The sequence below is a fragment of the Zonotrichia leucophrys genome, chromosome 2 (genome assembly GCF_028769735.1).
Source record: "Zonotrichia leucophrys gambelii isolate GWCS_2022_RI chromosome 2, RI_Zleu_2.0, whole genome shotgun sequence".
NCBI lineage: Eukaryota > Metazoa > Chordata > Aves > Passeriformes > Passerellidae > Zonotrichia > Zonotrichia leucophrys.
This window is the reverse complement of record NC_088171.1, coordinates 15,830,402-15,900,008: the sequence shown is the minus strand read 5'-3', so window position 1 is coordinate 15,900,008 and position 69,607 is coordinate 15,830,402. Positions and strand designations below refer to the sequence as shown.

General features: G+C 39.8%; 1 protein-coding gene and 1 long non-coding RNA gene across 11 annotated transcripts; both read right to left on the bottom strand.

The window, feature by feature from the left end:
- Positions 1-3,331: 3,331 nt before the first annotated feature.
- LOC135443031 (uncharacterized) lies at positions 3,332-4,967 on the bottom strand. Its single transcript, XR_010438772.1, has 3 exons — positions 4,913-4,967; positions 4,662-4,795; positions 3,332-4,126 (listed from the first exon to the last, which is right to left on the bottom strand). It is a non-coding gene; the product is annotated as an uncharacterized LOC135443031 (long non-coding RNA).
- Positions 4,968-16,259: 11,292 nt separating this feature from the next.
- Positions 16,260-69,166, bottom strand: ZNF438 (zinc finger protein 438). 10 transcript variants are annotated; one of them, XM_064704012.1, is made up of 7 exons: positions 69,120-69,166; positions 67,001-67,082; positions 66,479-66,532; positions 37,468-37,524; positions 27,491-27,595; positions 21,130-22,945; positions 16,260-19,582 (listed from the first exon to the last, which is right to left on the bottom strand). In XM_064704012.1, the coding sequence occupies exons 4-7, from the start codon at positions 37,493-37,495 to the stop codon at positions 18,970-18,972; spliced, it is 2,562 nt and encodes an 853-aa protein (XP_064560082.1). In that variant the 5' UTR covers positions 37,496-37,524; positions 66,479-66,532; positions 67,001-67,082; positions 69,120-69,166; the 3' UTR covers positions 16,260-18,969. The 10 variants fall into 10 exon arrangements, with proteins under 10 accessions (XP_064560082.1, XP_064560086.1, XP_064560083.1 ...); XM_064704016.1 differs by having other exon boundaries at positions 69,124-69,141; XM_064704013.1 differs by lacking the exon at positions 69,120-69,166 and adding an exon at positions 68,939-69,079.
- Between the last annotated feature and the right edge of the window lie 441 nt (positions 69,167-69,607).

The following is a 69,607-nucleotide window of genomic DNA, read 5'->3' as shown; positions in this document are numbered from 1 at the left end:
AAAATCACAGAATAAGCTAAGTTGGAAGAGACCCAGATGGATCATCAAAGTCCAACTCCTGGCCTGGCACAGAACAGCCCCAAAAATGACACCCTGTGCCTGACAGCATTGTCCAAGAGTTTCTTGAGAGCTTCCTGAGCTCTCACAGGCTCGGTGCTATGATAACTTCCCTGGGGAGCTTTCCAATGCCCAATCGTCATCTGGGTAAAGGACTTTTTTATAATGTCCAGCCTAAACCTCCTCTGAAAACTTCAGGCCGTTCCCTTGGATCCTGTCACTGGTCATCAGAGAGGAGAGAAGAAAACAGTGTCTGTTCCTCCTCTTCCGCTCACAAGGAAGTTTAAGTGCAGTGAGATCTCCCCTCAGTGTCCTCTCCCCCATGCTGAACAGACCAAGTGCTCTCAGCTGCTCCTCACACGGCTTCCCCTCAAGGCCCTGCTCCATCTTTGTGGCTCTCCTTTTTATGCTTTCTGACAGTTTTGTATCCTTCTTACACTGTGGCACCCAGACCGGCCCCCAGCACTCAAGGTGAGGCAGTTCCAGAGCAGAGCAGAGCAGGACAATCCCTCCCTTGCCCTGCTGGCTATGCTGTGCCTGATGTCCCCCAGGACAGGGTTGGCCCTCCTGGCCCCAGGGCACTGCTGGCTCAGGCTCAACTTTCTGTCCACCAGGTGCTTGCTAAGGAGCTGCTCTCCATCCTCTCCTTGACCAGTCTCTACATCCAGGGTTGCCCCATCCCAGGAACAGAATCCAGCACTTTGCCTTGTTGAGGTTCATGTGTTGTGTGAGTGCCCAAACCTCTAATCTGTGCAGCTCTCTCTGCAGGGCCTCCCTGCCTTAAAGGGAGTCAACAGCTCCTCACAATTTTGTGTAAACTGCAAACTCCCAGTCCCGTGTCCAAGTCATTTATGAAGATGTTGAAGAGCATAACAAGGATGGAGCCCTGTGGAACCCCACTAGTGACAGATCACTGGTCTGGTGTCACCTCATTCACTGAAATCCCTTGTACCCAACCCATGGGCCCGCTGCTCACCCACTGCATGATGTGGGGAGCACAAGGACATGGGGATCACTTACAAGCAAGAGAGGACTGCCACAGTGAGGGAGGGCAGAGTCTGTGGCTGTACTGTACAAAACTCAGGAGTGAGGCTGGGAGCTACAGAGGTGCATCCACAGGAAGGTGCATGACAAAGTCAGACTAGAGGAAAATTATTTCAGTGAGACCAGTTTCAGTAAGAGGATTGGCAGACTCAAGGTGAGGTAGAGAAGAAAGAAGATGGAGAAACAGGTTGGATCATGAGGTAACATTCTACAAGAAATTATTCTGCTTGTGCATTTCTTTATGTCTCCTTTATAATTCCATGCCAGCGTATCATACAGGTAAATCTTATTTTCCCAATTATTCCTGCTGGTTCTGCATCACTATAATTGAAGGGTTCTGCTCTTCTCTCAGCATGAGCTCACTGAGAACAAATTGCTCTTACAGAGGAGCTGATGTGTGAGCACATGCTGGGAGGACCTGACAGTGCGGGGGCAGCTCAGCCCCTGGCACAGGACCAGCTCTCGGGGAGCAGGGAGCAGGCATGCCACTTCTAATTACATGACTTCTTAATGTCCACATCTCTGGGGGAAAAAAGTGCCTTTAACGGGACATTTGTTCCCCTGGTCTCAAAATGCTCTTCAGAGGTGGTGGCATCTAGTCACAGTTTGAACTGGACACAGAAATTCAGCCATGTCTTTCCATTCAGATCTGAATCACTGCAATATTTTCAGGAATGTTAGATGGGAAGAGGAGGGAATGAAAAGACTGTTGCCCATAGCATCTGCCAACAAACCTGCTTCTTTTTTTTACCATCTCACATTTGGAAAACACATAAACACCTCACAATATCTCGTGGAAAGCATTTCTAAGACTCGATTTCATTATTCTGATTCATATCACTACTGCAATCATGCTGGTCAATGAGTTCTTTGATTCTGATGCTAACTGCCAGTGTCCCACTAATTGACTCAATAGAGAGAATTACAGTTACTGGTCAGTGTAGTGGAACATTGAATAGTCACAACAGTTTCAACCTTAAAAAAAAAAGGCCTCAAGGATCAGAGATAAAGCACAGGATTAACAGGAACAGGCTAATAAAATCATTACAGACAGGATCTGCATTTTAATTCTGACCAGCACTTTGCAGTCAAACACAACACCTTGTGCATGGTATATGCCAACATTTAATTTTAAAGAAAAGTTCCACTGGGCAGGTAAACACTACATTGAATTAAAAGGTGCCTCTCATTTCCTATAAGATTTAAAATTATTAGCCTAGGGAAAATAATTGCCTGACTGCAGAGAAATGATACATAAAGCAAAGTCATAAAGACATTATATACTCTGTGTGTATATTTAAATGTTCCCTCGTTACCCCTGATTACAGCTTGCCACATCAACAAAACACCTGGTCTGGTATTTTTCTTACATTGAAACCTCTTGGCCAGTTGGAATTTTTATCTGAAAAGCAGCTGAAACCTTTGTTTACCATCTCACAGGACATGTTGTTGCAGTCTCGTGCTGAAGATCTTTTTTAATGACATGCTTGACGGGACTGAACGGTGCATGTTCACCAGCTTTCACCTTCACTATTAATAACAGCACAGTTCCTACCTGAAATGTCTTCTATAATTGTGTAATTACACAGCTCATTTATCCAATTGTTAAGCCAGGAGTCTGATTAAATATTAACAACAGCTTGGTTCTCCTAGTGTCATTAGCTGGAAAGCAACCCTGTAATCTCAGGTAACCCATGATGGTAATTATCCTTCACAGCTCCCCTCAGCTGAAAATCCAGCACAACCAGAGCAGATGAGGTTGCTGGGCAAAAAACACATCACCCCTCTGTTCCTCCTCACCTCAACACTACCTGAGCCCTGTCCTGTGTTTGTGGAATTCCCATGACTGAAAAACAGGTACAGAGCACTGCAGAGGGTGGCACTGGCTCGATTTGCTTCTTTAATCCCATGCTGCATGTTGAGAAATTGCAGCCTGGCTTCTAAAGTAATTTGTTACTTTAAATCAAAGCAGGCGAAGTTTGGTTTGGCCCAAACATTCCTTCCCATGGAAAACAAGGGGAAAAGCAGAACATCCCAGTTTGTGACGAGCTGTGAGTGATGCTCTCATTTGTGGTCTTGCATCAGAGGGGCACATGCCCAGGGAAGATCCCAAATTATAGGTGACCAAAGATGAAATGCATAAACCAGGAGCAAGCTGCACTTCCAATGCACTCTGCATGGGAGCATCACAAGGCCCTTTAAAATAAAATGTTGCAGAAGAGAGCATCAAAACGCTATAAACAACCCAAAGCAATGGCAAACAGATGTTCAGCTGAGCCCCCTCAGGAGGAGCCCTGTTGCTGCTGCCCCCAGCCCTCAGCAAACACCTGGGGACCCACCTGAGCTGGGTGGGGGCACACAAGCAGGCACCCTGTGCCTCTGGGATGGGGACCACATCGTGGGGATATTTGAATGAGCAATGGGCATGGGGGATGCACAGGTGTGGCCATTGCTGAAACCGATCCAGATGATCCAATTTTCCCAGCTGCCGCAGCAGCATTAACAGACCACTGCCTGGAGCAGCAGGGCTTTCCCCCCATTAACATCCTATTAGGATGAAAGGAGCAGTTTATACCTCCCGGAGTTACTGCTTCCAGCCTGTCTGCAGGCTCAGGTGAGGCCGTGCATCTGGTTCAGGTTTTCAGCCTTTCCGCTGCGGTGGGCAGGCCGGGACCGTCCTGTGTGTGTGAGGAGAGCAGGGCTGGAGGTGGCTGGGACAGCGATGGGGTGGGCTGCCCCCTAGCAGGCTGGGACAGGGATGGGGGCTGCCTCTGTCACGCTGGGCCACCAGCACGGCTCTGCCATGGCCGTGCCACCAGCACAGCGCTGCCGTGGCCGTGCCAGCCCCTCGGGCTCAGCACGGCCGTGCCCGCGGGGCAGGAGGAGCAGGGCCGGGCTTGCCCTCGGGATGCTCCGGGACCTCTCCCAGCTTTGGGCAGCGGGAGCAGCAGCAGCCCCGGGAACCCCCTGATCCAGAACTGCTGCTCCACTCAGGCTCCTAGCACAGCTCTGCCAGGCGATGGATCTGAAATAGGATTTGCAGGATCAGATTCAGAAATCAATAAACTCCATCAGCTAGGATCTAGCAGCTGTCTGAAACAACAGGTTACAGCAGCTGATAAATACTTTACGGTGGAGGAAATGAATTAAAAATAAGACCAAAATATGATCATAAATCATGCTCTCCAGCTGCTAACACTATATGGGGAACAAAACCCAGGAAATAAGCACATTCAGGTATATCCCTTAAAACACAGGTAGCACAACCTCTCCAAGGATGGATACCTTTATAGGGAGGGCAGGTTATACCACAAGTGACCAAATAGCTCCTTATTTAAGTTTTAGCTGCCAGATTCTTGTGGTTCAGAAAGCTGAATTATCAATTCTTATATTCTTTCTGAAATCCACTTCAGAAAATCCTCATCCATCCCTCTGCAGTAATCTTTCTCTTCTACTTGCACCAACTGTGTAAATAAATGATTCAGTGAAATATTATAGATCCTCGTGACTCTCAGCCTCAGCAGAGATTTTTTGGAAGCAGAGAGAATGTTTGGGCTTACCTCACCAGCAGGCATCTTGCAGGTGGGACATGCATCAGGAGATGCTCTTGTCTGAGAAGCATTGGGGAACCCTCTGTGGCCTGTAGAATATCACCTGAAGCTTCCCTCTCCTTCATTTTCCTTTGCAACCAAAGCTATTAAAAATGGGTTTTAAGCTAGGACATATTAAATATAAACAAGAAAGACAGAAGACCAAAGTGCATGAGAGGCAGGGGTGGCCAATGAGACAAGCCTGGAGATATCAGGGCTACCTCCATCCTCCAGGGCCAGGGTGGGAATTTCCCAACTTCTGCAGGGGAATAGAACACAGAATACAATCTTACCCCCCCAAAGAGTTACAGCTGAGCTAATTATTAAGGATTAGGAGCAGGCCTGATGTTAACAGGCCATACCTGTTGCCAATAAGAAGAGTGTTATAAAAGAGTGGATTGGTTGCATGAGGAGAACTGGAGTCAGTTGGCTGCTGTGAGGATAAAGAAGAAGCAGTGCCTAGAAGAGCTGCCTACAAGAAACAGGTATGAAGAAGGTATGAAACTCTTGCAATATGGAACTTTTGCAGTGTACTGACAATAGAACTCTTGCAGCTATAATAACAACATTCTCCAGCCTGGGCAGGGACACAGCACTGGGATCTAGTAGGCTGGGGAGATGCCAGGAGTTTCCTTCTCCCTGGAATTGTTGCCTCTAATCCTGCAAGGGGGAGACACAGCAGTCTGTGAGAACAGACTTGTCATTAATTTATTAATTTGATACAGCAGCCAGGTGCCTGTGTGGCTGTGTTTTCCTCTGTGTGGCACAGGTCACACACAGGGACTGACTCTGCAGTCACCTGTGGGCAGCAAATGTGGAGCTGCAGGCTCATGTGCTGCTTTCCCACTGGAATCACAGGGGCAGTTGTAGCCTTTGTGGGCAGTGGATGAAAAGCACACAAAGTATTGGCAAGGACACTTGTTTGCAGCTGTGCTTGAGCAAGCTCCTAAGGACTGCAAGGCTCATCTCAGGAAAGGAGGATCTGACATGGCCACCATTCCTGCAGATGTTTCTGACTCACTAAAATCTTTGTGCTTTATGCTAAATAAACCACTTAAAATTATGTTGTTGGTATTTAAACACTTGTAACAACTGATAATCAGAAAACATCCAGTAGGCCTTTGATGAAGAATCAGAGATCACACATGAAACCTGACTTTTGCAGCACATCACTCACTGCCTTCTGCACTGCTGCAAGTAGCTCTACTGAAAAATAAAACCACCTGGAGGAATAAATTTGTTCAGTTGAGGCTGAGCAGAATAAAAGGGTATTTTTTTCCTTCTGGCCCTGCACAGACATTTCACAAACAGTTGTTTTCCACAACAGTGTATTGATCTTCAGCCATACTGATGCTGTGTGCCAGGGGCCTGCCTGTGCTCTGGTGGTGCAGGGCATCACAGAATGTGGCTGCTGCCCTGCAGCAGAATTGCCCAATTCCCCAGAAAGATGAGAGCTGCCATTCAGAGACCCAACACAGCACCTGCTCCAGCAGCACGTTAGTTCCAGCCAGCAGAGCTGTGTGATCTTGGGGAGCCACCTGCAAAAGCCCACACAAAAATGCTCCCCAGAAACCTCCCAGCCTCATAAACCTCTCACAGGCCCCCAAAGGCCATAAATCCTGCAGGGTCTCTCACAACTGTTTCAAAACATCTAATGTTTTCCTTCTGCTCTGTGGTTTCACTGCCCACAGTGGGATCTCTGCACCCACCTGATATTGAGCCTGGAAGAGTTTTGCTCCATATGCCAAAAACTGCTGTGGAATGGAGCTAAATTGTCTTAGCTGATGCCTGTCCAGATAAGATATCAAACCCACTTCCTTATAATATGATTTATTTTAAATTACACAGGGAAAAAAAGCAATTGGGGTAAGTATTTGAATCAGATTTTCAGTTTCTAATGCTAGGCTTTAAGATACTGGTGGAACAGTTTAATGGCATCAGCTCTGAACTAAAGAACTTGAGTGTGAGATAAGTATGATATTTCTCTTCATAAACATAAAAATGCTGTTTAAAAACCAGCACTCCAAACAAGGAGAAGTAACTTGTAAAGAAAATGCCTGATCCTGTCACCTCAGCAGGAGTGAACACTGGATGAGTTACTGAAAACAAAACTGATAGAAAATGCAAAGTTCACTGGTACAGGAAAGAAAGTGTAGGAATGTGAACAAACCCAGCTGGACCATGGAAAGAAAACTGAGAAATGGGAATGGCAATGCAAAACTGGAAGTGCCTGAAGAACCACCTGAAAAAGATTTTGTTGTACAGTAACTGGGAATGACCCCCTTGTTTCTGCTGCCAAACATCTATCAAACAAAGAACATTGGTGTGTGAGACAGAACTGCATCACACAGAGGGAAACCCAAGCTATAATCTCCATGATTACAGCTGGTTTGGTCCATTCTCAATGTTGAACTGTGATTTGGAAGCATTTATGAAAAAACAGAGAAGAAAAAAAAAGAAAAAGAAAGACATGAAGGTTGGTTGTCAACCCTCAAGCTCATCTCCCACCATTCCTCAGCGAGATGAGTGATCTTCTGTGAGTGGGGTGCACTGGGTGAAACATCCTGCACGTCATGAGGAGGTGCCACACAGGAATGGGGCACTGAGCCAGGCACTTCTGTCGTGGGCAGGGACAGGCCCAGAGGAAAACAACCTTGGGCTGTGCTGAAAGAGGAGCCACCAGGAAAGACAAGGTACCACCATTTCTGAAGGATCAGCATTTCAAGTTATTTTATTTAATACCTTTTATTAATGAGGTAGGAGAATCCTAATGAAATCTGTGGATCTGACAGAAGTTAATTGGTTTAATAAGGGAGATTGGAATACCATGCATGAGACCTAGATGACTTTGTGGGTTTGAATATTAGAAACAGATTAAACTTGACTGCACCAACTGTTCATCACACACCTGGAAACTCCTAAGTGGAACTGTAGCTTTCACATGGGCACTTACTTGGTTTGTCATCAAAAGGGGAGAGCTTTAGCTCACAAGAGGATTATGAGCTACCAGCACAGTGAGGCAGTATGAAAGGAGATCAGACTCTAGGACCTGAGAAATTTATTCCTATTACTCTGAGCTTCGTGCACAGCCACTCGTGCTTTCTTCTGCAAGGGGCTGGAAAAGCCTCATAGTTCCCTGCTGCCTGCAGCTCCTGTGGGAGCTGCCACAGCCCTCCTAGCATGGCAGAGCTCCCAGGGATGTTTGCAGGGATAGCCACTCTCTCCTTGAGTGCCAGCTCAGGGCACTCACACTTAATGTGGCGAATGAGAGACAGAGAAATTAAATAATGTGAACCCTTGTACTGTCTCCAAAACTTGGCCAAGCCTGTAAGCCATCCTTGCAGCTTGCAGTGAAAGAGACGCTCTGCTCTTCCTAGCTTGCCACCAGCTGCAGAATCCTTCTCCCCCTGCTGCACTGGCCCAGGGCTCAGTGGAGAAGGAGAGGTCTGTGTGCTCCTTGCTCCTGCTCCTCAACCCCAGTGCTGGAGGGCTGAAGTATCCTAATGCACCAAGCTGAGCTTCACATTGATTATTTTAACATGAAGCCTCTACCAGATTTCACTGGCAAAGCATTTCATGTGAGACAAAAATATTCTGTTTCCAGCAGTGAGCCATGTTTTTCTTATTTGGGCACTGATGGAGCCTGTGATGAAAGAGCAAGAGACTCCGTGTGCTTGCAGCACTTCCCTTCCCTGGACACATATCTGCCCAAAGAAAGAGGGATTCCACTCTATGTGCTTGGGGCACTTCACTCAACAGTGATGCTCACCAATTGGTAAAAAAATATACAGGTTTTTGTTAATTTCTAATACCTTTTGAAAGTTTCTTATACAATGAATGACTAAAAAGGGATTTTGCTGGAAAGAACTTTTATATGCAGAGAAGAGGAGGGTACAGATAGAAGGACAACAAAAAACTGCTTACCATAGCACACCTGAGAGTACCAAACTGCTGTTACATTCTCATGGCTATTTCTGAAAGTACATTACAATCTTATTCAATTTGAAATCCCTGAAAACACCTCCAGACCTGCTTGTCTTCATTAGTTTTCTTACACTGTCTATAAAGCATCAATCAATAACCAGTGCTACAGATGAGAAACTCTGTGTGAGGGAGGAAAACCTAAAGCAAACCATGTGGTCTTTGAGTTTCAAAGCAAGAAATCACTGTGGCCACCTGTGGCTAGTCAGTTTTCACTTATTAATTTCTATTTGGCATTAGATGCTGCTGTTCTTTGCAGAGACTGAGATTTTTTACACAAATGACAATGAGGAAATTTTTCGGCTTTCTGCCTGAGCAGCCAACCCCCACTGCAGTCAACAGGAGCCCAGGGAGAACAGTGAACCTGCACTTGGTGAGGTCTTGGTGAGGGATGGTGCCATGTCTGAAAGAGAACACAGGAGGGTGGAAAAGCTTCTCACTGACTTTACCCTGAAATGGGGTTAAAGTCATTTTAAATACACTTTCCTTTTAATTTCCTTCTAAAATACTCTTTTCTTTTTAGTCCCTTGCAGTGATTTTAAAAATACATTTTAAAATTGTATGTAAAATACCTTTTTAGTTATCTTGCCTTCACTCTTAATATCTATCTGTAGAAATATTTTAAAATTTCTGCAGGTCCTCTCATGCTTTTATTGCCCTGGTTTGGTACCTTCTGCAAAATGCAATTTGGTGGGTGAGTTCAGACCAGTCTATTCCAGCTTATATTGTAATTGTATACAGCAATTAACATCTTTCTCCATAACTAAGTAAATAAAAATATTCCTTGGATTTCCTCATTTTAGCCTTCCTGTCAGACTCACTTTTCGTCCCATAATTACTTAAAACCTACCAGTAAGGACATTCACTGAAATCCAAGTAAGGTTCTTGTACTGATACTTGTCTTTTGTTTTGATTGCTGTAATCAGCACGAGGAACAGGACTTTTATTGGTTCACGCTCAATTTTTTCACAAATTAATTAAAAGATATAATATACATTGCTCCATAATTCACTTAATTCTCCCTTCTCACCATATCCTCCCAGAACCTGGCCCAGTGCTGTGGCTGTTGGTCAGCAGGGGCTGGTTGTCACATGTCACATCATGAGTGTCTGTCCTGCAGAGGCTTGCAGATAGAATACTATTGGCTAATACAGAAATTCCCAAAATATCTAATTTTTAGTGTTTGCAGGATCTGCTGCCTCCTTTGCAGGACCTGCTGCCTAAGTGTGCTGCTTTAGTGTTTGCAGCCCCCGCTGCAGGGCTCCCCTCCGCAGGCAGCCCTGGCTGGGGCAGCAGCAGCCCCTGCCCAGGCTGTGCCAGCACGGAGAGCCCAGCCCTGGGCAGCCACAAACCCCCTGCAAACACCAAAAACCTGCCTGGACCAGCACAGGGAGGCACAGGATGGGCTGTGCCTGGCTCACCTGGAGCTGCCAAACCCAGGGGTGACCTCAGCCCCTCCTGAGTGAATCCTGCTCTGGAGACACATCTGCCTCTGAGCTGCTGGAATATTAATAAAATAAATTGGAAGCATTTTCACAGCCTGAGTTGTGGAGCAGCTCAAAGTTCTCCCACCCAATTACAGCCCTGGCCATTAATGCAGCAGGTTATTAAAGCCAAGCTGAAGAAGGAAGGGGCTGGATTTGTCACACTGCTTTATTTCTCAGAAGCTTGGTATTTAGAAATAAACTAATCACTTCCACTTGACAGCAAACAATGCACTATCTGCTCCGTTGTCTAAGTCTTCAGCAGCACTTGGATACATTTAGAGGTTTATTAGAATAGGGTTTGCCTGTTCAGAGCAGGATGCTGGGTAGCTGTGCTGAGCTGATCATACATATGAGTGATATAACAGGCAGAAAACTTGAAAGGTGAAAAGGTGAATGATGAGAGACTTGGAGCTTCATTATAATGCCTTTTCTTTTACTGAAGATTCCTGTTGCCGAACACTGAAGGTTCAATCAATTTTCAGATTTAGCAGTGATTAAATTCTATCATCTATTCTCCATGGAAAAGTACTGCTATGACATTATGGCAAAGAAAGGATGTTGCAATCAGATGCTGCACAGAGAACTGAACAGTGATTCCAAGTTAACTTTGTACCTGCAGCTCTCCCTTGCCTCAGGGAGAACTTCTCCGTTCCCCTTAACACAAAAAGATCTGATGTTTTCTTTTAGTTTAAAAATTGTTCTCAATTATATTGCAATTTCTTGAGAGTAGCTGAACAGCCAGACCACTCTGCTATGAATTTTATCCAAAAGTAGTTACTTGCACTCAGAGATCCTGTGTGCATTGGGGATTTTTGTTGAGTTTTTCTCTAAGCTTTGTTTCTCTCTGCTTACAGTTTACTTTTTCCTGTCTTAATTTTTCCAGACTGGTGTTTTTCAAAACCACTGCCATATTTCAGGGACTCTGAAAAGATACTGAGTAACAAACCCCTAAATTTTCTTTTGAGTGAGAATGAATCCTAAAAAACTTCACGAGCTGGAAAGCTTTAAAACAGAAAATGCTTCCCTATGGCCCATGTCAACCATATCTCCTAGAACAAAACCTTATTCAGTGCTGAGTAAACAATAATGTACTTCCCCTCTTAAATCTAACCTGTTGATTTATCATCTTACTTTCCTTGGACACAACTGCAAAAGCAGAATTATTTTTCACAGCTGACAGTGGGAATGCAGAGCCAGGAGTCAGAGAGCCCCAGAGACCTGACAGTCTTCTTGAACTGGCTGAAAAATGCCTGAAAAATGCAATTCATCTGAACAATGCAGAGAGAAGGCAGAAAAAAAGGATGAGCCTAATTGGTTCTGACTATTAAAGTCAGATCTCAAGTTTTCTCCAGAGATGTGTACTAGAGCAACCACTATTAGTGTACCCAGATCCCTTTTAAAAGGGCTAATTTGATCAAATGTTACAATAATTTAAGAATATGACACTGTTAGGAGATCTGCATATGATACTTGACAGTAAAAACCATCAGATGTTTGTCATTGACAGCAAATGAATAATTTGGAGGATGGTACCAGCAGGAGCCAAAGGGAGCAGCCTGGCATACAATGAGGCTTCAGAATAGAGACTTTGCTGAGCACTAACTCAAACCCAGATCCTGTTTATTATGCACAAAATGAACACAGGACAAAAGCCCAAAAGATGAAGAGTTCCTACCATGAAGGTGTGGGAACAGTTTATTACCAAGTGATGGATGAGACGAGGTTGGTGTCAGCAAACCCTCTCGTGCTGCACACGATGCTCAGTGTTTCCAAAGCCAAACCCTTGGCTGCAAGGAGGAGCTTTGGTTGGGCAGCATTTCCAGACTGGCCAAGCCTCCCCCAGGGCTCCCATCACATAGGGGGCAGCAGGAACTGCAGCACTTTCCCTGTGCCCTCTGCCTGCATGTGGAGCTTTCAGATGGATCCTCCAAGGCCTGCAGCTTTCTCATTTTTTTTCAATCTCTCACCTTACATAAGCACTTCATTTATCAGAAAGAAAGGAGGAAAAATCCATTCCGTGTTGAAATTGACTGCCACCTGCATTGCTTCCTAATGTAAGCAAATCCCAGTGGAAAGGTTTAGCACCAGACTTTTCTGCTGGACCAGTAAATCACTCTCAGAAATATCATTTCAAACTTACAAGTGGTGTTAACCAGCAGGAGTGCACAGTTTTTAAAAAGAAATTCCAACAATTCAACAATTAATCCAATTTCCTGGAAGAACTCGTGTGACCTCTGTGTATTTCAGGTTTCAGATCAGCATACATATATATTAGCAATGCAATAATAACACTGTTACTGCATTTTAATAAAAATAATTAGAATGTACTGTCCAGTGTGACATTAACATACAAGTTAGAAGTGTTCCAGAGACTAAATCCTTTTATAATCTTGTGTGTGTTTGTGTGTGCATGCCTGTATAGACACTGGAAACGCTGCTTTTGAAAGAATGAGACTATTAACCTATGCAGACATTGCAGTTGTCTCCTGTAGTGCTGGTATCCCATCCATTTATCAGCCCAGCTGTCTCACAAGGTAAAAATAAAATGGTGCTTTCAGTTTAACAGGCTGCAATCAACTTAAGGAGCAGGGCTGGCCTCTGCTGTCCTGGGCTTGGGAGTCTAAAAAGTGGATTAGGAGAGTAGCATGTAAAACAGCATAAACCTCCTAAATCCTACCCTAGAAAACTTTGTCCCCAAATATTCATAAAAGAGATTAAAAATAAGTGGGCTTTCAAAGAGTCTGTACCAATTCTCTATTTTATAGTTCACTGCAATTTCTTTTAATTACCTTGAAATTTAAATTGGTTGAATCCTAGAGCCAGTTCCCCTTAAAAAAAAAGTCTTCTTTCAAACTTTGATTAGCTCCAGAGAAAAGAGAGCAGATGACTTTAAATGGCACAGAGGTGGATTTATTGGCAAGTGTGTCGGGTTTGCACTTAGCAAGGAATTGGCAGATAGCAGAATATGGCTGGACAGGATTCAAACTCCAAGGACTTGGAGCTGAAAAAGGATTTATTTGAATAGCAAAGTATAGGAGTGTATTTGCTGCAGTTAAAATTATTAGAAGCTTTTAACTAAAAACATGAAGAAATTAAACTTCCCCTGAAAGGCAAGCAACTGCATTCCTTCAAAGGTATTGTCACAGGGACATTTATTTCTTTCCTCCCTCACTGTGTCACTTACTGCTCCTAGCAATAGGAAAGTTTATGATCTCCTTGATCAGGTGTATGTTCAAAAGCCAGATTAAATCTGAAGCTGCACAAAATTACTGAGCATTCAGGAAATAAAATGCTTTATTTTTACCTTAAATTAACTGTAGGGGAAAAAAAAAAAAGTAGTCTATTCACTGCATGTGAAAAGTAGGGAGCCTGCAGTCCCAGAAAAAGCAGAGTCAAAGGAGCGTGAGCTGTTTCACATGGACAGACAAGAGGCTTGGCCATGGCCTGAAGCAGCAAAGCCAGGGGGTGTGCTGAGAGAAGCTCACACTTACTGAAGGACTGCCAGCTGAAACTAGGACTTTATCTGGGGTTGTGGGGATGTTTTTGTCTCAAATATCATGTTTTCTTCAAAAAAGGTAAAAAAATTGCCTGTGACAGTGCTTGAAGTGTCAGCTCACACACTGGAGCCTTGTTTACACTCACGACCCTCACACTGGCAATGGACCAGTGGGAACTGCAACAGAAGTGGCTTCCAAAAAGCAAAAACCTCTGCTCTGCTCCTGGGCTGCTGCTAAGCCTGCTTTGGGCAGGAGGCTGGCCCAGCATCCCCTGTAACCTGTTTTCCTGACACATTCTGCAAAGGAGTGGTCAGAGCTACCCAGTCCCAGGCTTTGGGTGATGAAAAAGAGGGGCAGGGTGAGATCTCAGTCCCAGTGTCTCTGAACTGCTGCTTTATGCCATTGTATCTGTGTGAGACACTTTTATGGAACTTCTGTGATTCTGTTCTTCAATTCTAACCAGGTGACAGGACATTCTAGTCTTTTACAATGGCACATAAATACCCCAAATCACATTCAGCAGCTGCTTTTTCTTATAGCAACACTTCACTTATTACCCTACTACTTACCAGTGTTGCATCTGCAATGAACCATTTTCCTGCTTTTTTAAGCACAGATGCAGCTTTTGATTTCATTTTTAGGGACTAAAGCTAAGAGATGTTTTCCTCAGAAAGCTGAACAACCACACTGCACATCTGGCAGCTGGTCTCAGCAGCCAGCACGTGGCTTACCCAACTACCAGCATGTAACTGAGACACCAAAAGGAGAGGACATTGGCAAAGGAATCTGTGCCATTTGGAAAAGCTCATCCCTAAGGAAGCTGAGGGAGCTCCAGACTGAGGTACCTCACATGGAAGCAGAGTCTGGAAGGATGGAACAAAGGGGTGGAATAGAATAGTTTAAGGCTCCAGGACAGTTCCACCACAGGCCAGTCATACAGAAGCTTGAACTTACATTAAAAACACTGTGCCAACCTCCATCATCACTCCTTCCCTCACACATTTCCTTCCCTTTCCTCCACTGAAATCTGCTCTAAGGCCCCTAGAAAGTGCTTGAGTATCTTCATGGCTTGGACCACAATCTGGATTGGCACAACAGCAGAACTATTAGCAGAAAAATTCAAGTAAAAGAGAAGGCATGGACATTTTTTAATTCTTATTTCCCTGGGCCAAGCTAAGTAACTCTGGGTAAGAACAAACTGTTTGTACCATCAGTAGAAGACCTGTCCTCTCTAAACATCACCCACAGCAGTGTAAGTGTGCAGAGCAAGCCTCATATGGAACACTTTGCTCACCCACCTCTTTCCTATAGAATTTGCTTTTTCTGGTTTCATCTGTTATTCTACATGAAAATGGGAGGTTTCTGCAAAGTAACTTCAGAATTATGTTTCTGGGTTTGTCAGCGGCAAAAATCATAATTCATCCCATCATTTCTAATGCTTACACAGAAAAGTCAATAAAATTTAAAAAAAAATGGAAGGGAGAAAGCTTCCTTTGTACTCGACAGCATCAGCAGTATCACATTTTTCACCACCTCTGGTACCACCACGTCCAAAAAACTGCCTAACAAAGCACAAATAGAGAAGTATGTTATTGCCATTTTTCAGGATTTCTTGAAGGTTTGTCAATAAGGTATTAGAAATTCACCCAAGTCTGAAAACTGAGTTATTTTTGCCCTGAAATTTCTAGTTTCTGAGAACTTGAAAACTGCAGAATGCTCAGCCTCATGGAGTCATACACTGAACCACAAACCTTGCATGTTTCCCCACATTGTGCATATATATGTGTGTATGTATGTATGCATGTATGTATGTAATCCCACCAAGACTTTTGAGTCCATGGAACATGTCTGCTTGTTTAGAAAAAGAAGACACATTTTTCTCTGAAACTTGCTTGCAGACTCAGGTCTTCAGTACTCCTCACCAAGAAAAATCACGGCAATTCCATAACAAGTGGAGAAAATCCTGCAATGTGACAGATCAGCTATAAAAGTGCATGCTGAAATGAGGACAACCTTTAAGCCACGAGACTTTTCTTCATGAGACCAGATTTTTTTTGTGTCATACTCAGCACACGGAGATTTTCATTTTTCAGAGCTACAGGAATTTGACAAGTAAACCTACTAGAGTTAATAGCATTTTAATCTTTATGCATAACAATCCCAAACCTGCATTGCACAGGTTGGATAATAGTAACTGACAGCTGAATCTGAAGTATACATTTCGTTCCAAAATAGATGCACGTGTAGGTGGATGTGTTGTAAAAATACAATGTACTACAGGGCTGAGCCTAGATAAGCTGGTGATCCTCAAACATCTGCATCATCTGCATGAAATGGGCAGAAATCTGCTCCTTTAAATACCTGTTCATCCTTCTTATGACACTTTCTTCAAAGAGCTCAGTGAATAGTAGATAAAATAAGTATCTAATGAGGTATGACAGAAACTCTGACTGAGCTAAGAAGCAGCAAGCTGAATTCTAATAAATAAATGAAGCAAAACATTTACTGCCAGCAACTATGTCAAGTTAGGCATAGGAAACTGTAGCTCTGCAGCTGGAGAAGGGCAATACTCTGCAAGCCAGAAAAGTGATGGAACTCCTCCAGCTTTGGTTATTTATGGTGTGATGATGAAGGAACAACTTTCCATGTGAGGAACGGCTTTAAAGTTGAACAGTGGAGCTGAAACTTAATGAAAAATCAGAGGGGAACAAAACTACAGCTACAAAAACAATGACATTCGGTTTAACAATTTAAAAACATAATTTGTGTGCAAAACCAGATGTTAACTTGTCCAGCTTCAAGACAAACAGCAAACTGTATTTATAACGACCCTTCTGCTGGACAGCAAACACACACCACTAAATGTTGCAGTACATAAGGCTCACTTTGGGCCTCCAAATCTTATCAAAATGAACACAAATGCCAAACAAACATTTTAAACAAAGGACACATCTGTATTTAATGCAAAGCTATTTTCAAAAAACCCCAACCTTTCATAATCTACCATAATTGCAATAGTCTGAAACATAAGAATGCTTTCAGGCTCATAAAAAAAGGCTTCTAATTTTAAACATTTATGAGGACACTGAGAAGTGGCTTAGAAGCATGCTTTAAAACATGTTTTCAGGTTTTAAACTGCTGAAAGCTGAGACCCCTTTACCCATTTGGCCTGGAGAGAAGTACAAAAATATGAAGAGAAGACTGCACATGAAATTTTCTACTAAAGAAAATGCAGCTGACTCCCTCACTCCAGCCCCTTCCTCCCATCATCCCTGCACCTCCCCCTGCAGGGCAAGTGCATTTCTGCCTGATGACCACCCCCAGGCAAATCACCTACATCACTGCCTCTGATGCACCACTGTTTTTAACAAATACCTTTGAAAATAATTTTAAAGGGCCACTCTGCCATGGCTGCTGCTGTTCCTGAGCAGAAGGGACTCTGTCTCAGTACTGAATTTATGTCAGCTCATTTTAAACTATACCTTGGGATGGGTGATTTAATGTTCATTCTAAAAAAATACCATGATCAAAACTTTTAAATGATTTTTCCCAACTCATAAAATGCATGCTTTATGCTGAGAATGAACTTCCCTTTGACACAGTGCAACTATGGGAGGGAGGGATTGTTCTCACATTTCTGTTTCATGGAAAACACCCTGCTGTTTGATTTTTAAAGTTAAAGGATTAAGTTACAGGGGCAAAAAATGCTGCTAAATGCAACACACTTTACCAAGTTAAATACAGCCTCAGTCTGATATGAACCACTGACTTTAAAAATAGCTGTTCTTGTCCAAATACACCAGTGAAAATAAATATGAATATATTGTAACATTATAAATAATGTATAATATATATTGTAACATTAAAAAATGAATGTGTCAAGAATAAGAACAATTACTACTTTTAAGGTAATTCAGCATTAAAAACCCAATATATGAAGGCAAAGAAACAGCTACAAATCTGAATTTACAGCAACAGATAGTAGGACGAAAGTTTTGAAAATACATGGGAAAATACAGTTCCGTGGGCATTTTCTTTTTGTCTTTTGTTATTCTTGATTCCTACTTTACAGTTCAACTCCAGGGCAAAGCACCACACAACGAGAAATCACATTCAAAACTATTAGGTAATCAAAACTGCCTTTACTGTTTAAAAACAAAACACATACACAAAATATTGCAGCAGCTTGTGGAATTTCACTCAGAAATCTCAACACTTTTAGACCTCTTCTCATGTTTTCATCACCATAATTTTTGCAAAACAGTGAGAGGCAAGCCAGGCCATTTTAGGCATGGCTCTTTTATCACTGCAAACCCTCCATTACAGCTGACCACAAGAAGGAATAAATAGAGTGGTACTGTAGGGACACTACTGCTGTATTTTTCAGCCTGCCCTCCCCTGACATGCTCTGAATTCTGCTGGAGAATGATGTGGTGATTTCTTAGACTTGCCTCCATTGTTGCTCCCAAAATAATTTAGAGGAACATAAGGCTTTAAGCAGTTTAAACATCAATTTCAAATTGGATTCAGTGGTTTCAAGGACCTTTTAATCAAAACCAAGCTCCAGAACTCCACCCTCTCACAGCCTGACAGGCCCAGCCCCCTTGGAGATGTCTGGGCTCCATCTCAGTGGGTGGCAACTCAACTTCAACCCAAAAAGCTGCAGGCATATAAATACATGTGAAGCTTTTACTTCTAAAATACAAATACCTTTGCTGTTACCAGGACAGAACTGAACACCAAAAACACCTGCTAGCAATGAACATGTTTGAAGACACTGAAATCATGAAATCAAAAATCAGAAGTTCTTAAATTATAGACTACAATGCTCCTGAGGGCTGCATGTATGCACATTTAAGTGATTGTGAGAGCTGCATGGAAATATGCATTTACCACAAAATCTGGGAGCACTGTCGGGACCTGAATTCCAGTCAAGTTTTTAATTTCATTTAAGACTGAGATTACTTCATATAAATTGATTTATTTCTGAGTGTACAGTATAGTTTAACTCGCAAATATATTTCATTGAGGTTAATAATTAGTATTGAGTATTTGCTGTTATAAAGTTCCTTAAGCATGAATTTTAAGTACAAGGATTCATAATCAGCTTCCATGTACCCATCTGGAATGATACAGAATAAACACATTTTCTAGTCACCAAAATAAAGGTTAATATGGCTTTTTAAAAAATCCCCTACAAACCCAACTAAAAAACCTTTTAAGTGATACATCTGTTGAGTTAGTTTAGCAAGACAGTGAAAGAACAATTTGGTAAGGTAGTTAAGGTTTTTCATAGCATAGCAGAGTTGAGCTTCAATAATCACCATTATCAGAAAGTTCAATAATTCCTTGTTTTGATACCAAAGTAAAAATTGTCCATAAAGTGGAAGGGTCTTCACAATTATGATGACTCTGCCAATGATTACAAAGATCCTCTTTTCTTCCAAATAACCGTTTGCATAAGATGCAGTTATAGCCTGCTTTAGACCAAAATTCTATTTTTTTCCTTTGTGTGCCAAACCCCACATTTTGCATCTCCTCAGAAGCTTCACTACTTCCTGACTGGGTTGGTTCAATTTTAGGTATAATATTGACATGATTTTGATGGTGGAAGAACAGCTGTCTCTTTGGTTTTGGAACATTATACAGCTCCTCCTGACGGGCACTGCACTGTGCTAAATGTCTTCTCTCATTGTGCTGTTTCCACACGTGGCTTGTATGTTTGACCAGTTTCCCTTCTGCTCCTCTGCTTTCTTGCAAAACCTCTTCTTTCACTCTTCCCTGAATCTCTTCCCCATGGCAGCACAATAAGTGAAACTTCATTTCACCAAAAGATTCTGCAATAAATTGGCATCGACCACATTTGACCTGTAATTTCACTCCTCCTGGGTCATGGAACAGGTCCTCAAAATTGCACTTATCTCCCCTGTTAAAGAAAGGAAATACAAACTATTTAAGTATTAGCCAGGCAGAGAAGAGCAATGGCAACTTCTGTCCTTACAAGTTCCAAGAAAAGATACAATCATGAAACAACTTTTAATTTAAAAAGGGCATTGTTTCTACAGTATTTAATTCATTTGGAAGAGGAAAAAAAGAGAAGCTAAATAAATACTAGTAAGGCTGATTAGGGAAAAAATTGAAACCAAATGATGACACTTCTGAGTTTAAGAATTGCCTCCAAAATTAGTTTAGGTAGAAATAACCTTTTAACACCACCAGCCTTTAATAAAAGGTTGATAACTTTTGTTAAAGTTCTGTTTCAGGGAGGTTAATCCAAATACTTCTAGTGCTGCGCTAGAAAAGTGAAAATTACTATTACCTGCAATGTACAAGTAAGAGAAATCTATTTGTTTACAGTGAGTGATCTAGGTCAATTTGAGGCAAAACCACCTCCCTTTCCAAGAAGGAAACTATGAAATTTCAAAGTTTCTTGCCTTTTTTTTCTACAAGTTGGTAACATGGTTTAGAAAAGCTTAAATACCTAACTGGCAATTGGACAGCCCCTCCACTGATTTAGGAGAGCTCTGTAATATAAAGGATACACAGGCAGTCCCTGGTTAACACAATCAAAACAAGATCTCCTCACTCATCCTCTCATAACATCTACAAGAAGGACCTCATAATGCTGTGTATTTGTACATATTAGACAGATTACCCAACAAAACAGATAAACTGAATGATTCACTGTGTGACACCTACTAAGACTGACAGGAGAGGACTGGTATTTCTTAGTCTCAAACCATAAAAGTTTCTGACTGCTGCTCCAGAGAGTGGAGCTCTGAAAAGTAAAATGAGCAGAATAGAACTGCAGTGTTGCAGTGAGCAGTTACATTGAAGCCCTGAGTGCTCTTCAGTGAAAATAAATGCACTGGAACAAACAAAAAAGGCAACATTTATACTTTATCAAAAGATTTCACCTCAAAATCATAATACAGAGGTAAAAGTATGTTCTTTCCATCTTAATACAGCACATGTTAAATTTTCTACTTGGCTGAGTGACTGCAAAAGCAGCATTAAACTCAGGTCAGATTAGCTCACAGCACTCCCTAAAAGGAAGTGGAATAATGATATTTAACAGAGAAAGCAAACTACAGGCTAATACTGAAATATGAATTGGTTTTTGCTTATTGCAATTGGTTCCTTTATCTTCTAGGGAAAACCCCTAGGATAGAAGACAAAGCACTAGCTACAAGAAACCAACTGACCCAAATGTGGCAGCATATCGGGTGTTACTAGATTATATGCAAATTTATTTTGGATATTCAAGTGTCAATAATGATTTATAGTCAGTAAATCAGCTAAAATACACTGGTTGGTCTAATGGATTGACTAGATTCAAATGGAATATTTAAACTACTGGCAATCTCACTTGGTGGGAAAAAGCAACCATTTTCATAGTGGTGGGGTTTATTAATTTCCACTGACAACTTGAAATCCAGTTTTCATTAGCATTTAATCAGTGAAAACTCTCACCTCTCTGCAGCTTCTTCTGCCTCTTTTATATTCCTGTCTCTCTTCTTTGAAGTGTCTTGCACCTGCTGCTCACTACTGTAGGGCTCTGTGCTGATAACAACCCTGTGGACTTCTCTGAGGTGCCCGAAGTACACTTTGGCATGGCCAAACACTTTAGCACAGAATTCACAGCACACCAGCTTTTTGGATTTGCCTTCGCTGTGATGAAGCTTCATATGGGTGCTCAGGCTCCCAGAGTGCATATATGCCTTCCTGCAGATCCTGCAGCTGTAGGGCCTCCTCCTCGTGTGCGTGTTCATGTGGTCCTTGAGGTGGTGCTTTAAGCGGAACCCGTGGTTACAAACATGGCACCTGTGCACCACCCTAAGGACAGCTGAACGTGCATTTCTGCTTAGATCACTTGATTTGGCTGATGCAGCATCACTGTGCTTGGAACTCACACATTTATTGGTGAGTGACCCATTGAAAAAGGAGTCCTGCCCACGAGACGGCGTCGCCACGATGGCTGCGGGAGTCAGAGGCGCGAGCGCCTGCACAAGCACCACGGGCTTCGGTCTGATGCTGCGGTACCGTGTCACTGCTCCTGCTCTGTTGTCTTCAGGTGCCTCAGTATCAACCTTGGCCCTCTCTCTTCCTTCTCTAAACTTATTAATGACGCATTTCCTTCGCTTGGCCTGAAAAGCCAATAAATCTTCCGGGGCTCTTTTTTTCCTGCCTCTTCTTTTAGAGGTTGCACTGCTCAAGTTTTTAAGAGTGTCGACATCATCCTCTTTGCTGGAGGGAGAGAAAGTGTTTTCTCCAATGGATTGTTTGGAGATTATTTGCTTATCAAAGGCTTTGGTTTTCATCAAAAATGGAATCTTTTCACATTCAGATTTTAGAGAATGATCAGGTATGTCCATAACATTAATATTCTGCTTAGATTTACAGAACACTGAATTTTTCATTCTGGAGTAAGGCAAAATAGGAAGTTTTCCTTTTGGTGCTGATGGAGTCATCTGAATTGTACTGCCAAAAACTGTCGGTGACAAGACAGCAACAGGACTTGCAGAATTTGTGGGTTTTTCCTTTAGTTTCTCAGATGTCAGGAATGACTCTCTTGTGGTTTCCAATGCTGTCTTCACAGAATGTAGACTCAGTTTCATGGGATTAGTTGTACTTGCTGGCTTGGATGGAGAGTCTTCAACTACAGATGATCCAGAAATATTATTGCTAGCTTTGTTCATTAAAAGAGATCTAGATTCCACACAATTGCTTTTATTCATTAATGTGGCAACTCCAATTTCAGCTGAGTCACAGTCTGCTACCATCCCTTGCTCAGCTGAATCTGAACTACAATGAGCTTCAGGACAGTCTTCATGTAGAGCAGGCATGGGGGAAGTCTGTGATGAGGTCAGTGCTTTGGTAAGAATCTTGTTACGTGCACTCAAACCAGAGATTTGTGTCAGTTTTTTGTCACTCAGCAATTTATTTCTTACAGATTGGTACCTGGGGATGGGCAGCTTTAGGTTTTCAGAGGGGGCCACAGCTGACTGCTGAACTTGCTGAGTTAGGGCAGGTGCAACACAGGGCACAGCCAGCAGGGAAAAGGTGCCCTTGTGAGCAGCCACCTGCATGACAGCATAGTTCTGAGCTGGCACCACCAGGGGCTTAGAGCCTGAGGCTGAAATTGGTGTCATTGGCTCAGGCAAAGATGACTGAAGGCAAGAAACCACTCCAGATGTTAAAAATTTTGGTACCATTTTTGGAGCAATGGTCCTAAACTGACTTTTCTTCTGAAAACTTTGTATTATATCCGAAGGGCATTTCTGTTTATCTGTAAGGATAACATAAAACAGATGTAAAATTACACACAGTATTTTTTAAAAATTACTCTGTCAAAAATAAAACTGCTTATGAAGGACACTATTCCACATAAGCTTATTAAAAATAAGCTTGACCACCATATGACCACCAAATTAAATCTAGAATTGCTAGTTTCATAGACAAAAGTACTGTCTGAAGCAACATGCTTGAACAAAAAAAACTCCTCTTAATCCAGTCTTCATTGGATGTCTCATTCTAGGTTAGAAACTACATGACATTTCAGAACAAATACACCCAATAAGCCTCTTCAGCCCTGGAAAAGCTGTGAGAGCATGCTGGCAATATTCTGCTGGAAAAGCAGGGACAGGATTTAAGCTCCATGACACAGAACCTCTCTCAGCACCAGCTCTGATCATGTATCTCAAACAGAATCATGCCATCTTTCAGACATTCTCTACTATTTAGAATTTGTGGGTTTTATCAGATACAGATCAAAGTTTGCCTGATGAAGTCTTAGAAAAATTCCTCCTACAAAACATGCAAACAATGTATAATAAAATCAAAGAGGACTTGAAAAAATATGTGAATATTAACTACAGTTTAATACCCAATCACAAAAATTACTCAGGTGACACTAATGCACAACAGAACTACTGCAGTTAATGATTTAAACACTTCCTTGAAAGATGCAATTTATCAAGGTTATATAACAATTTCTTCCTGTTTCTACTTGTGCTCATAAAAGTCACAAATGTTTTTAGTAAAAAATGTGAGGATAATGAAAACAAACAAAAGGAAAACGATAAAATTCATATGCTATAATACGCGCTAGGTAGCAAAGACACCTGCTGACCTTTCAGACTCCACAGAAAAGGAGTTGATACATAGTTAACTGTATCACTACCATTTCACCTATCAGTCTCATTACCCACTCTCAAATTCAATTATTGATGCTTCCAGTTCTCCAAACCTGCAATAGGTTTCCTGAAAAAATGGAAATTGCAACCACTGAAAATTCAGCTACAAAGATTCCAGGCAGAAAGGCAATTTGGACATAAGCAAAAATCATTTGAGAGAGGAATCACATTTGAATTGAATATGTGAAACTAAATGCTGCAACCTTGAAATACTGTAGTACGATAATTCCACAGGAAAGTTTTCATTCCTTGCCATTTTAAAGACTTGTATTACAAATGCATTTATAGGTGATTCTGGACTTTAAAAAAGTAACTGTGAATTAGTATCAACACAGGAAACTCCAGTAAATTTATCTTAATCCTGGATGTTCTTCTCAGACGTCACTCACTTTGCAACAAGCACTGATATCTACAGACCTATCATGTTTCATGACCAGAACTCCTGGACACACACATATACATATTCATGGTGTGCACATGTGCAGTAAAGCCACTGCCTTCAGGACATGCTGGATTCCCTGAGCAATCACGTATAAACTGAACTGTTCATATTTGGTAGACCTGATGCTTTTCAAAACTCTTTGATCAGCAGATTCATAGAGCAATAACTATGCAGGGCATAAGCCTTTGATCCTTTTATTGCCTTCTGTTGCATCAAACCCCAAGTCCATTATGCACTTTTTTTATACTCCAGTTAAGTGAAACTACTGGGCACCACCATAACTTTCTCTCTGCTCAATGGCTGTAGAGACCTTCTGAATTTCTAGACATTCTGTGCAGACTGGGTTACTGTACACCTGCAAGTCCTACATAAACAGAGATCCCTGCACACAGGGCTAAATCCAGGTTTGTGCAACCTGATAAAAGGAGAAACATGGTATGTTTAGAATTGTTTCCCTACAGTGTTTTTAGTCTCAATTTTTAATTTTTTTTTAATCTAGTCACTAAATATATAGAAATTTTTACATTTTCAGCTACTAAGATTTCTGCTAGTCAGATGATGATTTGTTTCCTACAAGGTATCTTCCTGCTGCTTTTGAGTAAACAATTTAAGTACTTGTGAGAAGAAAAATAAAATTATGTGAAGTATTGTAATCACTAACCAAACTAGCCCTGAACTTTAATGATAGCTACAGGTCAAATCATACAGCTTAAATAAAGCAGACAACAGAATAAGTGTACTTTCCTTTTAGGGGACAGAATCAGTTCTTATTTATCCAGATTATGCTTGTCATACACTGACAATAAAGACTTTCTCCAAGTCCGCAGCTATTCAGCTTGCCATAATATTCAACATGAAGCTGTTTCCATTCTCTCTCATTTCTCTTTTTCCTCTCCTTTTTTATTTCAAAATTTCATTTATTGTTTTGCATAAAACTTTTAGGAATGTTGGAATTTCAGCAGATTACTACCCCTGCTACTCTGAGTTACAAGGCACCCACTCTTCAAGCAATGATAACAGGAAAAGGTGGAAGGTTTGCTGTGGACATGTCATCTCTACAAATGGCAGCCATAAAAGCAAGGTTAATTTGAAGTTAGAAGGAAATATTTGTAGAAATAATGTATGGCATTAACTTTAAAAAGAACCATATGTTTCTCAAATGCATTGACTTGCCTAATGCAGAATTAGGCAGTAAAATCACTTTTCTATAAGGAAAGTATCTCCACATATTTTCTCCACAGCATTCCACAGGAGAGTGTTGCTCTAAAAGCCAAGACCTTCACCAATATCAAACACAAGATTCTCTTTGAAACAAGGTCTGTTTAGATCAATACCCTTCTTACACAGGTAACACAATACTAAGAATGGATCAAACTGCTTGAGAAGGGATTTTTATGCAGACACTTTTTCCAACTAGTGTAATTTTATCATAAGTTTGCCAGGCAAGCTGTGCTTGGTACCAACCTTCAGTACAATTTTTTTTTTTTTCTCCTCCTTTTTCACAAGTTTACATTAGATATTTTAGTGCACAAATATTCATTGCAGTGCTTCTGGTAAGCAAAGGAATACTCAACTCTGCATTTCCCTGCCCTCCAACACAGCTACTGTAGTTAAGCTGCTTAGCCAGTGCCTAAATATAGAGCAGGGCTAGATGCAGACCAGCTGCCTGATGATGCTCCAGGCTCTGATAACATTTTGCCTGCAGACTGGGAAAGCTAATTGGAAGAACTGGTGCAAGACTACTTAGCATCTTGGACCAGGAGAAAGCAGCCAGTCAATTCAGACTGGAGGTTCTGCTGACCCCACCCAGAGCATTCAAGTATCATGAGTGACCAAAATTCTGTTTTCCATTTATAGCTGGTGAAGTTTCCACAACTCCCTTTGCACACAGCAAGAGCTATAGTAATTCATGTCTTCACCACACTGAAGAACTTGAATATGCTCTGGCTGGCTTGTGCAAAAGCAGCTTGGAAACCTCAAATGTATCTCTCAGGGGCATTCCATTTCTTCCAAATTATTTCTGTCTCTGATTCAAAGGACTCATTTTGACTTGTGTCATCTGTGACCTGAGGAAAAGCCTTTGTGCCATGAAGTCTTTCACCCAAGAAGGGGAAGTTTCAGTTAAGGGAGGCTCTGCAATGGCATTTATGAGGATGGTCCTTCGTTTTAGACAACATTCTTTCTGCAAGTAAATCTGCAAATCCTTCACTGGAAGGCAACAATTTTTATACTTTCTTTAAAATTTTCATTAATAACAAAGGAAATAAATGAAAGCATTAGATTTAATATCTGAAGGATGTGAAGCTCATTTTTAACTGCTGTGTCCTCAGTCTTTCAGATGAGTGTGGAGCTGGGGCAACAGGTAGACACTTTTAAATAATCACACACAAGGCTAAAGCAAATGCAGTTCAACCTATTTACTTTAAAAGTGTTTGTTAAAAGATTAATGGTTCCCATGCTAGGATCTGCAAGTATCAAATCCCTCAGATACTTGTAGGATATCATAAGCTTTCATCCCTTCTAAATAACCTTAAAATTGTGTAGAAGTGGACAGTGACACACCAACACAAAAATCAATGATGCACTAAATTCTCTGATAGATCCATGCTGGGAAGAGTCCTCTGGAGGAAATGGAGTTTCCATGGGTTGCTGCTTCTTCATGGTTCCCCTGCAAGTCATCCAAGTCTGGTCTACCTCAGCCTTGTCTGCCTTATTTTATGAGCTTCCTTTAGTCTGGTTCCCTATGTAAAGCACACAACATTGCTGAACTCAGATGCCATAGAATGTATCAGAAGAAATTTAATTTTCAGTACTATCTGGTCAATTTTGAAAATAACCACCAAACAGCCACCACAGAAACCACTGAGTAATAGTGTTCATTTTTAAAATAATCCTTGTAGGTCCACCTCAGTTGTGCACATATGTATTTCATTTGTGTATGAATTGACATATAAGAGAAAATAACGCAAAAAAAAAAGAATAATTTGTTTTGAAGGACAAGGCAGAATACAGATGAAGATTAATGACTATTCAATAAATATTAATACTGCTGAGTCTTTTGCTGACTTTGAAAGGAAGAGTATCTTTTCTGTGGGAAAGAAAAAAATGCACAACTGTCTAACACACAACATCAGATCTTTTTCTGCCAATGACAGTTTATCATTCATTTTGCCAAATCTCCATACACACTAAATACCTGTGGATACTGTCTTTCCAGCACAAGTTTCTTGCTTTTGCTGACCCAGCATACTTTGTTGGACACAATGTTTCTCTGCAGGATTAGCATGCAAAAAAACACCACCTGCAAAAGTGCTTCAGTTATAAATAGATACCAGGACAAAAAACTCCAAAACAACCAAACCCCCAAAACCAACAAAACCCAGAAAAAGACAATATAAAATGTTAATAAAACATTAACTTACAGTTAATGCATTAAGAAAACTATGGATTTTTGCTCTTTGCCATTTTTCTCTCCTCAAAATACACTTTAAAATTGAGTATGTTACATGCCAAATGCAAGGTGATAGCTTAATAACTGAGCAAAGCTGGTTAATGTGGCAAACAGATGGGATGGTTTAGCTTCTGTGTCACAGCAGACAGTCAACAGCAGCAAAACAAAATGCTTCAAAAACTGAAGATTCAGTAGCTTTATTGAGTAGTTTTAACACAGGGGCTAAATTCTGTGCTCATTTATACTTTCCATGATTCCATACAAATAAACTGCAGATATTATCGAAAACAGAATTTGGACTTCTTTATTCAAAAGCAGTTTTGCCAAACACCTGTGCAAAGTGAGATCAGTAATAAAGCCTACAAACCATGAGTTTCCAGCTCTATACACTATAGCAATTAATCTACAGTTGTTTTTACCTTTGCTAATAATAACTACCTGGTTGGAATGTTCTGGGTATTTGATTCAGAAAATTTTCTAAAATTAATTTCAACAGAAAATACCAGCCATTCTCAGTATGGCTGCTTTAAAAAATTGTAAAGGAAAGAAAAAAAAATCTAGTGACACATCTGTGCATCAGGTGAAGACCTTCATATGTGACACAGCAATGTCTCTTTGATCTGTGAAAACTACCCAAATTAGGCAAAGCTCTGGACTCTGGGCATGTGTTCAGTAGATACTTCAAGCAGCTAACTCTTCCAATGATTACATCCTATTGAATGTGCTCCTGCTCAGGCTGGGCTGGATTTTCCCTGAACTATGGCTTTAGGCCCAAGCACCCAAGCTGGGAAAAGGAAATGGCCTCTCCTTATCTCTGAACTGCAGAGCTGACAGTGTGGAAGAGAAACAGGAGAATATACAGGGCAAGCAGAAAAAGGACAAGGCTAGAAATGAGACTTGAAAAGTGTCCAGGCCAAAGAGTCACAGTGGGATATGGGAATTAAATGCAGACTTAAGACTGGTAACCAACATTACACATGAGGTGGAAAGGAGAAGCGTTTAGGCCAAAAGAGGAATCTCACATTTCTTACCTTTTTAGTACTTGATTTTTTAAAGAGTAATATAATTATGTTTACCTAAGAATGTTTTTGTGCAATTTAAACTGGCATAGAAAAATAAACTATACAACAAAGTATTTTAATGCAAGATTAGAAAAGCTCTGTAGATCATTCACATAAACAATAAGGTACAGAACGTGCAAATACACTTACAAAACTTATTCTGGTGTTCCAAAGGAGGAATAAAATAATTTGTTAAAATTCTAGGAGCTTCAAGCTGTATCTTTAAAGCTATATATAATTAAATCTGTCTTAAGCATAAATATGATTTGCTAGTTGTGCAATAAGTATTTTATAATTTAGGAAAGTCCTCTTTACAGACTGTGCAAATTTATTATTTTAAGGGATTAGGATTATAGGGCATTTCAAGAAATTCTGTGAGCAGTGGGATGCTTTCTGGATTCCTTAAATGGTCTCCAAAAGACTCTTAGCAGAAGAGCACATTGAAATAACAAAGGTTCACTTTTTTTTACATTAATTGGACTCCATTAAAGAGGATGTTCAACATTAAAATTTCTAGTGGCGTTTTTCAGCATGGGAATAAGCTACAACTATTTTTAGTATAAACTGTCACCTTGCAGAGGTAAGTCATACAGTAATCCAAGATCATGGGTATATAGTTTGCATTTAAGAAGTTCTCCAGTTTTCTCTCTAATTGAGTTTCTTGTTGTTGCCTGAAATGTCCTTTCTGCACTATTAACCATATATCGATATATGCCAAAGTTTATCCAGATCTAACATAACTTAAGAAAAAAAATGAGATTACACTACTTTCTCAGCTTCCAGAATTGCCTTCCTCTGTTGTTTGAAAGTGTACAGAGGAGAGGCCTTTCACACAGTCCTTTTCTCTATATTGGAGAGGTACAGACTCTATTGACAGATGGACTATTGGATGGATAAGGAATTGGCTGATGCTCATGGAGAACAGCCCAATGCCCACATGGAGATGGGTGACACGTGGTGTCCCTTGGGTCCATACAGACAATGGCATTCAGTGCACCCTCAGCAAGTCTGCAGGCAAAACCAAGCTGAGAGGTGCAGCTGGCACACCTGGAGGATGGGATGCCTGAGGCACCTGCACAAGATCAAGAAGTGGCCCCATGGGAAGCTCATGAGTTCCTGCACGTGGCTCAGGACAGTCCTTGGTATCAATACAGGCAGGGCCAAAGTGATTCAGAGCAGCTCTGCCAAGAACTTGGGGGTACTGGTGGATGAAAAGCTGACTGCGAGCTGCAGACGTGCACTCACAGCCCAGAAACCAAAGAGTGTCCTGGGCTGCACCCAGAGCACCGTGGGCAGCAGGGGAGGGAGGGGATTCTGCCCCTCTGCTCTGACCTGCTGAGACCCACCTGCAGCACTGCATCAGCCCTGTGGCCCTCAGCACAGGAAAGACACGGACCTGCTGGAGCAAGTCCAGAGAAGGGCAACAAAAACGATGAGAAGGATGGAACATCTCTTGTATGAGGAAAGGCTGAGAGAGTGATGGGGTTATTTAGTCTGGGGAAGGCCCCAAGAAGACCTAATTGGGGCCTTACAATACCTGAAAGGGGCTGAATGAGAGACAGAGACACTTTTTTACAGTGCTTGCAGAAACAGGACAAGGCAAAATGGTTTTAAACTGAAACAAAGCAGATTCAGACTAGATACAAGGAAAAAACTTTTTACCTGCCCATCACTCTCACCAGCATCTTGGCTTCAGTATCTCTGTCCCCAGAGAAAAGTATAACATAAAAAATACCCATACTAAAGCAAACTCGTTAAACACAAGTTAACACATGGTGAGAAATTTAGTCACTATATTAGCAGCATTAGCAACAGGAACAATTAAGATATAATTTTTGATTTCTCATAGATTTAGATTTCATGGATCTCTGTATCGTCCCACCACAAATAACTTTTAAAATATGTATGAAATACTATTTCTGTAGGGAACCATGAGTGACCAACAGCTTTGAGGCAACCTTTTGAGTTGAGACCTGAAATGTATTAGCCACACTATTCAAAAATCACTATAGGTAAATCACTATAGGTAATCACTATTCAAAAGCAGCTTCCTATATATAATGTGAGCAATGCATGGCTTAACACAACCTCCTATTATAAAAAGCCTTTTTTGTGCTACTGTATAAAGGAAGAAAGTCTTCAAAGTCTTTCCTAAGAGTCAGAATACATATACATAAGAGAGTTTTAGACACTTTTGCAGTGAATTTAAAATACATTTACTAGCACATCTAAATGCTTTTTTAGCACCTCTCATGCAGTGTTTGTGAACTTTAAAAGCTTTTCATTTTTTGAAGGCACAGCCTTTCAAGTTATAAGCTACTCATTTCATACTAAGGTCAACAAAATTAATAGGTCTTAAGCAGATCAAAATATTTTCATATCAAGAAATAAAAACGGGCATAAAGAAAGCTAGACATAAAGCATCTGTAATTACTAATAACCTTTTCCACCTTTACAGCTGAAGAAACTACAGAGACTTTTCTCACTATGGCAGTATAAGAACTAAGGGCTCAAAATGGTGCCTGGCCTCTGCAACCACACAAATAAATGATTGAATTTAATTCCTATTTGAGCGCAGAACTTCTTTTGGAGAGCCACTGTTAGATACATCATCAAAGACTGTATTTCAGCTTCTTTATGCCTCTGCTAGTTTCAGCAACCAATCATGTCAGCCTCAAAGTGGGCATCATCTTGGTGATCTGACAGGATGCAAGTGAGTAGAATGGAAATTATTTTGATATAACCACTGCAAGTCCAGTGGTTATCTTTGTTGGTTTTGCTCAGTCATTCTGTTCCAAAGAGGACACCATCCCTGAAGATTTGCAAAGCAAGGCTGCAGTGATGCAGCCACTTGGGGGAACTAATTGTTCAGAAAATAATTGAAAGAGGTGATGGAAGCATTGGTCATAAACCAGTAATTCATAACCCCCAAACAGCATTGCAAATATAAATCAGGTACTTTAGAAAGTGGAGATAAACACCTGAAATTGGATTTTTCAAAATTCCTCAGAGAATTTTCAGGGGAAATTTCTTTTAGTGAGCTTCAGGAAAGATATGGACCTAAACAGTAATTCATCCACTGTAAATTTATCAATGTAAAGTTTATTATCAATGTGAAGTTATTTTTAAAGGGTCCATCAAGATCAAATCAGCACAAACAAAATTTCAATATGCCTCATGTAAGTAGTAATTAATGGACTTATTTTCTATTAAGTACAGGAAACAGTAACTACCAAGACTGCTAAAAAAAATGAAAGCAAAACTCTTCAAAAACTATGCAGTGTGAAAAGGTCAAGTAGAAGCATTTAATGAATAAAATCATAAAATAATTTCTGATTAGATTTTTGCTCTTCTTTCAAAAAAAGAGAACATACCTACATCTTACTGAGAGTTCAACCCTCTTTGGGACAGAAAACATGTATGTCTCACTTCAGTAAGGAAATTAGGCTCTTACTACTCCCAAAATTTAATATTTTTCAATACTGACATGCAAACAAAAGAGAACACAACAAAAAAGCAAAAGTTTTATTCCTGTTAAAGAGTACCTTTTTTTTTGTGAGAATCAGTGCACTTTTTTCTAAAGAAAGACCGTATGCAAGAGATAACAATTAATTTGCCGCTTTGCCTCGATACAGCAACCATATTTTACTTGAGGCATTAAAAACATCTGCATGGTGACTTCTGTAGTACAAACCTCAAAAATTTTCCCTCATGAACAGAGGATCAAAAGACTGTCAGTCTTGGCTTGGATGATTTTGAGTCCTCTGTTATAAATTATACACAAATTTATCACTCTCCAAGGAAAGGAAAAATTGTTAAACACTAAGGATAGCTGGAGAGTATCTTCTCGGGGATTTTTTAAATTGATAATTTCACTGAAAATTACCTAAGTGGTCTAAGTTTTGAATGGGAAATCCTATGTAAGGTTTTTGTTTGCTCTAATTGTGCCCCCGTTTCTTTCTTCAGGAGCCAGATTTCTTCAGAAAAACTCTCCAGCTCTGGCTGAGATACACATAACATTGCTACCTGTAGTTAATTCTGCTAAAGATTAAAACTAAAATAAAGATTTAAGGATCTCCACAGTGTTTTAAATAGGTATGTATATTTTTTCAAAGACAGACATGACTCTGCATAGCATAAGAAAACTAAAAAATCTTCTGAAATACTATTCCTAGCTAGGCAAACATTAGTTTTCCTAATATAAAAAATTATCACTTGCTGCTGAACTTGAACACAGCTAGACCTTACTGGCAGTAGGATGCAGCAGAAAACAATTTAAATTACAGTATCTGACTGGTTTTCCTCCCCCAGTGCATAATTACAATTATTTGCAATGCTTATTGACATCGCTAGCTCGCTCATGCCAGCCACCATGCTGTTTAAAGGCAGAGCTGGCTCTCAAGAGAAGGGGCTGGATGTGCTGCAAAGGAACAGTGGAATACACACACTGCTGACAGGTGATAATGGATCAGAAGGCCTGGCAGTGAGAGGATGGGAAGGAGAGGACGGTGCCCTTGGCCGGCCGTGTGCCCCAGCCCGGCGCTGCCGTGTCCCGTGCGGGCGCACAGCGAGCCCGGAGCGGAGCCAGCAGAGGGAGTCGGTGCCCGTCCGGCTCACACCGCGGCTCGCAGTGGGCACTGCCCCACTGGCAGTTCTGAACAACAAACAGGCCTAATCATTTGCCTAATATTTTGTAATGTTAAATACAGCTTGTCCTGAAAAATCCCCCGAGGCACAGAATCAGGTACAGAACCGCATCCAACCTCTGAACAACTTTGTGATGAGTTAGCTTGGTTTTCCAAAACATTCTACCTCCGCAAACTCTTCAGTCAATTCACTGTTTTGTATAACTTGAGAGCAGCCTAAAGCTAAGCAGTTGAGTCTTCCCGTTTGAAAGTAATTACTTCTATTAACATCTTCTAAACAGGCAATTATTGTGCCTGAGATTAAAAAACAAAAAAATCCTTTACTGACCTTGTGTTAATCTGGTCAATGCCTGAAATGGCACGTCCATGTTACTAGAACCACCACTATTTACACTAGATGTTCTTCTTTCATTACACATATGAAAACACAGCACTGTTACCAACAGATTTTCCCATCCCAAGGAATACCCTGAAATCTTTGTCAAACTTTCTCGCTTTCATCATTGCTCAGCTCATCACACAAACCATCTGCATAAATAAAGATGCAAGCATCTGCTGTATGGCAAATGGTCTCAGGGGCAGATGTTTTTATCCTTGTGTTCATGTCACTGGCTTGGATACATTATTTGAACAGATGTACACAATCTGAAAGTGTCGTGTCCCACAGTGAAACGTCTCCAACTGCTTTCTATCAAAGTACATAAATGCTATTTGCACCTGCATTTATGTTAATGATATAAAGGCAGCAGGGGTTCCAGCAAAGTGAGAGCTGATGCTAAGAAACACATTTACAAGGCTAATGGAAGTTTGAGATCTCCCAGCACCAAACACCATACTAACATGGATACAAAATGTGCAGAACCACACTTGACCTATGATTCTAAAAAGCCTAAATTAAACATACTTGAAGGACAAAACTATTACTTTAGTGTGTGATACTATTTTCCAATGGATATTTTAAAAAGACAAAACATATTAGATTAACAAACCAGGACAGCTTTATATTTTGCAAAATATTTGTCTAAGACACACAGTTCTTTCATGTTAGAGTCATTTAACAAAAATATTTTCTAAAATCTGACAATGTCAACGATATTTCAGTTCTCTAAGGCACAGTGGTATTGTATGCCATGATGGAGCATGATAAAAAATATCAACACTTGCTCAATGGCAAATATTTAACATGTGTGTGAATAGTCAAATATAATGCTTCAGTGATTGTTGTCATGTCATATGTTGTCATATGAATGAAATGATAATTTCATAATCCTGAGGAAGAAATAGAATTTGACAAGTTCAATACTTATTGTTCAGAAAAGTGCATCTAATTGAACACGGTGTTACAATTGCTTGCTACTTAAAAGATAGTCACGCTTCTTAAAAAATATTTTAAAACTGAGAAAAATACAGATGTCTTGAAGGAGCACGGATTAAATTACAGAACACCTGCTATTATATGACAAATGGCAGCAGTGAAGTGTTTAGCTGTCACTCAAAGAACTTGCACTAATCATTACTTCCATACTTAACTGAAAAATAACAAGCACACTCAAAGTACAGAAACACTGACAAATATGCCACATGGAATGCAACTGATGGATAGGTTCTATTTCCAATCTAATCTATTTCTGAAAGTTTTATTTGTAAGAAATGTACCAACATTGGAGCTGTACATAAATCATCACAAATTACTAATACCCTGCATGTTTTCAAAGTGCTACATTTAAGAAACAAGTGGTACTTGATATAAGGACAGAAAAGTATCATAGTAAAAAAATATAAGGAGACTAATGTGTTTGTAGAGTATCATCATTTCACACGGATATCACTCCTGCTCATGATCTAGGGAGGCCCTGCAGAGAGACCTGGAAAATTAGAGGACTGGGTAACCACCAGCCACATGAAAGTCAAAAGGCAAAGTGCTGAATTCTGTTCCTGGGATGGGGCAACCCTGGATGCAGAGACTGGGCAATGAGAGGCTGGAGAGCTGAGCCACTGAAAGAGACCTGGGGTCCTGGTCCATGGCAAGCTGAACCTGAGCCAGCAGTGCCCTGGCGGCCAGGAGGGCCAACCCTGTCCTGGGGGGCATCAGGCACAGCATGGCCAGCAGGGCAAGGGAGGGATTGTCCTGCTCTGCTCTGCACTGGAGCAGCCTCACCTTGAGTGCTGGGGGCAGGTCTGGGTGCCACAATATAAGAAAGACACAAAACTGTCAGAAAGCATAAAAAGGAGAGCCACAAAGATGGAGCAGGGCCTTGAGGGGAAGCCGTGTGAGGAGCAGCTGAGAGCACTTGGTCTGTTCCCCCTGGGTGAGAGGACACTGAGGGGAGACCTCATTGCAGTCTGGTGAGGGGCAGAGGAGAGACAGGCACTGATCTCTGCTCTGGTGACCAGTGACAGGACATGAGGGAATGGCCTGAGCTTGTGTCAGGGGAAGTTTAGGTTGGATATCCAGAAAAGGTCCTTCACTCAAGGGTGGTTAGTCCCTGGGATAGGCTCCCCAGGGCAGTGGTCACAGCACCAAGCCCAGTGGAATTCAAGAAGTGTTTGTACAATGCTCTCAGGCACAGGGTGTGACTCTTGGGGGTGGTGCTGTGCAGGGCCAGGAGTTGGACTCTGTGATCCTTGTGGGTCCCTTCCAACTCAGCTTATTCTGTGATTCTGTGACTTCTAACATGGAAGCTCACTTCCAAGTGAGCTTTACCATTCCCTCTGGGTACAAGTCAGTAACAGGATACTGACTGGAATGGATTTTGATTTAGGAGAAAAAAGAAAAAGCCTTCAAAAAAAAATTCAAAGCAAATGCTTAATCAATTTGAAGTTTACATACAGCTTCACAGTCTATATTCTATTACTATTCAGAGATGTCTTTAACATAAGACTATAAACAGGGTCAAATTCCTGTTACTTAAAGAAAAAATTAAATTAATGCTTTTAAGTATTAGAAGTGAGTACTTTAGTCACAAGCATGAGAATGTAGAGCACACTCTGGGGTGGGCAGCTTTACCCAACAGGAAGTACTGTCTTCCTTGAAAGAATAGTCCCAAGAGACACAGAACTCATCAACCAAGATCAATCAGAATGACATGCTTCTGGAACAGCTTCTCAGAACTATTACAGCATCATAAAAATACTCACTCTTCACAAAACAGGTAAAGTATAAACTTACATGACAGTAAAAGCTCAAGGCTTCAAATAAAGTAATAGATAGTGCTATTCCTAATTAACATAAGTACTAACAATGGAAACTTAACTGACAACCAGCAATGGTTCTGAAAGGTCCATTAGAGCTGATGTCATACCCATCAAACATTCACTCACATTTAAGTATCATTAAAAATGACATTCATGTTAAAAATCATACTTAAACATTAGCATTGAGACACAGATCAAAAGAGAAGGGAAACTGAAGTTACAGCTACACATTTAGAGGCTTGAGAATACATAAATACCCTTACTAATAACAGAGGGAAAAAAATCAAGACATCAACCCTAGTGAAAACTAAATTAAATGAAAGACAACTTTTGAAGAAACCACATAGAAGAAAGAACTAAACACACAAAAAAATTAGTAAGGATGGAAATGCTGAAGAAAAGGCATTAAAAAATCCAAGTTAATGTTTCTTCCTATTTCTGCTAACAGTGTAGCATAATTTGCAGATAGATTTAACCCCATTTAATATGGGGATCAAATATAGCAGGGATTTTCAAATATATGAAGATTTAAAAAAAAATTAATAAAACCTGAATACTTAATTCTGCTGAATCAAAGAAGAAGCAGATTTATGCACTTCAGGTGTTAAGAGTAATTAGCAAAGCCCTAAAGAAGAATACACTTTTAGCTATTGTAATTGTTTAACGTGATAAATGCTGCAGTAATGGCTTTTTTTCCCAAATCATACCACAGCAGAGTAGTAGACACAAGTAATACAGTGATTAATAATGATGATATTTTCTCCACATTTTGAACCACAAGCATCTACTTTCTAAATAAAGTATAGAAAGCATACCATACCTGCAGAAACTGTTAACGGATTCTGCATTATGCCCTTTAACAGTTACGACAATGTTCCTAGAAAGAAATACAGATACTTAGAAGCTCTGATAATTTCTTACAAACTAACAAAAAAAATGAACAGGACAATGGCAATAGTTTCCAGATTGTATTTCAGAATGGATCCCAATATGTCCACAGCGCTCATGAAAACACCACCAGAGATTTAAACCAAGGGTTTCTTTGGACCCCTATATGTGCTCTCCATATTTCAACACTACTAACTTAGGCTACTTGTGATTGAACAACCTTCTTAAAGCCAGGAAAGAGCACAGTCATGAATCCCAACATGGCAATACATTCTGAAGAATCACAGACAATGTAGGGTTAAGCAATCATTTCCTTTCAAACATGTGGACCTGTAGGGGAGGATCCAGAGGAGAGCCCCAGTGTTAATCAAAGGGCTGAAGGCACCTCTCTATGAAGACAGAACTGGGGCTGATCAGTCTGAAGAATGGAAGGCTCCAAGGAGACCTTATAGCACCCTCCAGTACCTAAAGGCAGCCAGCAGAAAAGATGGAGTGGACTTTTTGCAAGTACATCTGCAGATAGGACAAGGGGTATTGGCATTAAACTGAAAGAGGATGGGTTTAGATTAGATACTAGGAAGAAATTCTTTACTGTAAGGATGGTGAGGCACTGGAACAGTTTTCCTAGAGAAGCCATGAATGCCTCCCCAAGGCCAAGCTGGATGCAGCTTTGAACAATGTGATCTAGCAGGTTACCTGCCCAGGCAGGGCTTTGGGACTCAGTGGGGCCTTTAAGGTCCCTTCCAACCCGAATCGTGACAGATGTATCTGGATCACTGCATGGATCCCACATAACTGACCAGCAGAATCCTCCATGGATGCTACAATGAAGATATCACTTTGCTCTTGAGAACTAAACATTACAGTGCCACCTGTCCTGAATGTGCTGTTGGCATTTACAACAAGATGTGATGCACTGCATTGGACAAAATGGCTTTACATCAAATGGCCACCCAGTAAATGAAGAGTTCGCCACTTCTTTCCAGTGCAGCTCAGTGTGCTGTTCAAGCTCTGCTGAAGTGGGATTCAACAGTCAGGGAGGAAAGACACAGGATAACACCATGACAATATAAAATTGTTGTTATCCACTTAGATTTATTTTTCATAAAATGGCCTAGCTTTTGGAATGGCTGCATCATAGTTTGGTTCAACTGAACACCAGTAACATGTTAGACATCACAAAGGGTATGAAGCTCTTGTTCTCCTGATGCAGCCAGAGGCTTTGGGAAGGTAACAGACAAGTCCATTGACTGACACAGGTGGAACTAAAACTTCTTCAGGATATACTCAGATCTTGGCTTTCATACCAGTGAACATCTACAACATTTCCACAAACAAAGCCAGCTGCACAGATGTGGAGATTGCTGACTTTCCTGACCAATTCAACAGCCAGGAGAACCTTACATAAAGAACATGCTAGACATGCACTCAAGACACACCTTCTGAGCACATGAAGTACCAAAGATTAGTTTTGCTTAAATATAGAATACATAGGACAAATAGTGATGTAAATCCCAAACAAAATAAGCCTGTCATGCATTTACTGTCATGCAACTGACTCCCAAAAAGCAATGGTGAGGTTCAGGAAGAAGATGGTTCTGTAGGTAGCAGTAAAAGGAAAACCAGTTCCATTTTCAGGAAGCTCAGCATCAAAGCACAGAAGAACACTGAGCATGGCTGCTGTGAGGAGACCTCTCACACAGCAAACAGGAGAAGCTCTCTGGCACCTGTACCTTCTGTCCTGAGCCACGGCTAACATGCATGCTGGTGCATCAACCAGCACCTCCTGGCAGTGGCTTCCTGATGCCCATCAGCAGATCCCAGCTGCCTCAGAGAGCCTCTGTCCGTGGTACTTGAGCAGCCAAGCCATGAGCTGTCAGGCCCAGCACCCAACACACCCTGGCTCATCTAAATGCAGATGGATCTTGTGGGAACATACAGACAGCTCCCTCTGCACATCCAAGAATGGAACACATTGGCCACATTGATGTAATTCTGGAATGGTGACACAAGTCCAGAAATCAGTGTGGCTTTCCAACTTCTGTCACCCACATTGTAGGACATCCACCTTCTTCAAGGCCATATTGATCAATAACAGCTTTTCAGAGAATCAAAGTCTGAAGTTTTTCTCCCCCCTCAGTATTTACAGGACTCCAAAACACACCGAAACATTTAAAGCAACACATATTCTTGTAAAAATAATTTGAGAAATTATATTCAAATAAAGCTTCTCAAAATTATTATTTCAAAGTCACTTTTTTTTTTTTGTTTCCATGGTCTTTCCCTGTGCATGGGAGCATTAAATAATGTTAAGAGGGCGCCTCATCTATAGTTACTATCTACTTTTAGAATTACAACAAACCAGACTTCAGGATACAGATCAACAATTCTTAGAATACTATGTGGAAATAGAAGCTCCAGACATTTTTCCAATGTTCTTCCCAGACACATTCACAAACCCCAATTCTACAACACAAAATTGGATCATATAAATCCAAACATTTTCCAGAGGCATCTCTGATTTGAATTCAACTCTAACTGCAGAAAGGTAATGGTATTAACCTAGAAAATCACTGCTTATTTGATAGACATTGATCACCTGCTCTTAATAATAATCATTATAATTTTTAAAGAGTATAATTTCTCCAATTAACATTGATAATTTCTTTTAGCAATTAATGAATAGTATTTTTATTATTGTTGTCATATGAAAGAACCTTTCACTACACTTTGTATTTGGAGCTATTTAATCATGTAACCTCCCTTTTTGGAAAAACTGAAGAGCTCAAAATGAAATCGGGAAATTCTTATCCCTTCATTTTTTTCTACCCATCCTTATATGCATTACGTGTTAAAGCATGTTTTCTTTGACTACATATAGTTTACAAAGCAAACCACAAACATTGTGCATCAGTCCCATCTGTGTTTTACACTGTTTTCAAATACATCAATTGTGATTCTGTCTTTTTGATCCTTTCTCTGACAGTTTTTGACACTTTTCTGCTAGGCTCTAACACGTTTAACAGATATTTATTGTCTACACACATTTTATGCATGTCCTAAACAGAAAATGCAGTCTAACTAAAAAGTTCTGTACAGTACATTGATTTAAACTTTTAGAATTTGAAGATTATAACCACAAAACTATTTATGCCTGCCCTGAGCAGGTTTGGGAGGTTTTTTTCCCATTTCACTATAAATCTGAATTGGTATGACTACTTCCCATTAAAAAAAAAAAAAACACCAAAACAAAACATGCTGATGTTCAAAAAAAGCTACACTTAGAATTAAAATGAATAATTAAATTTTGTACTTCTTTTACATTCTTATATCCAGAAAAAGATTTAGGCTGGTCAGCTACTAATAATTCAGTATGTCCTGATGCTTTCACTGAGTACTGAAGAGGCAAATGTTCTTTCACTCTTCTCTGGTTATATTTCAACCCAATACTGTTTTTTTCCAAATACATTAATTTCTATCTGCCAATATCATGAATTCTTCTCCACCTGAGAGCTTATCAAAATGATAAAAATTTTTAAAATTCTATATAATCTTAAAATTTGTTTCGCTCAGTTTATAACTCTACCATAAGGCCCTAAATAAACTCATTCAAGTCTCATTGTTCCAGAACTCAAATTAGTTTTCTAGAAATCTGCTGCTGACTAGTCAGAGATGAAAAGAATCTATTATAAGAATTTCAAGTGAAGTGGAGTTGAAGCTGGACAGAATTAGAAAGTAAAATCTCTCTTAATGCCATAAAATAACCTCTATCTGCCTGTACTATTCCTCATGTTACCAGAGAATGAAAGGATAAATTTCATTATTCCTAAGAGGCAAAAATAGCAAGCAAACTGGAAAAAAAATCCCATACTGTAACTCAGTCTTTAACATTCAAAGGAAGCAGAGCATATACGTGTAATGATTTCAAAGCAATTTTCACAGGAAGATACCCACAGGTCTTTTATATGAAACAGGTGTCCTGATAGACACACTGAATATGAATATCAGTTGAACCCAATTAACCTAATTCGATGCTTGTCCATACTAAGACATTTATCTTAGATGTTACACAAAATCCTTTAGGATATTACAGAGAAAGCGATAAATAGGCTGTAAAGGTTATGACATTAATTTTACTGTCATCCTCATGCTTTAAGCAGACATCAAAACTAAAAACCTTGTCCTCTGGGAAGGAAGAACTACCTGAAAGTAATTATAGGACTTATTATCATAACAGTATTAAACTAGACCACTATGACCCTAACCAAATTCATTTTTGGTACCTTTTGTTAAAAGAACAAAGCATCTCAATGACGACTGCACCTTCTAATACAGTGTACATTAGTACAGGCACTAGAAGAAAGCATTAAATCAAATATTGTAACTTCATATTAGGCTTAATTATGAATTCTAATTTAAACTAGGCACGTAAAGAAATATTATGTAATTTAATTTCAGAAGGAAAGCATCCAGCTGAAAAGAAATATTAAATACTTATTACAGTTTAGAAAAGACATTGTCCTGACAGAAGCCTATGAAATGCCCATTTGTATTTCAAAAGCAATTTTATTCACTTCATTTTTCACACCTGTTCTTTCCCATACCATGCCATCTTGTAAATGAGTGCCATGCAAACAGTATTTCCCATAATTTAGAAACTTTTCAACTGAAACCAAATTCCCCAAAAAGCGTGAAAGTATTGAGTCAGCACAGCTTCCAGGAAAGTTGGGAAAAATCCTTTGTTATATAAAGGCCAAGTTAGACTTGAAATAAAAGATTAAAACAGTGAAGCTATGAAAAAACAGAGAGGAAGATAAAAATGACAGACACAATGACTGACTAGCGTAACACACAAAAGCATTTGTTCAAGCAAGTGTATTTGCCAAAAGCCTGCAGTGCTTGGCTACTTTATAAAAATCAAGCACAAGGCATTAAGCCAATTTGTTTAAAAAATAAAAACTCCTCCAAAATCCTAAACCCCAATAACCAAGTAACAGCTGATTTGCATTTCTGAAAACCTGCAAAAATATTCTGCATTTCGCTATTCGCATCTTCAGCCTCAAATGTCTGATTTACTCCGTGTTTTCTATTTTTCATATTTTTACATCAGGAGTTGATCCTGTTTCAGATCCTAGTCTTCCTATTCTATACCCAAAGAGATATGCATGTAGTCACAAACAACAGTGTGTGAAATTGCTCACTGCTTATGTTTCCATACTTAGATAATTCATCACGGAGAAATGCGTGTCCATGGCAGAATTCTTTTGGCTGAGCCCATTAGATGACTTCAGCAGAACCACAAAAAGAAAGAGATCGGTACAAACCCAGCAGAACCTAAAACCCAGGCTATTTTTAAACTTTTGGTCATCCTGTGAGATGGACCAGCCCGAGCGCATTTCCTGAACTTCAAGCCTTACATGCACTGAATGCCACAGTGGCAATCCTGGACAAAAATGCTTCCCTTCATACTCTGCTGGGTGATGTGGGGAATGGTTGGCTGGCAAGCCTACGCTCTGCCCATCTGTCAGAGTGGAACTGTGCCTACACGACAGGTTCTATGCCACTTTCAGTAACATGTTGCTGAGAATAAAAGCTTATTTATGAAACAACATAGGGCAACATCAACGTTCGGCTTAAAATAGCAGGTAAATGAAAAATGATTGCTTTTCTTGAGGAGATAAGTCTTTTGAAATCAGCCTGGAGGATTTTTGCTTGCATGAATAAAGACTAGAAAATACACTGCAAGAAATGAGGCTGTTTCACATATTTTCTACTATTTTGGCCAAACTAGCATACAGTCTCACTAATTATTATTTTATAACTATAACTATCTCCAAAAAAGCAAATTCAAGGACCTGCAAAAAAATTATTAAAGTGAAATTTCTCAAAAAGACACTGGGAGAAGAGAAAGCTAAAGAAGGTGCAATATTGAGTCTTCATTTTATGAAATGTATGTGCATTAAAATAAAGTGTACTGGAACAATTTTTATGACTATAAATAACCCCAACTATTTTCCATTTAAGAAAACAACTCCATTCTGAAAAAATTCAAAAGAGCCTGGTCACTATTATGCCTAATATTAGCCAATTCATTGAATGTCAAAAAACAACATCTTTTTTTTTTCTGAATTTCCAATTTGAAAAGACAGATTGTCATATTATGTTTTCCTTAGTAAGTTCCATGTCTGGGTTAGACATCTTTGCCATTACCTTGTATTAAAAGGCCAAAGTTCCTGATTTAAAATACAATCTTGGTTGTTACTGGTGTGAACGTAACTGTGAAATGATGAATCAATACAAATGGATAGATTTTGTTCTTTTCTCTTAGGACAGCTAAAAAAATAGTTCTGGAAAATACAAATTTCATTTTTATAGCATACTACATGAAATCTATGCTGCCCACAGTTCTTACAATTTAAATTCAAATTAACTTAATATTTAAAACAAAACAAGAAACAGAAATGTGTACCATTCTTAGTGGGCAATGACTAATTTAGAATTCACTTTATAATTCAAACAGGACAGTTCCTTCTACTCCTGTTCCTCCCCACCACCACATTACCCTGGTTCTTAATTAAGCACTCATTTATTGCTTGGGTCCAAACTGCTTAGAAGCTTTGCTGGGATTCTCAACAATGCAGTTTCCTAAGACACAATCTCTGTATCTTACACTTCTGTCAGCAATATATTACATAATTCATAGTGGAATTGCTGCACACCACTATGGTTTTCAGTTTGTAATACCTAATTAAACTCTGAGACTTTTTGGCTTTTGATCGTAATTAATTACTGATTTGACCTGACTACGTATTTTACCTCTCACTGTGTACCTGCTGCAGTGCATTAGATTTCTTTTCAGATAAACAATATCACAAACACTAAAACAGCAATTTCAGTGGAGTTACACTAAAACTTCACAGAGCCAGACAAACATCTGTGGTTGTGTACACAGCTACTCACAAAATCATTCAGGTTGGCAGAAACCGCACAAGGTCATCCTCTCCCACTTCCCTGCTGAAAACAGGGTCAACACTGGCCTTACAGCTTTGTCTGGATAAGTCTTAAAAACATCAACAACTGCCTCTCAGAAATCAAATTGTATTTACTAACTGACAGCAAAGGGTAGCCTGAAAATGACAGCAAAATTTGGTCTACATGCATAGGACAGACTGTTCCATCAATTCCTATGGCAATGCTCTTACCATATCTCAGAATTACCTAAGCCTCCCTTATTTATTATTTAGTTATGCTGGTGGATTAAAGAGAACTTCAGATTGACTGGCAGAGAATAAAGGTATTTAACAATAAAATGCCATATATACTTTTTATTTACCTAATGAATAACCAGTTTTTATACTGAGAAGTCCAGATTATTTCAAAGAGCAGAAGGAGGTTAATATACAAAGATACCAACCAAAATAATTAAAGAGGACTACAGGAAAGATCAAAAAGACCCATTAGTTGTATTTTACTATTTTTTTTTAATCTTCCTCCACTTTAACATTTGAAGAATAAGCTATTACTAGTAGTGTTACAACTTCCAGTGAAAGCTTTAGGTTTCTGTTCATTTTAGACTACAGAAAGAACAAGGTCTGCAATGCTGAAAGGAGAGCAAATTCTGTTTAATTTGATAGTCCTGACATATTTTGGAGCTACTTGATACTTCAAAACATAACCACATGTAGAAAAAATGTATCTGAATGTGTCAGATAACACAAACCTAAAAATTCCACTAATAATCAGAGGATTAAGAGCTACATTCATCTGCACAATTTTGACTGATTCAAGTTTGAAATGTGATACTGAATTCTTCACAGAATCACAGATGGCCCTGAAGTTTCATAGAGACTAAACAAGAAATAGTCAATCACTTCTTCTGACTGAAGTATTTTGGGTTTCTTCAACATTAATCTGCATCTTTCTGATAAAACTTCCTGTGTCATTCAAGAAGGATTTTATACAGGGTTTCATTATTTTCATATAGTCTGGGTATGTTGTTAATGTTCTACCTAGAAAAAAAAACCAACAGCTGACAAAAAGCAAAAACAAAAACTTCAAGCTTTGCAAGGTGAATTGCTTTTGCAATTCTGACTAAAATAATGGAATTATTTCTAATTTTACAGCTGCAAACTTGAACACAGTACTCAATTTTGCCATGGTACCAAATAAGAGCATCATCTACAGCTCTTTCTTTAAGAATTTCCATTACAAGTTTCTTAAAAGCTCAAGAAAGCTACATTGTGGCATTTATAAATTTTGTGCAGCAATATCCTCTATGCTTCCTAAAATGCAGTGAGTGGTTTTTAAGTTCAATATATCCAAGCAAAACAAGCATTCAAGAACTAACAAAAAAAAAACAACAAAAAAAAAAAAAACAAAAAACAAAAAAAACCAAACACATCCATTCACTACGACTGTGCCAAATCAAGCAATAAATTACATATGCCAAGATGGGATGTTACTTCCAAGAAGTTAAAATTCAAACTGCCTACCAATTGATGACTTTCTGTTTAAATTCCCTCCCAAAAGGGGTCACCTCTAACATGAATTCAAACTCCTAAGACAGAAGTTAAAGAAACAAAGAACACGAAAATGGTACTAGCATCAAAAAAAAACTAACGCTGCCACATGCTTAAGACCATTAAAGCAAACTAAATTCTAAGGCCTAACAAACAAAGAAAGCTCTTAATTCAAATTGTACACTGAACTATTTAGTGACTTGTGTCGAGGGAAGAAGCCTGTTTTCTTCAGCTGAACACAAATGCAACTTCTAAATTTTACTGAAGTAGTAGAATTCATTTCAGCATGAGGCACAACTGGTCCTTGCAGACAGCCCTGTAGTAAAAAATATTCTAGGTAAGGAATTAGATGTTGTACTAAGAACTGCTTCAACTGTTATGGTGCTACACCGATTCTACCCCCAAACTCTGCCTGTAATAGTGCTAGCCCAGACTGTTCCAGGGCTAAGGATGGGTTTTTTCTGGATAACTGAGGGTTCAGTACACTTTAAGAATACATATGCTTTTAAAACTAAAGATGCAAATACAACAGTTGGATTTTTTTAAACAATACCCAACATTAAAAACATTGCTCAGCTTTGAGTTGTAATCTTATGTTTCCCAAACACGATCCTACTCACCAGAAAGGAGTATGTGTTTAACAGGTCATACCTAAAAATCCTGTAAAAATCTAATGACTAGCATAAGCAACTTCCATCTTAAGCAGCTTCCACCTTTACTGCCTCCCAAGCACATAATAAACTGTTCTGCATTACAAGAATCATCAAACAGTAAGCTGACAAATTAGAACATAATCTCGCTGAACCACCCTCATAAAACCCAGAGTTCCAAACTTAGTGCAAAAATTAAAAAGTCACATTTTATATAAATTCTGTCACAGTAGGTGCCTTAAGTGTTAAAGGGTATTGTGTAAATTTTATACCTGCAGATAAAAAGAATTCCCAATATGCAACCATTGCACTCAAAATTATCTTGCGTAACTAAGGGCAGTTCAACATCCACAGCTGAAGATGGGAACTACAGCTCTGGAAGCCTCATGAGAGCAGCAGCCAGGGAAGGGACAGCCCAGCTGAGAGCTGAGCACAGGCAGCAGAGGCAGCACCTGCCCTCCCTGCTGCTGCTGGGCCCAGAGTGATCCAGACAGACCCCAGCACAGAGGTTCAGCTGCTCACCCACATTCTGTGCTCGGCCACGTCCCTCATTCTCTGGGAAAGGACTGTCACCACTCTGATGGATTCTCCTGCATGGAATGTCACAATTCCCTGGTTGGGAGCTCCCAGAGCTCTGACCCAACTGAAAAAGCAACTGCTGGGCTGAAGTGACTAATGTGTCATTTACTTTAAGAACAATCAGAACACAATAGAGTGTATTTTCTAGTCAATCTGGTATACATACATTTTTTAATACAAATAATAGAAGTTAAATAGACACAAACATTCCAGATGTAGCTAGTTTTGATGACATGCTTTATTGACTAGCATCAAGAAGAACATAAAATATCAGCTGTTGTTCAAAACTGGTACACCATTCCTACAAAATATACAGGACAACATAATCTGTGATTTATTTAAAATTATTCTCTTTCTTGCAGTCTATTATTGTCTATCAGCACTGTGTTACTGATGAACCATACTTACTAAAAAATCTTTCATACAGTTAAAAACACCAAAAAGAATAAATCAAAATCCAACCTGTCCTAGTTTACTGCCTTCACTCACTTAGCCTGTGCTGTTCTCATTGTGCAAACAGTCCTTGCCAAAATAATTTTCGTTTTTGTATCCACCACCCTGTTTGTTGTCTGAAAAACGTTAAAGGCACAGAGCTTCAAAGACTATCGGACATTTTTAATGAAGTGTCCTTAAAACATGTTCACAGAGAAAAAATGTGAAATAAACATGTCAAAATTATTCCTGGATGCTGTCCAGCAACCAGCTGTGGCGTGCAGTCTATGCTAACCCTGGGAACATTCTTCTTTCTCTATGGGCCTCCAGCTTTGTCTTCTGTTCCTACGGATATTTGTATTCCAAATGCATTCAGTTAAATCTCAAACTAAGCAAGACCAAACTGAATTAGTACTTCAAGAGGAAAACAATTAAGCATGACCAAGCTTTTAAAGCAGCTACATTTTTTTGGTTTGACACACAGTACCTTTTCATTAACTTACCATAAAAGCCATGCTGTGGGACACCTACACTGCTTGAGTCATGTCAAGCCTTCAAATTCTAACACTCAAGTTCTGCTCACTTAGGGCAATTAAATAACCAAACATCAATTTTTTTGAATAGCAGCACTAATTCCTACTTTATGTCCAAATCCAAACTTTGCTAGTCATGCTCAGTGTCTGTAGATTACAGCAGAGTTCTAATTATTAAAGACACTACTCAAGCATGCACATAGAGTGTGAAAAAAAGGCAAAGGTCACAAAAGAAAGGCTAAGGAAAAAGCAGGCCTAATGCTTAGCAGAGAAGGTGAATGAAGCCATGGAAGAGGCTGAGGCACTGATATAACATTACCAAGAGTAGATGAAGGTGCAGTGGTACAAACCCACAGGATCAGAAGGATGCATTCAGTACTGCTGAGAGAGCTGATCAGTGTCACCACAAGGATGCACTCTATCATTTTTCAAAAGTCATGGGAGTCATGGGCATCAAGGGAAATTCCCAAAGACTGGAAAAAGGCACATAGCCATCTTCAAGAAAGGCAAGAGAGAGGACCTGGGGTGCTACAGGCCAGTAGGTCAAATATCAGTTTACAGAAAGAGTAACCCCATGCAGCAGTACAATGTTGTCTGACTTGCCCATTCTCATCAGCATTAATTATGTTTTCTCCTTTAAATCTTCACTGACAGCATACTACTATCAGCCTTTTCAAGGTGCACTTATTATACTTTCTAAATTTGGGCACATTAGTTCCCCTTCACCTCCAGCCGTCTAAAATTTCTCCACTGTTCCATGATTTGTTAAAACTCAAAATGAATAATTCATACAGCTTCTAAGCTTTTTTCTTTTTTAGTATCTGTAGGTGTCAGTGCAGCAGATTTAAAAACATTTAACATTAATAGTTGCTGGTACAGTGATAATACATTCTTCCCATCACTAATGATGGAGGTGGTGAGATGTAAAAGCATCATCCAGCCTCTTTCTGAATACAGAACAAAATATTTATTGAATATTTATGCCTTTCTCTGCAGAGCAGAAATTTATCATCCTTGCCCAGTATTGGACTTCTATCACTACTAAGCTTCTGTACCCTTCAAGAACATCCTCTATATTTAAAGAACTCCATTGTACTCTACTGCCCACAGATTTTTATTAATAACTTTACCTCCTTAATCTCCTGTCTCCAGCCCATACAGGGCTTGCCATCATCAGCTCCCCATTCTTTAAAACTGGATTGCTTCACTCCCTTCCTTACCTTGTTTCAACCAAACAAATCATGTTTCCTAAGAGAAGAATTGTTCTGGGAGTAACTAAATGAACAAGTAGGTGTCAAGCAAGTGACATTTTTATGCTCAAGTACTCCTTGTTTTTAAGTCTACTCTTCTTTTAAAGATTAAAGCCGGAGGTATGTGCATGCAGAACTTGTTCTTGGCTCCCAACCTGCAAAATTAGATGACAGCTCCTAACACACCTGCTCTATTTATTCTACATGCCTCGGAAAGAATAACCTATACAGAAGACAGAGTGGCTTTTATTTGTTTGAAAACTGTCAGATAGATGTAAAGAATTATTTTTGAAGCTTCAAAAATTGATTAGTGGCCAAGTGATTTATGAGCATAAGCTCCCAATACCTGCAACAGGCTGAATTCTCACAATTTTTCTTTACTGAATACAGAATGACTTTTAAGAAACTGCTCATCTTTCTAGGATCTGAATTACATTAAAAAGTCTCCAATATATTTTTTCAAATAAAAATACTGGCACAATACTACTCTACTTGCCTTCTGAATGGTGAGAACTGTTCAAGCGGGCAACAGAACATTTAATACACAAAACCACAGAAAAGTCTGTAAGGTTTTGCTATGACATTTCATTTTTCAGAGGTTCTCCAGTGAAGACTCATTGAACATGTTTTAACATACAAATTATTTCAGCCAGGTATAGTTTTCTTTACACAGCTGTGATTTGGTTTTTTAATCTATCATTTTGCTTTATCTCAAAAATTTGCACAAAATAGCAAAATATACAAGCCTAGACACAGAACATGGTATCTTTTAAGATTTAGATAAGGGTTTTAATATGGAAAGAACATTGCCAAGCATACTTCTGTAAAAACAAAAATCAATGCTTCCCTTGCAGCAAAGCAGAAAACCCTGAATATTATTTCTACCACATTCACTTCTGCTCTTCAAAGTCATTCACCTTTCACTAGTAGTGAAATAATGTAAGATCTGAGTTTGTAGTTTTGAGATGTGCACTGGGTGAATGCCAACAATCTGCATCGTCCTCTGTACCAAACACTGATTCATCCAGCTCAACTACTTCTTTTTAGGGCACTGGAAGGGAGGAGGGGACATTAAAAATAATGGTGATAAGTGCCAAAGACATTTTGCACTTTTCTTCTAAGCTATTTCTGATCTGTGTGAATTCACTTGCTGCATGCAGGCCTCATGGCCCATACCATGTAAATGTCAATGATCATGCCACAAGTCAGAACTGAATTAACCTTAAAAATGAAACACAAAATTGCAGTGACAAAGAGTTCCCCTCAAACCCACAGTCCTGTGATGAATCTAAAAACATAAGTATTTCCATTGATGACAGTTACCTTCAAAGATACATAAGTAAATATTTTTTCAGGACTTCTGGCTATATATGTATTTAATTTGCAAGCATTTTTAAAACTGTTGACTGCAATAGCTGTAGCACCTACAGTATTCAAGTACCATGAAAATTCCCAGACTGGAAGCGAAATTAATTTTATACAGATGTAAGAACTGAGCTTAAGTTTCTGAAATGTAAAGTTTTGGATGGAAATTTTAGAAGAAGCCTCCAAAAAGTAAAAAATTTAGACAATATATATACATTTACCAGATGACAAAACATAACATTACTTATAGCATGAGAGCAGATGACAAGAACAGGACTCTTTTTCTACAGAAGAAACATATAATAAGGATAATAAGGATATAGTGTATTCTGTTTCCTAACATCTTTCAAATTGCTAAATACCTTGTAAGGTTCTCTGTTTTCCTGACTGCTAATCTAAAATCATAAAATTAAAAAGACTTAAAAATACAGAATCACAGAATCAGTCCCTGAGTTGGAAGGGACCAACAATGAGCAGAAGTCCAACTCCTGGCCCTGCACAGCACCACCCCCAAGGCACTCTGTGCCTGAGAGCATTGTACAAACACTTCTTGAATTCCATTGGGCTCGGTGCTGTGACCACTGCCCTGGGGAGCCTGTCCCAGTGCCCAGCCACCCTCTGGGTGAAGAACCTTTTCTGGATATCCAACCTAAACCTACCCTGACACAACCTCAGGCCATTCCCTCATGTCCTGTCACTGGTCACCAGAGCAGAGATCAGTGCCTGTCTCTCCTCTTCCCCTCACCAGACTGCAGTGAGGTCTCCCCTCAGTGTCCTCTCACCCAGGCAGAACAGACCAAGTGCTCTCAGCTGCTCCTCACAAGACTTCCCTTCAAGGCCCTGCTCCATCTTTGTGGCTCTCCTTTTTATGCTTTCTGACAGTTTTGTATCTGGGGGCACCCAGACCTGCCCCCAGCACTCAAGGTGAGGCTGCTCCAGTGCAGAGCAGAGCAGGACAATCCCTCCCTTGCCCTGCTGGCCACGCTGTGCCTGATGCCTCCCAGGACAGGGTTGGCCCTCCTGGCTGCCAGGGCACTGCTGGCTCAGGTTCAGCTTGCCATGGACCAGGACCCCAGGTCCCTTTCAGTAGCACAGCTCTCCAGCTCTCATTGCCCAGTCTGTCCATACATCCAGGGTTGCCTCATCCCAGGAAAAGAATTCAGCACTTTGCCTTTTGACTTTCATGTGGCTGGTGGTTACCCAGACCTCGAATCTGCTGAGATCTCTCTGCAGGGCCTCCCTGGAGTGCACCAGGCACAGCATGGCCAGCTGGGCAAGGGAGGGCATTGTCCCTCTCCACTCTGCACTGGCCCAGCCTGCCCTTGAAGCCTCTGCCGTTTTGAGCACTACAATACAAGAAAGACAAAGTTGTTATAAAGCGTAAAAAGGATGCTTTACCAAAATGTGAAGGGCCTTGAGGGGAAGCCGTGTGAGGAGTGGCTGAGGTCGCTTGGTCTGGAGAGACTGAAGGGAGACCTCACTGCAGTCTACAGTTTCCTCATAAAGATAAGGGGAGGGACAGGCACTGATCTCTTCTCTCTGGTGACCAGCGACAGGACCTTAGGGAATGGCCTGAAGGTGTGTCATGGAAGGTTTAGGCTCAATATTAGTAACGGTTCTTCACCCAGAGGGTGACTGGGCACTGGAACAGGCTCTCCAGGGAAATGTTCACAGCACCGAGCCTGCCAGAGGTGAAGAAGTGTTTGGACAATGCTCTCAGGCACAGGGTGTGACTCTTGGGGCTACCCTGTGAAGGCCCAGGAGCTGGACTTTGATGATCCTTGTGGGACCCTCCCAACTCAGGATATTCTGTGATTCTTTCTATGCACCAATGGGAAGCAACATAATTCATCAACATTTTAGCAGTACTTAAGACTCTGTCATATAGAGTTCAAGTCAATAAAAGCCATGGAGGTAAATGTGCCCTTAAAAATACAGTCCAGAGGAGCTCTGTGACTGAACAGCTTGTGAACACTGAAAGTGAGAAACCACTGCATTTGAAAACAAAGCGCCTTCAGTTCTACCAAACGTGCTGTTACACCGGATATGTGTTAAATTTGTTTACATGTTACTTTTTATAGCCAGTTCCAAACCGAGGCACTTAATCTATCCTTAGATAAGTAAAATGAATTAATTACTATCAAATCCTAGACACATTTATGCATTTTGTCACAACAGTAATTTACATGTCCTCCCTAAGAGAGAACAACTCTGAATATAAAAATACATTTGTCTGCATTGTCTGAAAGCTTAAAAGCTCTCCTAATTCAAATCATTCGTTATTTCTATAGCAGCTTGTTAAAACCAGAGCTTCTTTCTCTACACTAAATACACTTAAGGTTAGGTCCAATTCTTCCCTGCTCCACAACTATATGCATCACCTTGCCTCTAGTACATTACAGACGTGGAAGTCCACAAGAGTTTTATGTTAAATCACTAGATCAACATGGACACACACACAAAGGATAAACAGAACCACCTTACATCCTGTACGTGACTTCTACACAAAAAGCAAGAGGCAATTCACATAGACTCTGAAACCACAAATTTTTCATGGAAGAAAATTCATTACCACTCAGGGCACTTTCCACCATGAAGGTGAAATTCATAATAGAGAGTCTGGTTGGTTACATTCCAAGTATTTTACAAAACAAATTCAAAACAGGTTACCTTTAATTACAAAACAGTGAGTAATTCTTCTCTGCCTTCATCTAAGCAGAAGCAAAATTAAACAGGTAAAGTGAATGGCAAGATGAACTATACATCCTGTTAGATGGAAAACAGGCCTCAGGAGGGTTTGCCCCTCAACTAAATCTAAATTCATCAGTGTTTTCATAACTTATAGTCAAAAGCTGCTTTGGAAAAAAAAAAGCTTTAACCAAAGTATTACCCTGCTGCACAGAAGCCTATCATGCTCGCAATATGCTGAACACATAACCAAGTGGATATGCAAAGGTAAACTCACTTCATACAAAGTGTTCTAACAAATCCCAAGTATCTGAAGATGACAAGCAGGCCACAATAAAATGACTATGTAACTGGAAATTACAAGCAGCATCCTTTTCTGACCAGTTACACTCACCTAGTGCTTCATGGTTTTTTTCACATAACTACTCGATAAATACTTTATGCCAGGACTGGATTTCTCTGTGTTGAATAATACCCCATAAGAACATCGGGTTCAACAACAAAACCAGACAGATCTGACAGCCATATTCCCAGTTACATGATGGAAAATGCAACTAAGAACTGGACAGCATACTGACTGCATTGCAATTGTAACTAAGGCATCAAGTTTAAGACTTCCTAAAAAGATTAAATACATTTTCATTAAAATATATTCTTCCTATCTTTCACTAGCATAGCAGCACAGTCAACAACACACATGCAAACTATTTTAATTTCTATTTATATAGTAACGCACAGACATTGGCATGCATGAGAATTAAATAAGGGCTCAAATTGATACAATTTATTACCTACAAAGCATTTTCTTCCAGGTATGACCATATAATCCCATTCAGCTCACAGTTACACATTCATAAGACTTCAGTCAGTTACTGGGAACACTTCTGAGTATCCGTGCTGCAAGTACAATAATACAGCTAAACAGAATTACCTGCAGCCTGAGAATTTCACAAAGCAGCTAATTAAGTTAGTAAGACTAGGATTATGACAGAAAAGTTACGTATAACACAATAATAAGATAATGAGATTGCTCTTAACTAAAGTATCAAAATTCAGGCTACTTCTTGAACCAACAGAGCACAGAACCTCAAACTACTTTCTCTGACATTGTCAGTAAAAAAAAAAACAAAAACAAAAACCAAACCAACCCAACATTCACTAATGTCAATGTATCAGCACATTACAACTCCTCACACCCAAAAAAACCCTGCCATCACAACCTTTCATCTTTCTTGGCACTGTGAGAAAACAGCATAAAGGTCATGGAAAACAAACTTCACTCACATTCTTACAGGTGTCTCCTCCACTTTAAAGCTGAAGAGCAGCACAGAAAACCTTTTGGTGCCTTTGCAGAACAGAACACTTCAGTTCCCACACCTCTGAAGTCAACATTTTTCAGTAGTATACAGTCACTTCTATTTAAAAACAAAATAATACCTTGGGTTTATTGTTTATATACTAAAACTGAAAATCAGAAGAAGCACAGGATAACTGAACTATGTAAGAAAGACAGAACTGAGTAAGATTCTGCGTTTTTTTATTTTTAATATGCTGCTACTGCAAAGAATTCAAAAGAAAAGATTCCTGAAGGCTCAGCTAAGTAGTTCTACATTCAAACAAGCTTAAAAAGATTTGCCAATTATATGGCCAAAAGTAAAAAGCTACAGTCAAAATCTTTTTTATATCATAACCTATTTTCCAAATGTATTAAGAAAAAAATAATCTTCAATGTGAACTCGCAGTCATTCAACCAAGATTCAGCAAATTCTTAACCCACACACTTGATTTGTGATGTATTTTGGCTGCTAATTCTGACTCTGAAAGAGTGATGTGCTACCTTATTATTATTTTTTAAAAGATTTCTCTTGGGATTGCAGAGCAAAGCAATGAGTATGTAGCCTATCTTCCACAGGAAGGAGAGATTTTTATCCTCAAAAACAGGAGGTTCGCCCACATGATCACCTGGGACAAACTTGGCCAGTGCAAGCAGGCTAGAAGGTTATAGGAGCCTGGGAATGTTTAACATCAAGAAAGTAATTACAGCCCAGCAAGATCAGAAGGAATTACACAGGAAATGTGAACAGTAACCCTTTCCTGCCAAAAGAAATCATGAAAAAGTGAGCTCTCAGCTGCCAGACTATAAGGCTGCACAAACCAATTGCAAAATGCAGGAATGGAAAAAACACTACATATTACCAGATTATAAATTCCCAACGATGTGATAAAGCTACACCTACATGAAAAGAACAAAACCCCTGGTCTTTCTTCTTGCCATGTATATGCAGTATAATTAAAGCCCAGAAGAAACATGAAAAAGCTGCAAACAACACACAAGAATGGTCAGTTGTCTCTTCTGGAATTTTCTTTTAAATTTATGCTGACCAAACAGTGTTCCCTCTAGAAGATGGTCAAATATCTTGTTCTTATTTAGTCAAGAAAATATGTAGGGCATTATTCAAGCAAGACTGCTAACTCTCTCAGTTACCTGTTTCATAAAAATTAATCTCCCAAATTCTGAAATAAACCCTATAATTCAGCAGAATGGGCTCAAAATACTTCATGCATTTGCTGGTGAAACAATCTCTATTCTCTAGGGACATGGGGGGATTTGAGTGACCTGATTGGAGTTCAGGCAGGTTAGAAAGCCTTCAAGTGTGATATTGCAAGGTGAACAGCGATCACACTCCTGTCCTTCACACAGAACTGGGATCCATTTTAGTGAGAGATTTTTTCCTAAGCTACTCAATAAGGAAAACAGCATTCCTTAGAATCTACCAAGACCGAATGCTGTACATGACCCCAGTCAGATAAGAGATGAGCAATAAAGCAACCAAGCACTACTGTTTTTATTAATTTATTGATTAAAATTACCATAAACATATCCTCATTAAACAAAAATATGCTCCTCCAAAATTAGTCCTAGTGTTTTACCTGCTCTACTGAAAAATGAGGTTAAAAGATACTTTTACAATTAAAAAAAGAATCAGTGAATTACCTTATTTAAGCAACAGACTTCTTTGGCTGTTCTTAAAATTACAAATCAGAACAGTATCATGACACATTGCAGCGCCAAAACCAGTGTATCACTTTAGCTTCTTCCCTTCCAACCTTGTAACACAGGTGTTCCCCTCTACCTTCCTTTACTACCAAAGCCTTTCTTTTCTCATCTCTTCTGTTGGATTAAGTTTTGTTTCCTTTTCCTTGCCTTCACATCTAAGGTGGGTGGGATTTTGCCATCACTAAAGCCATATGCACAACCAATTCCTGCACAGCTGAAGTCTACTCAGCTACCTGCTCAGTGGAATCTCTAAATAAATAAAATCAAAGGACAAAAAAAGAAGAAAATACAAAAGCAGCACATGAGAATTTCAACTACAGGTATGCAAATAGGGCAGAGACAGCACATTAAAGAACCAACAAGGACAAGAAGTAATTGCTGACATTACAGCCTGCACAAGTAACCATAACTCCCATTCTTCAGGAGATAAAACTGAAACATGAAACAATTATATTTTCTATTCTTTTACTGCGATGGAAGCTGAAAAGAGACAAGCACTGTGACCTCACTCTGGAGACAAAGTTCCATCTTCTCCTGCACTGAACTTAATCCCACTTCTAAGGGTTGGTGATTTGCAAAAATAAACTGAACTAGCTTTCCCAGTCAATACACGTTCTTCAAAGATTAAAGTCACTGCTCCTAAATTTGTCTGTCTCCACAGCAGATTAAAGATTTAGCAGTACAATATTCATACAAGATGTTAGCCAAAAAAGCTGCAGTAGTGGATGAGCCACTAGCTTTTCAATAGCTATAAATGCAACATGAATCTATCCACAGCAGATAAACTGTGTTCTGTTTGTTTATCAGTCAGAAAAAAACATTTCAGTACTGTTGCAAGATATCCTATTTTCAAAGGACTTGTACATGGGAAGCAAAAGTACTCCCAGTGACACTGTGTGGTTTTTTTCAGTTCAATGTGTTTAAAACCACAGGCTATTTTGAGCCAGGTGAGCTGACTGCAGCCTGTCAGAAGGCAGGAGCTGCCTACAAGGGCTATTACTGTGCAAAGGCGTTGGTGGCACAGCCACGGGAAGGGTTCCCTGCACCTCTCAGTGTAGGCAGCACGTCAGAATCTGAGCATTCCTCTCATGAGGAATCTGCCACTGACTCATCTGCTGCACCCTGCAGCAGCACTGTGGCTCACAGCACTGGGCACTGCACAGGATTCCTTTGCAAATTGACATTTTCCACCTGGCCACATCTGCTCTTTGTGAAACCTCTGCAGAATTCGTATTTGAAAACTCATAGGAGTTGAACCCAGTGATCCTTGTAAACCCCTTCCAACTCAGGATATTCCACAATTCTAGTGTACCACTGCAAGTAATGCTCTTTAATTGGGAGATTACAGGCACTCATTTCTAGAAAGAAATGTAATCAACTTTAAAATCCTTAAAGTAAAAAATGTCCTATTTTGGGCCTGTGAAACCACTTTGTAATGAAAAAGTGAATTCCAAAGATGCTATCTTTGAAAATTACTATACTTCTAAATACCGTTATTTGTAATATGACTAGAAATAGAATAGAATAGAAATGTAAAACTTCCTCTTTTGGGGACATCTACAATCAGCCAACCTAACATGAATTAATATTCCCACCCAGTGCCTTCCTTACTGCAAGTATACACATTAAACATTTTGTCCTTCCCAATCCAGAGAAGCTTTCTAAAGATAATTACCAAAAACTGAATTATCAGGTAACTACACCAGTGACACACAAGCCTTGGAGAGAGAGAGGCCAGTAAAGAAAACCTGAAACCATTCTCTGTAAATATCCTCCATCAGACAAGCATGGCTTTTCTCTCTCAACCATTACTAATACCTATGAATTCTTTAGGTTTATTCATTAATTTTGCAATTGTTAATTAATATCTTGGAAATGGTCTTTCTAGTGTTTCATGTTTGAAATAATATGAAGAGAATTCAAATAAATAGTTTTCATTATTGAACACTTTAAAACATAATTCCACTTTGACAAAAAAAAGGCTCACATGCCCAAGTTAATTACATCTCTCATCACTGAAATCCCTCAGGGTTAAATAAGGCTCAGGATACTAAGCCTGTTCTAGTCGCCTGATGGAATACTTGCAATAGTCTATAGGTACAGACCACTTTACAAATTATTTTTTTACATTTTGTTTTCTAGGGGAAAGATGCTTTACAAATTACCATCAATACATTATTCTTTTTCCTTGACTTGCATTTTTTGATGATGGTCAAATTAAAACACATTATTCCACAACTATGGGAATAATAGTTGTGGAATAATGGGTTTGAACTAAATGTATAACTAAGATTTTATATTTTTTATTTTTTTGCTTTTCCAAAATGAACAGCTTCCTAGAATAGGAAGAGACTTAACCAGAGCAAACCAGTAGTATATTCAGGAGTTTCCATCAATTTTGTTAGCGTTATTATTATTCTTAGGAATTTTCATGCTTCTCAAAATTGCTGATCAGCTAAATCTTTCAAAGGTACCTATATTTCTGTAAGTGTAGAATAATTTTAAAATTTAAATAGAAAAGCAGGTTTGGTCCACCTTAATCTTGAACATGAGCAAAGCTTTCTTTCAAAACTGAACAGAAATTTCACTTTCCAATAGGCAGCAATATTTCATACCAAATATTTGAAGATTTTTAGATGCAAAAAACACCTTCAAAACGGTTTCAAAACTTTTGCAGTGAATTAGATCAATTAAACCTTAGTAACACCCTAGACCAGCTCTCAGAGAGCTACCCAGCTATACCCAGCTATCTTCAAACCATGCTAGTACATTAATGTAGGTTTGATGCTTGCATGAAATCATTAAAGAGAAATAAAACAGGTACAACCTTGATCTAGCCAAAACACTCTACAGTTTCATGCTTCTTTTGAAGTAAAACCTTATCATGTAAAAGAAATCTTACAAATACTTAATTACTTAAATCCTCTAGAACACACTCTTTAAATACAGAATCCAAAACATAACCATTTTCCTAACTTTTTTTAATGTGATCACAAAGTCTTTCTGACACAAAGAAATTTGACAACCAAGTGAAAAATAGCTGTAAGAAATTAACTTCAGGGCAAACATAAATGATGCTAATCAAACATACCAAAACTGTTAGTTTTACCGGCTCACCTTAGGCAGCACATGCTCTAAACTGGTCAGAGGTGAAAAATCCTGCACTGGACTAGACTGTCTGAAAAACCTTCCCAGCAGCTGTTGATCAAACCTGGCTTCCTTATCTTTAAAGAAGTCCAAAAGGCTTCACTCAATACTCTTGGAGCAGCTCTGACCACAATTATCCCCAAGCCTGTCACTTTCAAGTCACTGAAACTAGCTGTCTAACCAAGAACCTCAACATGCTACAGCCAACAGGCAAGTTAGTCCTGTGTTCTTTTAGCAGTGCACTGACATTTTTCTTCAACAAAAGACATAGGAAGGTTTGTTCTCAAACCTGAACAGCAGCACACTCTGCCCAGCACTTTACAAAGGAGAATAGAGCATGCACATTATATACCTTACACATATGATGCTTCTCTCAAGTGACCCCACTATGCTAATTGCTTTTCAAAGTCAGACTTCATATCCTTCCTAAATGCATAATAACATATATTCCTTTTATTTCAAATCTCATCTCCCCAGCAAATTATAAGAGCTAGACAAGACTTCAGCTTCAGCACCAGAAGACTCAAAGCAGCAGTCAACGTGGTTTACTAAAACACTATTACAACATCACTGAGTACCATCTCAAGGAAAAGTACATTTATTACTGTTCTCCCCTCTAGATCACTGTGTAAATAAAACTCATTCCTCACAGAAAAAAAAAAAATTCCTCCAGAAATTATCAAGTACATCATTCTACACATACAAAAACAGAGAATTGGCAATTTTCAAATACAGCAACATGCAATCAAAATTATGTAAATATGACATAAATTACATCATGTTTATGTTTCTATAAACTATACCGTGGCAATATATACTCTTGCAGTGCAAGTAGGTTGTGAATGAAAAACAAAGATGTGAGAAAGAAAGACAAACAAGCAATCAGGCTGGTAACTAACAAACTGCACCAGGTATTTTCAGAAATGGCCCTCAATGAGGTTAAGATTTAAAGAAAGAAGAAGCCACCACTGACTTTCAGAGCATAACATTAAGGTACAAAAGTGAAAAGAAATAATCCAAAGCAAGAAATTTCTCCAGGATCCCACATACATCTGGGACACACCTGATTATGTAAAGAATGGCAACATGCAGCAGTGGCTTTTAAATATGTATTTTTCAAGTAGTGACAATCCAGAATAGCAAAGTTTACGTTTCAGATGTTCCTACTCTAAATAATGTTTAAAAGTTGACTGTTACTTTAGACTTATCATCCCTGGCAGAGTACCTCTCAGTTAAGAAGTTTTTCTGCCTTGACAGGGGAATTCCATTTCTAGGATTCACGCAGAGAAAATGTTTCAGTATAAATCGTGGCTATTCTAAGCCAGGAAAATGTCCCACGGATTGCTAAGTTACCATGCTTCAGGCAAGTTCCCTGTAATTAAGGTATCAATTATAATTTCACAGGCATGTTTTATTTTATAAATAAACTCTGTTTTCATAATTTGAGCTGTGGGAAAGAATGTCTGCGTCAGTGCATCAACCCTTGCAGCACAGCAAGTTTTGAACTGCAGGCCAGCTCCAAATGCTATAATCTGGATTCTAGCATGGAAAAAATAGGAGGAAGATTTCCCTCTCACCCCCAAATTCCCACAAGCCTTCTGTATTTTTTTATTCCTGTCATGGCATCTCCATGACATCTGCTCTTTGCTGCTCTAGAGCCAAATACAACAAATTTAACTCAATCTGCTGCTAAACACACCAAAAGTAAAAACTGCAGCCTGCACTAAACAGAGAGAAAAGGGCATTTAAGTGGGAATGAGAAAAAGCCTACTCTGCAGTCTTTTCCTGTTGAACACTACTCCTGATGCTTTTATCACAGAGTTTTATATTTGAGTTTGATAGAGACTGAAAGCAAACAGTTTCTAGGACTTGAACCATGCCCAGAGAAAAGACTGGCAAAGCGACAAGCATGCTCATTTAATTAAGATACCCCCACTGCTATTTTTATGACTTTTTACATACTTGCTGGGAGTTGGCAGGCTGACACAGAAGGCCAGCGTTAGCTCATTTCATCCTCCCAAAATATTCCATCACTAGGTACAGAACAAACTTGTGTACTGACTCCAATTAAATTACTGCAGGAACACCAACTTCATGCACGAGCCCAGGCAACAGAAAAATCAAAGCTGAACAGAGCAGTGTCTCACAAGTAGCAAGTCACACAAAAAACTGGCCTACATAAATTCTTTCCAATTTCATGAGGAGCCTGATATTAATCCCCAAAACCTCTTCTCCAATATCTACAAGAGAAACAAAGTAAATCAGTGCACTCTACAAAAGGAACTAGATAAATTACCTAGTGGGTGTCTCACCTAGATATAACCCAATACAGGGAAAGAGAACAAATTAGTGAGATGCTGTAACTCTTTCTCCCATAAACAAACTAGGGACAGACTTAATTCCTTCACTTACACCACCAACACACGGTTTTTAGATGAGCTTTATTAAAAATCATGATAGAAAAAATAATTTTGCAAGTGACAAAAAGATGAGGGATTATATTCTTTAAGGAGAAAAGGTAACCTGAGCCTGTGTAAATATTCTTGCACTCTAACTCATTCAATTTCATTAGAATTTTTCTAAATTAAAATTATCCCTAGACTGCAGAGCTCAGTCTTACCAGTTTATTAAGAAATAGATCCTCTCTCAAGTTTCCTTTTTCACTTTGTCACCCGAATTTCACAGAATGTCCCCTTATTCTTAGAGCATGAACCAAAAAATCAACAGCTTTTGAGTTACTTCTCAAACCATTCATCTTCCCGTGTACTTGCGTTATACTACTTCATATTCACTGCCTTTCAAAGGCTAAACAATCTCTTATTTTTTTCCAATTTATCTTTATAAAAGCCAATTTCCATCCCCACAGATTCCTTTTTTAGACTCTTCACTGATTCCCTTCTTCTCTACATCCTTTTTAGAGGCATCCAGCACCACATCCACTGTGATGGCATGCCAGGAAGATACTGATTTTTAGCACAGCATTTTATACTCCATCACACTTTGTTTAGTTTGATTGCAAGTATGAACACAGGTATGAGAAGTAAAGAGAAGAAACAAGATTTTTAATCCACAGTCCCCTACTTTGAGTATGTGGCATTACTGACACGCCAAGACATCATTTGGGGCCAGGCAGTCTTTGCTTTTTTGTCCTTCAGCATAATTTATTCTTTGTAACTCACCAATTACAGACTGCAAATCTTTCTCATTTGCCTATCAGGGCACCCTCCCAGAAAGAAAATCACTGGTTTACAGGAGAACACAAACACACACTAAGCAAAGGTAACTGCCCAGGACTGTTTGCTTTTAGGTCTTCAATAAGGAACCAAGCGTGCTTTGGCACAAAAACAAGTCAGTTTTTCAAAGCGTAGGTCTGCTGCATTTTTTACTAAAACTGTAATAAAAGAGATAAATCATACTATGGAGGACAAGAATATTCTGCATCCTACTTACTCTACCAGAACTATGGAAAATATATAACATCTCTGAATTAACTTCCTAAATACCATTAGATCTAATAGATACTATACCGGCCATTACAAGGTACAATCCAGCCAAAACTACAAAAAGTTTCCAAAAACACAATGCATTATATTTATAATTTGAAGATTTGAAATTACAACAGCCTATCACTATTTTTCTCTGGAAGCTAAAAAAAACAAGAGAATCTGTAAGACTTATTCTCTCAATGATGAACAATATTGTAAAGTTTGCTTAATATTGCTGTTTAGGGAAAAACAAAATAGAGCGATTGACCTGACTCTCTGTTCTTAAACACTCTGCTAAAAGAACAAACTATTTGTGCAAATAACAGAAACCAGCTGAAGGCATTTGGGTGGTCTCCATTTGAGTCCTGTAATATAGAACAGTTCCTTTTTTCTAAATCCAATACTGATTTGTTTTCCTGCTTCAATAAAGCCTCAAAATCTGCTGATGACAAAAGCAACACAACCCAGTGAAGATCCATATTAATTTACTGCCAGGCTGCTAACTTCTAAGTGCTTGATCATCACACACAGAGTACTACGCTTACATACACAACAGGACTATGCAGGTTTCTATAGACTGATCCTTTTTCATTCCCTAACAGTATTTTGAGGGGTTGTATAGTTTTATCTTTAGGACACTGCACATGATTAGCAGAAACCAACATTGGGTAGGTCAGCTGTACTAACCTGTTTTCTAAAAACATGGATCTACCTTATTGCTCCACCAGCAGTTCTGTTTTGATGGAGCTGAAGAAGAGCAAAAACTGTCAGAACTTCATGCCTTGGTGTATGTAGCATTCTTTGAAAGGACACAGCCTGATATAAATGTGAGATCACACACCCTCACAATCAGCAGACTGCAGTCTCCCTTAGGAGGCCAACCAGTCATGGCCAAAAAATCCACCAAAATTAAGTTCTATGTCATTCAGCAGAAGACTGAAGTGTGCTCAAAACTATAAAATCAGTAAATTTTTTTGTAAAATCCCTATTTTCTACAGTTCATCCCAAATAACCACAAATATACATATAAGAGAAGTGGCAAAGAAGCACAGGTGTAACAGCAATGACATCAGTCTAAGCTGTAATTTTTTTTGTCACCATACATCACTTTCACAGTATTGGCCCAAAAGAAGAGACACAGTCCTTTGCAATTGTCCTTCACAGCTGAATAGTGCACCTTTGAGGGGTTTTTCGAGTTGGTTTCTGCTTTGGGGTCACATAAAACCATTAAATAATTCCTACAGACATTTCAGCATTCAGCTACTGGTATCAAAGGACTTCATGAAAAAGACTGAGTAGGGGAACACAGCTCTGACTGCTCTGCCACTCATACCTGAACAGCAAAAATATTCCCTGGAACTGTAACTTACAACCAAGCTAATATCCCAAACCAATTTCTGTGACAGATCCTAGTAAATCTCCCAGAAGTTGTTTCTTTCCCCCCAACTCCTTTACCCATCCAACAAATTATCCAAGCTGCTTTCCATCTTTTTAGGACCTGCAAATACCCAAGTGAGCCACAAGAACACTCCTGTCTCCCCAGCAACTTGCAGTGACTGAGGCTCTTCAGCAGGGCTGAGACAGCCCAGCTCTGAAGCTCACCACATGACCTCTTCTTGGCATTAACCATGACACTTTTTCTAAACCAACAATCCTGGGTTTACACTTTCTAAAAAACAATAAACTGCTAAGCCACAGAATGAAACATGATGCATACACAGAAATTAACATCCTATAGCAGCCTCTAAAAGTGAAAGTCACACTTCAAAAAAAAAAGCATGTTTATGATTCAATACTCCATAATTTTACTCTTTATACGATTCCATGAAAAAAAACCTCATTATTCTGCAAAAATAAAAGGTTAACCACAAATGGAGTGACCACAATGTATTACAATTCTGAAAGATGGACTGAGCTATTGATTACATTCTTTCCTTTCCATCTGTGCAACAATTCAAGGTGAACTAACAGCTAAGTACTAAACTTCTCCTGGCATGAGGACACCAGCCAGCTTCCCTTCAAATAAGGCTTCCAGTATTGCACAGCCTTCAAAAAGATGCAAGAAAAGAACCAAAGAGAAAAAGGACAGTGCACAGTTTAGGTGAGGAAAACATTCTTTCCTAAAATGGTAAAAGATCGAAGTGACAAAGCAAAGACAGTCTTTCCTTAATTGATGCCCTTTCACATCCTTGTTCAATACACAGCACAGTTCTACCACATTGAGGTTTATGGTGTTTTGATTATGTTCTTGATATCAACTGGAAGAGTTATCAGACTACAATGTATTGCTACACAAACCACACTAACTCTCCTAAAACATTCAATTCCACTATAAATACCCATGAAATCAGGCCTTTAAAAAAGTAATGCTTGAATACTGCTGACACTAGGTTTAATCAGCCAATTAGGGACAAACTAATACCAGAAAATACAGTACTATAGTACAATAAGTCAAAGACACAATTAGCAAATATCACACTTCATGATATTTGAATAGAATGGTTTTGACCCCGTTGTTCTGTGGTTTCATGAGGTGACAAGACCAACAAATACAATACAAAGACAACAGCATTCTCAAAATGCCCTTTTAAGCTGGCAGCAAGAATCTCTTTATTACATCAGCACAAGATGTAAAAAACAACTCACAGTTTTTATTTTTAAAATTAAAAAAAAAATTAAAAAATAAAAATCTCTGTAATATAATTTAATGGTGGTTACATTGTGAAGAAGTCTGTAATTCATTTAACTTTGACAAAAACATGCAAATATACTCCATGAGAAAGAGCTCAATTATTACTCAATCAGCACTGTTTCTCTTATTTGCCAGTGTTAGTCTTGTAAAAATAAGTGGTCATGTTTTAAATTTGTTTTTAAAAAATCTTTTTAAGTAAAACATGTTCTGGATCTCTGTAAGTGAATTAAAACACCAACATGAAGTATTAAGTCTTAGCAAATCAAGTCCATGTCTTGTCTTGACAGCAAATAAGGATGAGCATCAAAACATACTTTCCTGCTGCTGAACCACTAATATCTTTTATGGAAATTATAAAAACAATCAGTTTCACTGGAGTACAAGCCCAATGGAGTACACCCTCAATGACCTTAAAGAATTTCAAATGGGCAAATAAACAGCAACTCAAACACAGAGGCAAAAACTGTCTTTGTGTTCAGATGGACACAGAATCAAAACCTAAAACACTCTGTAAAGATATTACTGTAATCTTTCAACATACCCACCTTATTTGTCCTGCTGCTGCTATGACCAATGAAACGTTTCATCCATCTTAATTCCTATTTCAAGGAAATAAACAAACAAAAACAAAGTTCCAATATCTCGGGAAATATATTAGCAAAGGACAGAAAATCTATAATAGAAGAGATAAACATTTTAGGAAGCAGTAAATAAACAAGAATTCTAATAAAACATGTTTACCCACAATACAACAGCATCTCCTCTGAGGTATACCATACATTAACAGGACTTTAGACTAGAGTTTACAATAATAAATATCTGAATAAATATTGCTAAAATAATTGATGGAAGTTCATACATTTCTGATTTTAAAACTCTGAAGTTTCTTTAATTGCAACTGCAGCAGTATTTCCAGTCAGCTTCCAATCCAAGTTCTAAATTCAACACTTGGCTATTTCACTTTGACCCGACACCATCTACCTCCTTAGGTGGAAATAAATACATAAAACCATCACCAGTTTCATACAGACATTTAAAACATTAAATCACTTCTATAAATGTTTTACCTGTGCACATAAAAATGCTTGAAACAGTCCAAGTCACTGATGAAGAACACTCCTCCCACCTAGCACAACATAATCCTTGAACCTGTACATCAAAAACATATGTGTGACAATCACTACACATTTCTAAGGCTTCAGTGAGAAATTCAGAAATATCTCATATATGCTCTCCCCATCATTGCTAGTTCTGATATTCCCACTCACAAATAAGATGCAGGAAACATAAGAAACCAGTATTTTCTTCATTAAATGCTTTGAAAAACATTTCAATTATGACTTCAGCTATCCCAATCTACTTCTTTAACAGCCTGCTCAAAAGCTAAAAGCATTTGCATAGTGCTGGTTTTCTTCTGATCTTCCAGTTATCCTTACCCAAGAATATCTTTACAATTAAATGCTAAGAACAACAGATCATTATGAAAAATATTTTAAATACATGACTTGTCATACACTTTATTTCTCCATTTTCCTTTCTGCCTTTTGACAAACTCTAAGATGTAAAAAATCCAATTCTTCTAGCTACTGAAGCAGAAAAAAAATGCACTCATCTCTGATGTATTCTGCTTTACATAAAAGTAACTTTGAAAAAGACTGACTTAAACCATTACTAAAAATAACTACCTACAATCAAGTTATTGAAAAAACAAACAAAAGAACAGCTCCGTATTTTCACTGCTGAATAGTTCTGTGGGGAAAGAAACTGCAATAAACTACTGTGAAGCAAGGCAGCTGTGCGTTTACCCTGTTATCCCCCTTTCCTTTTTATTAAGGAATAATAACATGAAAGACCACTTTTAAAGGCATATTACAGGTTCAAATAAATTAGTACGAGAAAACTCAAGAATAAAATTAGCTTAACTATACAGAATTTAAGAGCTAGGCTGTTGATTGAGACTTTAATACACATTAAAAAGTTACAACAGTTATGTTGAAGAAGAAAAGAAGTGAGCACAAGACATACCACACCAATTTTAATTTAGGTATAGAACTAGACAAATCTTCCAACAAGAGTACGACTTTTGGTCAAAATAAATTGAAACAAGCCAATCTTTCATATTGTTTTAAATCTGCAACTCTGCAGACATTTGCAGAGTCTTTTAAAAACTTTTATGTGGCTTTAAAATGCTTCCCTCCTTGTATTATCTATGCCAGACACATCTGATCACTCGGAACCCAGGATTTGTTCCTGATGTCATTATTAAAAGTTCCAATGGATTCATAAGCCGACAGGCCTCAGTAAGCCGCACACAAACACTACACCCATTTACTGCATCCATTTCTGCAGCAACAGGACAAAACGCCTTTGGCCGTCAGTCCCTTCCAAACCGTGAGGAGCCCGAGAGGGCTGCGCATCGTATTTGTACTTTTATGGAAGCAACAGCACGGTTATGAAACATCGCTCAGGCCTGGAGTCAAGAGCGGGGCGCACAGCTCTGACTCACGCTGCCAGGACAGCACGGGAGCCAAAGGCTGCCCCAGAGCCTGGAGGCACCCACTGTCACCCCTCACCGAGCTCACGCTCTATGGCCACCACTGAAAAAGCGTGAGCTGTACAGGCAACCATCGTGACTTGTAGGAACCGGTCATACACGGCCTTTCTTTATTACAACACCAGCACCGCCAACGGCAGTCACGCCCTCTCGCATATTCCGCACCCGCGGGGCAGTGGCACCCCCGGGCCGGGGCTCTGGCACCCCCCGGGCCGGGGCTCGGGTGGCCCTGCTGGCCCAGAGCTCGCACGGCGCCCCCGGCCGAGCGCCGCAGGCCCCGCACCGCCGCTCCTGGGCGGGCCTCGCACACACCTCGGCGGCCCGGGGGACGCTGCCGAGCCCTCCGCGCCGCCCGGCGGTTCGGCCGAGCCGCGAGACCAGCCGTGTCGTACCGGGGCGAGCCAAGGGCCCCGCAGGCGCGGAGCTCCGGCGAGGAACCCCTCGGGCTCACCGAGTGAGGGCCGGAGGACGCGCCCGCCCCGCCGGGAGCCGCCACCCCTCCGCCTCTTGCTTCCCGGCCCCGCGCCGCCAGCCGGCTCCGCAGGCGGGCAGGGAGCGGGACAGCCGCGCCCCGGCGCCGCCCGCCCCCAGCCCGGGCCGCGGCCCCACCGCCGCGGGGGGAAGGAACTTACGAACACCCGCCGTGCCCGGTCCCGCCTCCGCGGCGCGGGGCGGCGGCGTCACCCCGCGGGAAGGCGCAGGGGCGGGGCCGCCGGCGGGCGGGCGCTGTCGGACCGAATGGGGCGGCGGGGCCGGGGCCGGGGCTGGGGCTGATTCTGCGCCCGGGCTTCGGCGGCGCTGCCCTGGGGATGCGGCGCTGTGGCCTCGGGCAGCGCTGTGCTGAGTGAGGCCTTCCCTCACCGTCCCAGGCAGCCACTGCTGGGTGGAAACTGCTCTCCCAGCCGGTCCCCGAAAGTGATGGTTGCCAGGCAGTGGGATAGGGGGGTTTTGGGGGACAAGGCAGAAAAAGGAATCTCTAAAAAATACAGGAATTGTGCTGGAAAATAAGCATAAGAGACTTGAAAGCACTGGGTCAGAGGGAGCGCAGATGTCTGAACATCAGCTGACCTGAATGGCAGTGGCTTCCAGGCCTGTATCAGCAATAGTGTGGCCAGCAGGA

What these genes read in the sequence shown, in the direction of transcription:
- ZNF438 (XM_064704012.1), bottom strand. Translation starts at nt 37,495, where the DNA reads ATGCAGAATCCGTTAACAGTTTCTGCAG. An exon ending in TGGAAAGACAGTATCCACAG is followed by an intron (nt 22,946 to 27,490) that starts GTATTTAGTGTG and finishes TTATCCTTACAG; the next exon opens with ATAAACAGAAATGCCCTTCG. An exon ending in GCAGAAGAAGCTGCAGAGAG is followed by an intron (nt 19,583 to 21,129) that starts GTGAGAGTTTTC and finishes TTTCTTTAACAG; the next exon opens with GGGAGATAAGTGCAATTTTG.